Below are 72,089 nucleotides of genomic sequence, written 5' to 3'. Positions count from 1 at the left end.
TGTGTGGTGTATGGTTGGGGTGTCAGTATTGTATCATGTCTGATGGCTGACCATGTGTGGTGTATGGTTGTGTCAGTGTAGGTATCATGTCTGATGGCTGACCATGTGTGGTGTATGGTTGGGGTGTCAGTATTGTATCATGTCTGATGGCTGACCATGTGTGGTGTATGGTTGGGGTGTCAGTATTGTACTATGTCTGATGGCTGACCATGTGTGGTGTATGGTTGGGGTGTCAGTATTGTATCATGTCTGATGGCTGACCATGTGTGGTGTATGGTTGGGGTGTCAGTATTGTATCATGTCTGATGACTGACCATGTGTGGTGTATGGTTGAGGTGTCAGTGTTGTATCATGTCTGATGGCTGACCATGTGTGGTGTATGGTTGGGGTGTCAGTATTGTATCATGTCTGATGGCTGACCATGTGTGGTGTATGGTTGGGGTGTCAGTATTGTATCATGTCTGACTGACCATGTGTGGTGTATGGTTGGGGTGTCAGTGTAGGTATCATGTCTGATGGCTGACCATGTGTGGTGTATGGTTGGGGTGTCAGTATTGTATCATGTTTGATGGCTGACCATGTGTGGTGTATGGTTGGGGTGTCAGTATTGTATCATGTCTGATGACTGACCATGTGTGGTGTATGGTTGAGGTGTGGTGTTGGTGTGTTTTTTGTGATCTGTGTCCTGACCTCATAGCATTTACCATACACAGGGGTTATTTCTGGTTCTGCAATGGTATCTGGCTGTGGCCCCTTGTGAGGTCTGGTTCTGTGGTGGGGTGTGGGTTGGGGCCCCTGGGAGGTCTGGTTCTGTGGTGGTGGGGTGTGGATGGGGGCCCTAGGGAGGTCTGGTTCTGTGGTGGTGTGTGGGTTGGGGCCCCTGGGAGGTCTGGTTCTGTGGTGGTGGGGTGTGGGTGGGGGCCCCTGGGAGGTCTGGTTCTGTGGTGGTGGTGTGTGGGTGGGGGCCCCTGGGAGGTCTTGTTCTGTGGTGGTGTGTGGGTGGGGGCCCCTGGGAGGTCTGGTTCTGTGGTGGTGGTGTGTGGGTGGGGGCCCCTGGGAGGTCTGGTTCTGTGGTGGTGGTGTGTGGGTGGGGGCCCCTGGGAGGTCTGGTTCTGTGGTGGTGGTGTGTGGGTGGGGGCCCCTGGGAGGTCTGGTTCTGTGGTGGTGGTGTGTGGGTGGGGGCCCCTGGGAGGTCTGGTTCTGTGGTGGTGGTGTGTGGGTGGGGGCCCCTGGGAGGTCTGGTTCTGTGGTGGTGGTGTGTGGGTGGGGGCCCCTGGGACGTCTGGTTCTGTGGTGGTGGTGTGTGGGTGGGGGCCCCTGGGACGTCTGGTTCTGTGGTGGTGGTGTGTGGGTGGGGGCCCCTGGGAGGTCTGGTTCTGTGGTGGTGGTGTGTGGGTGGGGGCCCCTGGGAGGTCTGGTTCTGTGGTGGTGGTGTGTGGGTGGGGGCCCCTGGGAGGTCTGGTTCTGTGGTGGTGGTGTGTGGGTGGGGGCCCCTGGGACGTCTGGTTCTGTGGTGGTGGTGGTGGTGTGTGGGTGGGGGCCCCTGGGACGTCTGGTTCTGTGGTGGTGGTGTGTGGGTGGGGGCCCCTGGGAGGTCTGGTTCTGTGGTGGTGGTGTGTGGGTGGGGGCCCCTGGGACGTCTGGTTCTGTGGTGGTGGTGTGTGGGTGGGGGCCCCTGGGAGGTCTGGTTCTGTGGTGGTGTGTGGGTGGGGGCCCCTGGGAGGTCTGGTTCTGTGGTGATGTGTGGGTGGGGGCCCCTGGGAGGTCTGGTTCTGTGGTGGTGGTGTGTGGGTGGGGGCCCCTGGGAGGTCTGGTTCTGTGGTGGTGGTGTGTGGGTTGGGGCCCCTGGGAGGTCTGGTTCTGTGGTGGTGGTGTGTGGGTGGGGGCCCCTGGGACGTCTGGTTCTGTGGTGGTGGTGTGTGGGTGGGGGCCCCTGGGACGTCTGGTTCTGTGGTGGTGGTGTGTGGGTGGGGGCCCCTGGGAGGTCTGGTTCTGTGGTGGTGGTGTGTGGGTGGGGGCCCCTGGGAGGTCTGGTTCTGTGGTGGTGGTGTGTGGGTGGGGGCCCCTGGGAGGTCTGGTTCTGTGGTGGTGTGTGGGTGGGGGCCCCTGGGAGGTCTGGTTCTGTGGTGATGTGTGGGTGGGGGCCCCTGGGAGGTCTGGTTCTGTGGTGGTGGTGTGTGGGTGGGGGCCCCTGGGAGGTCTGGTTCTGTGGTGGTGGTGTGTGGGTTGGGGCCCCTGGGAGGTCTGGTTCTGTGGTGGTGTGTGGGTGGGGGCCCCTGGGAGGTCTGGTTCTGTGGTGGTGTGGTCACATGTTTACATCATTTTATGTTCTTAGATCCTACGTTCCGGATGACGTTTGATGGAACATTTGAGGAGATTTCCTTCCGTTCACCATCTGTGGTAAGTGACGTCTGTGTAAGCGGGAGAACGATCAGTGGATCACATGTCAGGCTGATCCCTCCTGTGTGGTGTCTCTGATTCCTCTTGTGTGGTGTCTCTGATCCCTCTTGTGTGGTGTCTCTGGTCCCTCCTCCTGTGTGGTGTCTCTGATCCCTCCTCCTGTGTGGTGTCTCTGATCCCTCCTCCTGTGTGGTGTCTCTGATCCCTCCTCCTGTGTGGTGTCTCTGATCCCTCTTGTGTGGTGTCTCTGATCCCTCCTCCTGTGTGGTGTCTCTGATCCCTCCTCCTGTGTGGTGTCTCTGATCCCTCCTCCTGTGTGGTGTCTCTGATCCCTCTTGTGTGGTGTCTCTGATCCCTCCTGTGTGGTGTCTCTGATCCCTCCTGTGTGGTGTCTCTGATCCCTCCTGTGTGGTGTCTCTGATCCCTCCTGTGTGGTGTCTCTGATCCCTCCTGTGTGGTGTCTCTGATCCCTCTTGTGTGGTGTCTCTGATCCCTCTTGTGTGGTGTCTCTGATCCCTCTTGTTTGGTGTCTCTGATTCCTCTTGTGTGGTGTCTCTGATCCCTCTTGTGTGGTGTCTCTGGTCCCTCCTCCTGTGTGGTGTCTCTGATCCCTCCTCCTGTGTGGTGTCTCTGGTCCCTCCTCCTGTGTGGTGTCTCTGGTCCCTCCTGTGTGGTGTCTCTGGTCCCTCCTCCTGTGTGATGTCTCTGGTCCCTCCTCCTGTGTGATGTCTCTGGTCCCTCCTGTGTGGTGTCTCTGGTCCCCCCTCCTGTGTGGTGTCTGATCCCTCCTGTGTGGTGTCTCTGATCCCTCCTGTGTGGTGTCTCTGGTCCCTCCTCCTGTGTGGTGTCTCTGGTCCCTCCTGTGTGGTGTCTCTGGTCCCTCCTCCTGTGTGGTGTCTCTGGTCCCTCCTCCTGTGTGGTGTCTCTGGTCCCTCCTCCTGGGTGGTGTCTCTGGTCCCTCCTCCTGGGTGGTGTCTCTGGTCCCTCCTCCTGGGTGGTGTCTCTGGTCCCTCCTCCTGGGTGGTGTCTCTGGTCCCTCCTCCTGGGTGGTGTCTCTGGTCCCTCCTCCTGGGTGGTGTCTCTGGTCCCTCCTCCTGGGTGGTGTCTCTGGTCCCTCCTCCTGGGTGGTGTCTCTGGTCCCTCCTCCTGGGTGGTGTCTCTGGTCCCTCCTCCTGGGTGGTGTCTCTGGTCCCTCCTCCTGGGTGGTGTCTCTGGTCCCTCCTCCTGGGTGGTGTCTCTGGTCCCTCCTCCTGGGTGGTGTCTCTGGTCCCTCCTCCTGGGTGGTGTCTCTGGTCCCTCCTCCTGGGTGGTGTCTCTGGTCCCTCCTCCTGGGTGGTGTCTCTGGTCCCTCCTCCTGGGTGGTGTCTCTGGTCCCTCCTCCTGGGTGGTGTCTCTGGTCCCTCCTCCTGGGTGGTGTCTCTGGTCCCTCCTCCTGGGTGGTGTCTCTGGTTCCTCCTCCTGGGTGGTGTCTCTGGTCCCTCCTCCTGGGTGGTGTCTCTGGTCCCTCCTCCTGGGTGGTGTCTCTGGTCCCTCCTCCTGGGTGGTGTCTCTGGTCCCTCCTCCTGGGTGGTGTCTCTGGTCCCTCCTCCTGGGTGGTGTCTCTGGTCCCTCCTCCTGGGTGGTGTCTCTGGTCCCTCCTCCTGGGTGGTGTCTCGGGTCCCTCCTCCTGGGTGGTGTCTCGGGTCCCTCCTCCTGTGTGATGTCTCTGGTGGTCTCTCACCCCTCCTCTCTTGTAGGTGAATGTCTGCAGTTTCCTCCAGGTCCTCTGTTTAGCTGAGAACCTGCGGATGGACAGGACGGATCTGATGACGTTCCTGACCATGAATGGATGTGACATAAGACGGAGCCTCCTGCACCTGCAGTTCTGGGCCCGCAGCGGGGGAGGAGGATCGCTGGAGAAGCCGCTGCCCCCTCCTGGTGAGTGTCATCCCTGCGAGCGCCACCCAACAGTGGGGGAGGTACAAGACACGTCCTCTCCTGCGCTCGGCCTCAGCTTGTTTGTGTTTTTACAGATAAACGTAAGATGGAGGCGAGCGATGGCGTCTTCCGCAGAGATCCAGAGATGAGGAGCGCAGAGGTGCCCGGGTGCAGTGTGGGCTGTGCCGAGAACCTGATGGGTGTCAACAGTATCCTAGCCCCCAATTACTGCCTGATCTCCTTTGTGAGGGTGAGTGCTCCCTCATGTCACCTGATCCATGCCGTCCAATCCGGGTAACATGAGGGGAGGAGGGGACCCCCAAACACCAGGATTTATCAGTAATCAGGGTTTAGACGAAGCCCCTTGTCTCGTTGTGGGATGCCCAGGGTGAGGGTGTTAGTGGCACACCCAGGGTGATACGAAGAGCAGGTTCTGCCCCCATGACTACATAGATGTGTCTGGTGATGTGTGGGCCCCTCCCCTATGTATTATACTCCCCGCATGTATGGTAATAGGTGATGTAACCTCTGCTCCTCTTATGTGTCTGGTGATGTGTGGGCCCCTCCCCCTGTATTATACTGCCCGCAGGTATGGTAATAGGTGATGACTGTAACCTCTGCTCCTCTTATGTGTCTGGTGATGTGTGGGCCCCTCCCCCTGTATTATACTCCCCGCAGGTATGGTAATAGGTGATGTGTGGGCCCCTCCCCCTGTATTATACTCCCCGCAGGTATGGTAATAGGTGATGTAACCTCTGCTCCTCTTATGTGTCTGGTGATGTGTGGGCCCCTCCCCCTGTATTATACTCCCCACAGGTATGGTAATAGGTGATGTAACCTCTGCTCCTCTTATGTGTCTGGTGATGTGTGGGCCCCTCCCCCTGTATTATACTCCCCGCAGGTATGGTAATAGGTGATGACTGTAACCTCTGCTCCTCTTATGTGTCTGGTGATGTGTGGGCCCCTCCCCCTGTATTATACTCCCCACAGGTATGGTAATAGGTGATGTAACCTCTGCTCCTCTTATGTGTCTGGTGATGTGTGGGCCCCTCCCCCTGTATTATACTCCCCGCAGGTATGGTAATAGGTGATGTGTGGGCCCCTCCCCCTGTATTATACTCCCCGCAGGTATGGTAATAGGTGATGTAACCTCTGCTCCTCTTATGTGTCTGGTGATGTGTGGGCCCCTCCCCCTGTATTATACTCCCCGCAGGTATGGTAATAGGTGATGACTGTAACCTCTGCTCCTCTTATGTGTCTGGTGATGTTTGGGCCCCTCCCCCTGTATTATACTCCCCGCAGGTATGGTAATAGGTGATGTGTGGGCCCCTCCCCCTGTATTATACTCCCCGCAGGTATGGTAATAGGTGATAACTGTAACCTCTGCTCCTCTTATGTGTCAGGACAAGATCCTGGAGGCGGTGGAGTGGGAGCGGATCCTTCGGCTCTTGTCGGAGTTTCATTGCCGGAACATTTCCTTCACATCCAGTAATCTGGAGTTACTTCTGCCGTTACCTGTGCACATCCTCGAGCCGGTGGTCCAGCAGGTCCCAGCGCCGGCCCCTGAAGATGACGATAGTTTTGAGGAGGACGCCAATGTGAAGCCGTCTGCAGCCATGAGGCGTCGGAGGAAGCTGGTCCTGCTCAATGACAGTGACCTGTTTGAAAGCGACTCTAACTCTGTGGATGAAGTTGTGGGTGCAGGCGCCAAGGATCCGGAGGAGGAGCGGCCCGGAGATGTCGGGGTGGTGAGGCGGGTGCTGTCCTCCACAGAGCGGCAGGCGTCTCTCCTGGTCTATCAATGTTTGGATTCCATGACAGAATATGCCGACCACATGTCCTTTCTGGACTGCGCCACGTGTGACCCGTCTGACCCCGCCTACACCCACAGACCCAGCTGGACGGAGAGCAGACTGAAGAATGGTCTGTGTGATGGGCTGCGGACCCGGGGTCAGGACTGGTGGGGCGCCCAGAACTGTGGGGACATTCGTGGCCTCATAGAGGCGCTCTCCTTCCACAAATGTTCCTCTACGCTCTCTACAGCCTTGTCTTCTCTGGAGTTGTGTAAATTATCCGGTAAAGATCCCACGGAGGAGCTGACCCTGCGGGTGACCGCGGCCCGGGAGCAGGTGAACTTCGGAGAGCCGGCCGCCACCACAGAGTAAGTGATGTGTGCAAGGGCCGCTGTGTCCCCTTATTATTCTGTACTCACTATATCCCTCCACTCACAGCCTCGCTGAGAGCCGCCGCTCTGTGGTGAGAGACGTGATGTCACACCGCGCCTTTGTGGGCCTGGGGAACCGTGACGCCAACGTGACGGAGTATCTGCCGGCCCTGCGTACCATCTGCCACCTAGAGAAGGAGAAGGAGGAAGGGAAGACCAAGAGGAGGTAAGAAACAGATCACATGATCAGGGACGATAACACCCACCTACAGTAGTGACCCCACATTGTCTCCTCACTATTAGGGGTCTGTACCCCATTACTATTCCTTCTCCATATACCCCAGTAGTGACCACACATTATATCCTCAGGTCTCCTCACTATTAGGGGTCTGTACCCCATTACTATTCCTTCTCCATATACCCCAGTAGTGACCCCACATTATATCCTCAGGTCTCCTCACTATTAGGGGTGTGTACCCCATTACTATTCCTTCTCCATATACCCCAGTAGTGACCCCACATTATATCCTCAGGTCTCCTCACTATTAGGGGTCTGTACCCCATTACTATTCCTTCTCCATATACCCCAGTAGTGACCACATTATATCCTCAGGTCTCCTCACTATTAGGGGTCTGTACCCCATTACTATTCCTTCTCCATATACCCCAGTAGTGACCACATTATATCCTCAGGTCTCCTCACTATTAGGGGTCTGTACCCCATTACTATTCCTTCTCCATATACCCCAGTAGTGACCACACATTATATCCTCAGGTCTCCTCACTATTAGGGGTCTGTACCCCATTACTATTCCTTCTCCATATACCCCAGTAGTGACCCCACATAATATCCTCAGGTCTCCTCACTATTAGGGGTCTGTACCCCATTACTATTCCTTCTCCATATACCCCAGTAGTGACCCCACATTATATCCTCAGGTCTCCTCACTATTAGGGGTCTGTACCCCATTACTATTCCTTCTCCATATACCCCAGTAGTGACCCCACATTATATCCTCAGGTCTCCTCACTATTAGGGGGGTCTGTACCCCATTACTATTCCTTCTCCATATACCCCAGTAGTGACCCCCACATTATATCCTCAGGTCTCCTCACTATTAGGGGTCTGTACCCCATTACTATTCCTTCTCCATATACCCCAGTAGTGACCACACATAATATCCTCAGGTCTCCTCACTATTAGGGGTCTGTACCCCATTACTATTCCTTCTCCATATACCCCAGTAGTGACCACATTATATCCTCAGGTCTCCTCACTATTAGGGGGTCTGTACCCCATTACTATTCCTTCTCCATATACCCCAGTAGTGACCACATTATATCCTCAGGTCTCCTCACTATTAGGGGGTCTGTACCCCATTACTATTCCTTCTCCATATACCCCAGTAGTGACCACATTATATCCTCAGGTCTCCTCACTATTAGGGGTCTGTACCCCATTACTATTCCTTCTCCATATACCCCAGTAGTGACCCCACATTATATCCTCAGGTCTCCTCACTATTAGGGGGTCTGTACCCCATTACTATTCCTTCTCCATATACCCCAGTAGTGACCACATTATATCCTCAGGTCTCCTCACTATTAGGGGGTCTGTACCCCATTACTATTCCTTCTCCATATACCCCAGTAGTGACCCCACATTATATCCTCAGGTCTCCTCACTATTAGGGGTCTGTACCCCATTACTATTCCTTCTCCATATACCCCAGTAGTGACCACATTATATCCTCAGGTCTCCTCACTATTAGGGGTCTGTACCCCATTACTATTCCTTCTCCATATACCCCAGTAGTGACCACACATAATATCCTCAGGTCTCCTCACTATTAGGGGTCTGTACCCCATTACTATTCCTTCTCCATATACCCCAGTAGTGACCCCACATAATATCCTCAGGTCTCCTCACTATTAGGGGTCTGTACCCCATTACTATTCCTTCTCCATATACCCCAGTAGTGACCCCACATTATATCCTCAGGTCTCCTCACTATTAGGGGTCTGTACCCCATTACTATTCCTTCTCCATATACCCCAGTAGTGACCCCACATTATATCCTCAGGTCTCCTCACTATTAGGGGTCTGTACCCCATTACTATTCCTTCTCCATATACCCCAGTAGTGACCCCACATTATATCCTCAGGTCTCCTCACTATTAGGGGGTCTGTACCCCATTACTATTCCTTCTCCATATACCCCAGTAGTGACCACACATTATATCCTCAGGTCTCCTCACTATTAGGGGTCTGTACCCCATTACTATTCCTTCTCCATATACCCCAGTAGTGACCCCACATTATATCCTCAGGTCTCCTCACTATTAGGGGTCTGTACCCCATTACTATTCCTTCTCCATATACCCCAGTAGTGACCCCACATTATATCCTCAGGTCTCCTCACTATTAGGGGTCTGTACCCCATTACTATTCCTTCTCCATATACCCCAGTAGTGACCACATTATATCCTCAGGTCTCCTCACTATTAGGGGTCTGTACCCCATTACTATTCCTTCTCCATATACCCCAGTAGTGACCCCACATTATATCCTCAGGTCTCCTCACTATTAGGGGTCTGTACCCCATTACTATTCCTTCTCCATATACCCCAGTAGTGACCACACATTATATCCTCAGGTCTCCTCACTATTAGGGGTCTGTACCCCATTACTATTCCTTCTCCATATACCCCAGTAGTGACCCCACATTATATCCTCAGGTCTCCTCACTATTAGGGGTCTGTACCCCATTACTATTCCTTCTCCATATACCCCAGTAGTGACCCCACATTATATCCTCAGGTCTCCTCACTATTAGGGGTCTGTACCCCATTACTATTCCTTCTCCATATACCCCAGTAGTGACCACATTATATCCTCAGGTCTCCTCACTATTAGGGGTCTGTACCCCATTACTATTCCTTCTCCATATACCCCAGTAGTGACCACACATTATATCCTCAGGTCTCCTCACTATTAGGGGTCTGTACCCCATTACTATTCCTTCTCCATATACCCCAGTAGTGACCCCACATTATATCCTCAGGTCTCCTATTAGGGGTCTGTACCCCATTACTATTCCTTCTCCATATACCCCAGTAGTGACCACATTATATCCTCAGGTCTCCTCACTATTAGGGGTCTGTACCCCATTACTATTCCTTCTCCATATACCCCAGTAGTGACCACATTATATCCTCAGGTCTCCTCACTATTAGGGGTCTGTACCCCATTACTATTCCTTCTCCATATACCCCAGTAGTGACCACACATTATATCCTCAGGTCTCCTCACTATTAGGGGTCTGTACCCCATTACTATTCCTTCTCCATATACCCCAGTAGTGACCCCACATTATATCCTCAGGTCTCCTCACTATTAGGGGTCTGTACCCCATTACTATTCCTTCTCCATATACCCCAGTAGTGACCACATTATATCCTCAGGTCTCCTCACTATTAGGGGTCTGTACCCCATTACTATTCCTTCTCCATATACCCCAGTAGTGACCACATTATATCCTCAGGTCTCCTCACTATTAGGGGTCTGTACCCCATTACTATTCCTTCTCCATATACCCCAGTAGTGACCCCACATTATATCCTCAGGTCTCCTCACTATTAGGGGTCTGTACCCCATTACTATTCCTTCTCCATATACCCCAGTAGTGACCACATTATATCCTCAGGTCTCCTCACTATTAGGGGTCTGTACCCCATTACTATTCCTTCTCCATATACCCCAGTAGTGACCCCACATTATATCCTCAGGTCTCCTCACTATTAGGGGGTCTGTACCCCATTACTATTCCTTCTCCATATACCCCAGTAGTGACCCCACATAATATCCTCAGGTCTCCTCACTATTAGGGGTCTGTACCCCATTACTATTCCTTCTCCATATACCCCAGTAGTGACCCCACATTATATCCTCAGGTCTCCTCACTATTAGGGGTCTGTACCCCATTACTATTCCTTCTCCATATACCCCAGTAGTGACCCCACATTATATCCTCAGGTCTCCTCACTATTAGGGGTCTGTACCCCATTACTATTCCTTCTCCATATACCCCAGTAGTGACCACACATTATATCCTCAGGTCTCCTCACTATTAGGGGTCTGTACCCCATTACTATTCCTTCTCCATATACCCCAGTAGTGACCACATTATATCCTCAGGTCTCCTCACTATTAGGGGTCTGTACCCCATTACTATTCCTTCTCCATATACCCCAGTAGTGACCACACATTATATCCTCAGGTCTCCTCACTATTAGGGGTCTGTACCCCATTACTATTCCTTCTCCATATACCCCAGTAGTGACCACACATTATATCCTCAGGTCTCCTCACTATTAGGGGTCTGTACCCCATTACTATTCCTTCTCCATATACCCCAGTAGTGACCACACATAATATCCTCAGGTCTCCTCACTATTAGGGGTCTGTACCCCATTACTATTCCTTCTCCATATACCCCAGTAGTGACCACATTATATCCTCAGGTCTCCTCACTATTAGGGGTCTGTACCCCATTACTATTCCTTCTCCATATACCCCAGTAGTGACCACATTATATCCTCAGGTCTCCTCACTATTAGGGGTCTGTACCCCATTACTATTCCTTCTCCATATACCCCAGTAGTGACCACATTATATCCTCAGGTCTCCTCACTATTAGGGGTCTGTACCCCATTACTATTCCTTCTCCATATACCCCAGTAGTGACCACATTATATCCTCAGGTCTCCTCACTATTAGGGGTCTGTACCCCATTACTATTCCTTCTCCATATACCCCAGTAGTGACCCCACATAATATCCTCAGGTCTCCTCACTATTAGGGGTCTGTACCCCATTACTATTCCTTCTCCATATACCCCAGTAGTGACCCCACATTATATCCTCAGGTCTCCTCACTATTAGGGGTCTGTACCCCATTACTATTCCTTCTCCATATACCCCAGTAGTGACCCCACATTATATCCTCAGGTCTCCTCACTATTAGGGGTCTGTACCCCATTACTATTCCTTCTCCATATACCCCAGTAGTGACCACATTATATCCTCAGGTCTCCTCACTATTAGGGGTCTGTACCCCATTACTATTCCTTCTCCATATACCCCAGTAGTGACCACACATTATATCCTCAGGTCTCCTCACTATTAGGGGGTCTGTACCCCATTACTATTCCTTCTCCATATACCCCAGTAGTGACCACACATAATATCCTCAGGTCTCCTCACTATTAGGGGGTCTGTACCCCATTACTATTCCTTCTCCATATACCCCAGTAGTGACCCCACATTATATCCTCAGGTCTCCTCACTATTAGGGGGTCTGTACCCCATTACTATTCCTTCTCCATATACCCCAGTAGTGACCCCACATTATATCCTCAGGTCTCCTCACTATTAGGGGTCTGTACCCCATTACTATTCCTTCTCCATATACCCCAGTAGTGACCACATTATATCCTCAGGTCTCCTCACTATTAGGGGTCTGTACCCCATTACTATTCCTTCTCCATATACCCCAGTAGTGACCCCACATTATATCCTCAGGTCTCCTATTAGGGGGTCTGTACCCCATTACTATTCCTTCTCCATATACCCCAGTAGTGACCCCACATTATATCCTCAGGTCTCCTCACTATTAGGGGTCTGTACCCCATTACTATTCCTTCTCCATATACCCCAGTAGTGACCCCACATTATATCCTCAGGTCTCCTCACTATTAGGGGTCTGTACCCCATTACTATTCCTTCTCCATATACCCCAGTAGTGACCCCACATTATATCCTCAGGTCTCCTATTAGGGGGTCTGTACCCCATTACTATTCCTTCTCCATATACCCCAGTAGTGACCACATTATATCCTCAGGTCTCCTCACTATTAGGGGTCTGTACCCCATTACTATTCCTTCTCCATATACCCCAGTAGTGACCACATTATATCCTCAGGTCTCCTCACTATTAGGGGGTCTGTACCCCATTACTATTCCTTCTCCATATACCCCAGTAGTGACCACACATTATATCCTCAGGTCTCCTCACTATTAGGGGTCTGTACCCCATTACTATTCCTTCTCCATATACCCCAGTAGTGACCCCACATTATATCCTCAGGTCTCCTCACTATTAGGGGTCTGTACCCCATTACTATTCCTTCTCCATATACCCCAGTAGTGACCCCACATTATATCCTCAGGTCTCCTCACTATTAGGGGTCTGTACCCCATTACTATTCCTTCTCCATATACCCCAGTAGTGACCACATTATATCCTCAGGTCTCCTCACTATTAGGGGTCTGTACCCCATTACTATTCCTTCTCCATATACCCCAGTAGTGACCACACATAATATCCTCAGGTCTCCTCACTATTAGGGGGTCTGTACCCCATTACTATTCCTTCTCCATATACCCCAGTAGTGACCCCCACATTATATCCTCAGGTCTCCTCACTATTAGGGGGTCTGTACCCCATTACTATTCCTTCTCCATATACCCCAGTAGTGACCCCACATTATATCCTCAGGTCTCCTCACTATTAGGGGTCTGTACCCCATTACTATTCCTTCTCCATATACCCCAGTAGTGACCCCACATTATATCCTCAGGTCTCCTCACTATTAGGGGTCTGTACCCCATTACTATTCCGTCTCTACCCCACTAGTGACCCTTTTTTCTCCTCAGGTTTCTTCACTATTTGGAGGGGATCCACCTGGAGTTGGGCAGAGTGACCCTCGGCAGGCTGGCGGCAGACTTCCCGTGACCCCGTTGGGGTGATTATTGGGGGTCTCTGTTTTGTATAAAGGATTTGAACTATAATAATTTTATTTATCTCCAGTAAATCGATTTCTTATTTATGGGCCGCGCCGGTGTTTCCTGGGGCCGCGCTCCCTTTCGCACAGACTTTTTTTTTATAATTCTGGTGTATTTTATAAATCTGATTTTTATATATTTTTTTTGTTTATACTCTGGAAAATTAAAGGAGGCTTTAAATAAAGTGCCATCTACCTCTGTCATGTGATATACCATGTGACTCCCGTGAGCTGCTGCTTTCTGGTTTTGCCATTTAGGGGGTGTTCTACCTGTACGTATAACTGCGGCCAGACCCCCCATGGACCGGAGACTGATGATGTGTCCGGGGGGGGGTGGATAGAAGTGTCTCCATGATATGCCCCCAGCTCACAGAGCATTGTTCACCCCAAAAATAAACACACATTGTAAATTACAAATCATGTTATCTATATTATATAGTGTTTTTGGAGGTGACAGTGCCCATTTGATGACCTATTTTGGATGTCTGGTCCGGGGCCCATTCCAGATATTTGGCCCATCTCACTTTAAGTGCTAATGTTGTAAAAACAAAACTAGACAAACAGAAACACAACCGCACATCCACCATTAGTTTTTGAATTTATGCTGAAAAGATCAAAATACAAACAGGTTGTTGTTATACATTTTGATAAAAAAAGTACAAGTCCACTCGCCACGTCAAGGGCGCCTAGTCAGTGAGTCCCTAACCTGACACTGGCGCAGCACCGTGCCCACAGGGGGAGCGACCCACTACTGCCCAACCAAGCTCCTGGCTTTGGGCCGCACCACCTCACAAAGAATCACAGAAACAATGGCTGCCAAAGAGCACCACACCAGTGTGAACACCTACCATGTGCTCCCTGCCAGAGGGCTGGAGAATGTAAGGAGGAAACCCTTGTCTCCTGCTAATTAAAACCGCCGGGCCGAATGGGTGAAGTGGAGCACTGGCGATGAAAGTAGGCACAGACTAGAATTGTCAAACATGGCGATTCTTTAACTCATCCAAGTGGTAAATGTTGGTCAATACTTTCTGCTATTTGTTTATAAAAATTAAAAAAAACTCTTCAATTTTGAAAACTTAGCTTTTATTTCCCTTGCACCCTATGACAGAAAACACTTGGCCAGGAGCTATAAGGAGCCCCAGCCCCTCCATCCTCCGATCTGCTTCCTGTCCAGGGCGCACGGTAGAGGATGGAAGGTGTTTTCATAGGAGAAAAGTGAGTGTACTGGGGCCTGTGCGGTCCCGCGTTAGTGGGGCCTGTGCGGTCCCGCGTTAGTGGGGCCTGTGCGGTCCCGCGTTAGTGGGGCCTGTGCGGTCCCGCGTTAGTGGGGCCTGTGCGGTCCCGCGTTAGTGGGGCCTGTGCGGTCCCGCGTTAGTGGGGCCTGTGCGGTCCCGCGGGAGTGGGGCCTGTGCGGTCCCGCGGGAGTGGGGCCTGTGCGGTCCCGCGGGAGTGGGGCCTGTGCGTCCCGCGGGAGTGGGGCCTGTGCGTCCCGCGGGAGTGGGGCCTGTGCGTCCCGCGGGAGTGGGGCCTGTGCGTCCCGCGGGAGTGGGGCCTGTGCGTCCCGCATCAGGCGTTGTTGCCTGGGAGGGGTTTAGGGCTGCTGCCCACGTACCAAAAAAATATATAACTCTGGTAGCATGTTTTTTTTTTATAGGGACGGCAACTGTTTTTTTTCTGATGAAGTGGCCCCAGGAACCCATCCCAGAAAGAAACCCACTTGGTCTTACATAACGTCCATGTGAAGGGGGTTATGGGGGAAGAATCCTTTCCCTTTAGGGAAGACATCCAGATGATGGCCGTTCTAAGGCTCTTTTTTTTTTTTTTTTTTTTTTTTTTTTTTTAAATCTCCTGGCCTCATTTTTTTTTGTAAATATATGGTGGCAATTGCTCTCCGGAGGGGTGAGGAGCCTGGGCATATTTTAGAGGGTCACTATAGAGGTCAAAGACCTCTATAAGAAGGCTTTAAGAGCCATCCCGTCTTTGGGCTCCCTCAAAGGCAGTGACGCGAGGCCATGTCACTTCTTGGTTCACCACAAGAGGGAATTTACTTTGGTGAACTTAACGCTGCCTCCCCAGGACTTGGACACCTCCCCCCTAGACTCTGAACACACACCTCGACCCACTGGACGCTTACCCCCTACGGACCATCTTACAGAAGCGAGGCATCTAAAACTGCCTACCTGAATGCCAAGACTCCTGACACACATCTTCAGCTACAGGCCAGGTGGGGTGTATATGACCTTAAACAGCTATTTTTGTTGGGGTAAAAAGATAAGCGCCCTGCTGGTGACAGTCCACAAACCACGGTGCACTGCATACGACCTCCCCACGATAAAACACCCACTCGGACCTTTCTGCCCCGGCCGAGATACGGGAGGCTTTTGTCACCTTCCTCAGCTTCTACCAGGCCCAACCCTATGACGCCACGTGGTCCTTCCTCTTATGTCTCCTGCCTTAGGGAGATCAGGACCTTTTGGACCAGGGGATTAGAGCAGATGAAACCAGGACCACCATTACCAAGCTCCCCCTTAACAAGACCCCTGGCCCTGAGGGCTTAGAATATTCTAAAATGCTGCTCCTTTATTGGACTCTACAACATTTATTGTGGGGACCCTGCACATCAGATTTCTGATTCCATGACCGTCTTCCTCCTTAAACCAAATAAGTACACCACTCTGGTCACCTTCTACCGCCCTATCCCTCCTGCATAGGCTACAAATCATGCTTGGCCCTTCCTTAATCACAGACACTATCTGGGGCATCCGACAGTCCTGGTCGCTGACTATGAATGCTATTAGTCCTTGTTTCCCAAAAGGTGTTTGACTCTGTCGTGTGGTCTTACTGTATGTATCTAACCTTCACAAGTGTCTAGATGATGTTGGCGGTCATGTGGGTCTTTGGTCCCTTGTCTGTATACACTGACGTCCATTTAGAGCAGCAGTGCTACCCAAGCATTTCCCTAGTTGTCTCTTTACACTCTCTATACACAGCATTGCCCATCCCCCTTGCTTTGGGTCAGGAGTAGGCAGCTACTGTCTAAACCTCCACTACTCTTTGCTTTAATGAGGGTCGCCCACCCCTATATTCCACCTTTGGTGGATGGTATCACTATGCAGTCTCTCCTCCTTTGTGGGTAGGTCTAGACGCCATCTTTATGCCTACAATGAGTTACGGCTGAAGTGGTGTCCAGGGCCCTCAGCCATTGTTATTCACCAACCTTCAGTTACCTCTGTAGTGTCACCCTACACCTGACAGACCGCGGTGGCCCCTTCCTCTCCCTGACTACCCTGGACAAATGACTAAATACTACCATATGTTGTCTTGCAAAATTCTGCTATCAGAGTGTCAATTCGGGCATCTCATACTGAACGACATAAGAATGGATGACCTAACGACTGACAACATCCTACAGGCTTACTGACCTGCGGCTAAACACCTCCCCTCTGCGTTCTATTGGGAGAGGGCCCATACACCTAGGTAGACCTCCCCACACGGGTTGTCTCATTGGTAACACCACAAACCATATTGTCCCTCATGGCGACCTCATACACTGGTCCTGGTCCTCCCCTCCAATTTGTCTACTCCAGAATACTTAACCTAACCCCGAGGCTGAAGCCCGGGGTGAAAAACCCCTTATTGCTCAACCCTTAAAAAATAACCTTCATTGTTATATGTTAAAAGCTCCCCAGTGTAAAATTAAAATAACCCCTGACAGGTAGATGTAGGGTTAGTGAGGGAAAATTCCCTTCCAGTATTAAGTGCGGTGCTGCAGACACTCACCCTGTACTGTCAGAGGGTTGTTTAAAACTCAACAGTATGCCCGCCCCTACATGTTTTGCCGCATCGCGGTGTTCTCAAGAGGTATAGGTGGCTAGTAGTATACCTCTTGAGAACACCGTGATGCGGCGAAACATGTAGGGGTGGGCATACTGTTGAGTTTTAAACAACCCTCTGACAGTACAGGGTGAGTGTCTGCAGCACCGCACTTAATACTGGAAGGGAATTTTCCCTCACTAACCCTACATCTACCTGTCAGGGGTTATTTTAATTTTACACTGGGGAGCTTTTAATATTTTCCAATAAAGGTTATTTTTTAAGGGTTGAGCAATAAAGGGTTTTTCACCCCGGGCTTCGGCCTTGGGGTTAGGTTAATTTTGTCTATTGACCCCCAACCAACCTGGGTCATTTTCTTTAGGTTTTGGCTCCAGAATACTTGTCTCTTATTGGTATGGACTGGATAAGAATCTCCACTGCTCAAAAAGCAAAGTTATGTCCTTTCATACACCAGATTCTTATTTCTTCATCCTCCAGACCGTCTTCCCTCCATCATATGTTGTCCTCCGAGCCTTCCTCCTTCCATCATACGTCGTCCTCCGGGCCGTTTTCCCTCCATCATACGTCGTCCTCCGGGCCATCCTCCTTCCATCATATGTCGTCTTCCGGGCCATCCTCCTTCCACCATACGTCATCCTCCGGGCCATCCTCCTTCCATCATAGGTCGTCCTCCGGGCCGTCCTCCTTTCATCATGAGTCGTCCGCCGGGCCACCCTCCTTCCATCATGAGTCGTCCTCCGGACCGTCCTCCTTCCATCATACGTCGTCCTCCGGGCCGTCCTCCTTCCATCATACGTCGTCCTCCGGGCCGTCCTCCTTCCATCATACGTCGTCCTCCGGGCCGTCCTCCTTCCATCATGCGTCGTCCTCCGGGCTGTCCTCCTTCCATCATGCGTCGTCCTCCGGGCCGTCCTCCTTTCATCATGCGTCGTCCGCCGGGCCATCCTCCTTTCTTCATGCGTCGTCCTCCGGGCCGTCCTCCTTCCATTATGCGTCGTCCTCCGGGCCATCCTCCTTCCATTATGCGTCGTCCTCCGGGCCATCCTCCTTCCATCATGCGTCGTCCTCCGGGCCATCCTCCTTCCATCATACGTCGTCCTCCGGGCCATACTCCCCCCATCATACGTCCAGAAAATAGGTAAAAGCAGAAAAAAATGAAAAAAGACTTGCAGTGGCGCTGCCTTGGAGTTTGAAGAATTGAAGGCTGATGCAGTAGGTAATAAGCAGCATGTATTTTCTTCATACATGTGGAGCATAACGCGTTTCAAGGGTATATTCCCTCTTTATCAATTGCATAATGAAGCAAGCACACAGTGGGTTTATTGCATAGTACGTGATATGAGGTTCATTGATTCCATTGGTCAGTGTAGGCCAATGGGAGAAACTCTCCCATTGGCCTACACTCTAACCAATGGAATCAATGAACCTCATATCACGTACTATGCAATACATACGTACCTGACCAGCTAACACTCCCTCTCCTTCATTATTGGTCGCACCCACCACATGTGACCCATGACGTAACTCACAGCCCGCCATCCTCATTGGTCACCTCCTGTTTACAACTCTACAGCGGGCAATACGAACAGACTTCACAGTAGGCAATTTAAAACACTTGACCGAAATACTGTAACCACCGTAATTTTTTGGTTTAAAGCTTTTTCTTTGAACATTTACCAGTCTGTGACATATGTTATACCATATTCTGATTATTATTCTGTCACCTACTCAATACTGTAACCCACCATACATTTCAGTGACTGGTCTCCACCCACAATTTAAGCCACGCCAGATGTTTTTTTTGCGCCATTCACCTCTGTGTATATAAACCCACTGTGTGCTTACTTCATTATGCAATTGATAAAGAGGGAATATACCCTTGAAATGTCAAGTTTGTTTCTGGACGTTACCGACTCCTCAGTAGAGCCCGGTCGACTCTGCAGGCTGCAGCCGAGGACCTCAATCTTACTACCCCTGTGCCAAGGGGCGAAACGCATTAAACCAAGACACATCTAAGGTGAGCACCATACAACTTGGGGCACCTGGGACATACCAAGCCCACGGAATTACGCGAGGTGCTGTCCTCCATTTTTTCTCCTTAAGTCCTTTTCCCCATCATACGTCGTCCTCCGGGCCATCCTCCCCCTATCATACGTCGTCCTCCAGGCCATTCTCCCCCCATCATACGTCGTCCTCCGGGCCATTCTCCCCCCATCATACGTCGTCCTCCGGGCCATTCTCCCCCCATCATTTCCAGATCGTCCTACGGCGGCACAAAGGGTTAAAGGATTTTCCTGTACCAGAAAACAGAAGAACATACAAAGCAATACATGCAGGATGCAAGTAAAATTATAACCAATTAGCTTAAGCACCTCCTTACTCCTGTACCACCCCCTGCTCGTATATAGTCCCACAGAGCCAGAGTACATGTGTATTTATTTTTCTTCTAGGAGGAAGAACAAGGATGCAAGGCTCCATACCTGGGGCTGCTCAGGTCCCTGGAGTGAGTTTAGCTGTATACCGGGGGCTTCCCTGGTCCCTCGGCTTCACCCCGACGCTGCGGTATCCAGGGGCTTCCTGGCATGGCAGCGTATCCTCCCTGGACAAGGGTCGCGCGATGGCAATCATCCACAGCTCCAGGACAGGTGAGCTCTCTGTGGTGGAGCGCGCGGTACTCGTGGAAGTTCGGTGACGGCGCCTTCACTGGGTATACCAAAATGGCGTGGGGTGAGCCTAGTGCGCTGGCGCACGGAGCATGCGCAAGATCCCGGAAGTGTTTAAAATGCTGGTCCTGTCGCTGGGAGCCTGCGCTTAGCCTTTGGCAGCAGGTTTCTCAGCCGACAGAGGTAATTTGCGGTGACTCCTTCTGTCCCTGTGTGTTTGGGAACCTGAGAGGCAAGATTTCTTATGTATACTTACCCCTTTTTTTTCCACACCTGCTCATATTTCCTCTACCCCTATGGAACCCAAAGCCTTTTTAGGCTGGCTGAAATCTGAGCTGTGTTCTACCCTTTCGGAAGTGAAGTCGGCTTTTAAGGGTGATGGGATTAAACAGAGTACCCATAGGGAAGTCTCTCCTGTCTCGTCTTCATCCTCCAGCTCCATCTCGGATTCTGATAGTGCCTGTAGTGACAGGAGAGAAGTCATGGAGATTACAGAAGACATATCTCCTAAATAAAGATAAGCTGCCAGATCTTTTGTCAGCAGTTAAGGAGGTCTTGGAATGTGATGACGACGTATCCTCCAAACTGCAAAAAGACCAGTTATATTATTTCCCTCCCTCGCGAGACAGGTTGCTTCCTTCTCACCCAATCTTAAAGGACTGGTTTTCTAAGGACTGGTCAAAGCCAGAGAAGAGAACGGATCCTGGGGCAAGGCTGAAGTCTGCCTATAGAATCTCCCCAGTGGCCTGTCAAGAGTGGGAAAATCCTCCCAAGGTGGATTTAGCGGCTGTGAGACTTGCCAAGAAGGCTATCTTCCCTTCTGAGGAGTCATCTATGCTTTCTGACCCTATGGAAAGAAAAGCGGATATGCTAAATAAAAAATCATATACGGCGGCGGCCGCAGCAGCCAAGGTAGCATCAGCTTCCCTTCCAGTAGCGAGGGCTCTCAGAATCTGGCTCTCTGAGCTTTCCAGGGACATTGAGGATGGAGTGTCAAGAAAAGACCTGTTAAAAAGTCTTTCGGTAATGAAGTCGGCCTCAGAATTCCTCTGTGACGCTCCATTAGACGTGATGAAATTCTCATCAAGAGTCCTGGCCCTGTCCAATGCCTCCAGAAGGGCTCTATGGATTAAGAACTGGGGGGGGGGGGGGGGGATATTTCCTCGAAAAATAGCTTTGTCTCTCTACCGTTCCATCCCTCTTCCTTGTTTGGACCCCAGCTAAAAGGGATTCTCAAAGCGCTCCGTAAGGACAAGGGCGAAAGTTTTCCTTATCGCTGGACCAAGCCTGGAAAATATAAGCCGACCAGGTATAGAAGTCCCTTCAGGAAAAGAAGTAATTTTCGCCAGGATTCAAGGCGTCAATATAAGAAAAAGCAGGACTCCTCCTCCTTCAAGAAGAAGCCCTTTCTTGCCAAGGAGAAAGAACAATGACGCCAAGCTCGCGGTAGTCCCGGTAGGAGCGAGACTCCAAGCCTTTGCACATATTTGGTCAAGAACGTGTACGGATGCTTGGGTCTCAGACTTGATAAGAACAGGTTACACCTTAGAGCTAAGGATCATTCCTCCAGACAGATTCATGATCAGCACAGCTTCCTCAGTAGTAGTGGATCTGATCCATTCCTTTCTTCAGAAGAATGCTCTGGAAGAAGTTCCAGACAAAGAAAAGAGGAAAGGTTTCTACTCCCCGGTTTTTGCCGTACCAAAATCGGGAGGACAGTGGAGACTTGTCATCGATCTGTCTGTTCTCAACAGATTCTTTGTCAGAAAGAGATTCAAAATGGAGTCCATCAGGTCAGCTGTCCTAGATATCCCAGAAGGGGATTTCATGGCGTCCTTGGATTTACAGGACGCGTACCTGCATGTTCCAGTCCGTCCAGCTCACAGGAGATTTCTACGTTTGGCCATAGAACATCATCACAAAATCCTACACTACCAGTTCACGTGCCTCCCTTTCGGCATAACCTCAGCGCCAAGGGTATTTACCAAGGTAGTGGTCGTGCTGGTAGCCCATCTGAGGCTGCAGGGAATCCATGTAACACCTTACCTGGACGACTGGTTGTTCAAGGCAAGCTCTCAACACCTGCTTATTCAACATCTCCAGATAGCCATGAAGGTACTGACGGATCACGGTTTCTTATTAAATCTCAGAAAATCCCGCCTGTCACCAGCAAAAAGAATTTCTTATCTCGGATTTCTCATAGACTCCGATCTGATGAAGATCTTTCTGTCACAAGAAAGGCAGGACAATATAATTCAGAATCTTCATTTTTTCCTAGGGTTGGAGTCCTGCACAGTGCGCCTCGCTATGAAAGTTCTGGGTCTTCTAACTTCAGCCATAGAGGCAGTGCCCTGGGCGAAGGCTCACATCAGGACCCTCCAAGCCCACATCCTGTCCCTCTGGAACAGAAACCAACTTCACCTGGATTCACCAATTCCTATTCCAGAGAAAGTCAAGAAGGACCTGAAGTGGTGGTTACAGCTAGCCAGATTTCTGCAGGGCAGGTCTCTCCGTTTGCCTCAGCCAGTAGTCCTCACCTCGGATGCCTCAGGCTCCGGCTGGGGTGCCCATGTGGGGGATTCATGGGTTCAAGAAGCGTGGTCTGCGGAGATGAGGAGGATGTCCTCCAACTACAGGGAGCTGAAAGCTATCAGTCTGGCGCTGATTCATTTCAGGAATCTGATCCACAACCAGCATGTTCAAGTCCTTTCAGACAATCTGCCGGCAGTTTATTACCTCAACAAGCAGGGGGGTATGAGAAGCAAGTCTCTGCAGAAGTTATGTGCCAACATAATGATCTGGGCGGAGGAAAATATACAGTCAATCTCAGCGACTCACATAAAGGGATCAATGAACATCACGGCAGACTGGCTCAGCAGGGGGAGGATCCTACCGGGGGGAGTGGGAACTTAACCCCAAAGTCTTCAGGGAGATCTCGGCCAAGTGGGGCCTTCCTCTTATAGATGTGTTTGCGACACAGGAGAACAAGAAGCTCCCAAAATCCTGCTCTCTCTCCAGAGTAGACCAACCCTGGGCGATAGACGGTCTATCAATATCTTGGAGGAAGATGTTTGTCTACGCTTTTCCCCCGTTACCTCTGATCCCCAAGACGTTGAGGAAGATTGTGGACGACCAAGCCCGGGCTATAGTCGTTCTCCCGTTTTGGCCTCGACTGGCTTGGTTTCAAGTCGTGTGGGAAGCATCGAAAGGAGACTACTTCATGCTCCTAGTTTCCAAAGATCTCCTCCTCCAGGCGAGTCTTTTCCATCCAGACCCGGGCAGTCTGAGCTTGGCGGCTTGGAATGTGAACGCCAGACTTTGACCAGTCAAGAATTCTCGGAAGGGGTAGTGAACACACTCTTAGCATCCAGGAAGCCATCTACGCTAAGAGCCTACGGCAGAAATTGGCGTCTCTACTCCAACTGGTGTTCTAGAAATAATAGAGATCCGATGCTCACTCCCTCTTTGTTGTTGTTTTTACAGGAAGGGTTTGAGAAGGGACTCAAACCTAATACTCTGAAGGTGCAGGTAACAGCCATTAATGCCAATCTCCATGGTCTGTTTTCTAAATCTATGTTGGTTTTGAGATTCTTCAGAGCACTAAGAAGGTTACACCCTCCGTATCATCATCCCTTACCCTCTTGGGATCTGCCGCTGGTGTTAAGGAGACTTTGGGGGGGAGCCTTTTGAGCCACTGGATTCGGCTCCCTTGAAGTGGTTATCTTTTAAGACTCTTTTTCTAGTAGCCATTACCTCAGCCAGGCGAATAGGGGAACTACAGGCTCTTTCCTGCAAAGAACCTTACCACAGAATTCTGCCCAACGCTGTAATTTTCAGGACGATGCCGGGGTTCCTTCCAAAAGTGCCTTCACCACAGAATCTCAATCAAGAGTTAGTACTGCCGGTCCTGAGGGATGATGAAGATACAAGTCTCCATCTATTGGATGTTAGAAGGTCGGTACTCACTTACCTGGAGAGAACAAGTGCCTTTAGATCCTCGGAAGCCTTTTTTGTTCTGTTCCAAGGATCCAAGAAGGGTCAAAAAGCAAGTAAATCCTCCCTTGCCAGATGGATCAGGGATACTATCCGTCATTGTTATGAGCTAGATGGATCTACTTCTCCACTATCGCTGAGAGCCCGCTCCACTGCAACATCCTGGGCGGAAAGGTATCACGTCCCTATGGAGCAAATTTGCAGAGCCGCAACGTGGGCTTCACCATCCACCTTTGTAAAGCATTACCGATTAGACATCTCTGCCTCTGAGGGATCAGCCTTTGGCGCTAGCGTGATCCAGGCGGCAGGGGGGCATTATTCCCTCCCTGATTGATTGTTTGCACTGCTTTGCAAATCCCTTTGTGCCGCCGTAGGACGATCAGGAAGTGGGAAATTTGTTCCTACCTGAAATTTCCATTTCCTGGAGTCCGTAGGCTCCCATAAATCCCTCCCATAAATAAACTCTTTACTGCTGCATACTATACACGTGTACTCTGGCTCTGTGGGACTATATACGAGCACGGGGTGGTACAGGAGTAAGGAGGTGCTTAAGCTATTGGTTATAATTTTACTTGCATCCTGCATGTATTGCTTTGTATGTTCTTCTGTTTTCTGGTATAGGAAAATCCTTTAACCCTTTGTGCCGCCTACGGACTCCTGGAAATGGAAATTTCAGGTAGGAACAAATTTCCCACATGTCGTCCTCCGGGCCATCCCCCATCATACGTCGTCCTCTGGGCCATCCTCCCTCCATCATATGTCGTCCTCCGGGGCATCCTCCCTCCATCATACGTCGTCCTCTGGGCTGTCCTCCCTCCATCATATGTCGTCCTCCCTCCATCATATGTCATCCTCCAGGCCGTCCTCCCTCCATCATATGTCGTCCTCCGGGTTGGAGGCTTTGGTTTTAATCTATGGTCTCTTTATTTCTTGAGATAAAAATAAGACATAATCTAAGTCTATTTTTATCTTCCCCACCAGGCAGCTGTATTAGAGTTACTGACCATTATGGGGACCTTTGGCTTCTATTCCATATTCCCAGGACTGGAGCAGGGTCTTCATCATCTCAGCTCGTTCTATCTCTGACCCCCTCCCTCCCTCCTTCAGCCACCTCCTGCTATGAGGTAAAAGTGAAGGTTTGTCCTTATCCAGAAGGAGGATTAGAACCCTGGTTACTGATGTCATCATTACAAAATGTGTAGCGTATTTATGGTCAACATGATTGCTCAGGAGATGCCTGCTCGAGACCAGGGGTCACTTCTCCTGGGGTCATCACCTCCATTTCAGCTGGAGAAAAAGCTCTTTACAGCTAAGGGTTTAATTTAAAATGGTGGCTTCTGCTCTACAGGACATTTCTGTCCCCCCTGGTCTCCACTTAGGACACCAGTTACTCGTCAGACAGCTCCTCACCTGTGGGATTTGTTGTACAACTGGTAGTCAGGAGGGTTTGAACCCAGGTCTACCACCATGACAGGCAGCACTGCTATCCCCTGAGCTATCATACTGCCTAGTACCAATCTGTACATTGTAGTAAACATGACATTTAGGTTATAGTGGAACTGTTCTTCCAGAATCTAAATGTCATGTTTACCGAAATAAGCAGCTATTTCATGAGCACCATGACAGCTCAGAGGATAGGGGCTCTCCTGCTCATGGAGGAGACCTGGGTTCAAGTCCTGTAACATCCCCTATCATCTGTAAAGCAGCTTAAAATCTAAAAGGGCTGAGAGAGGCTATTGGAAAGATTATATATATATATATATATATATATATGAGTTTTTAAAAAATGTTGCTTGTGATCTCCATGGAAGATTTCTGATCGCCACTTAGGACACCAGTTACCCACCAGACAGCTCCTCACCTGTGGGATTTGTTGTACAACTGGTAGTCAGGAGGGTTTGAACCCAGGTCTACCACCATGACAGGCAGCACTGCTATCCCCTGAGCTATCATACTGCCTAGTACCAATCTGTACATTGTAGTAAACATGACATTTAGGTTATGGTGGAACTGTTCTTCCAGAATCTAAATGTCATGTTTACCGAAATAAGCAGCTATTCCATGAGCAGCATGACAGCTCAGAGGATAGGGGCTCTGCTGCTCATGGAGGAGACCTGGGTTCAAGTCCTGTAACATTCCCTGACTATATCATCTCCACATGAACAGATTGTGCAGGTAAATGGCCTTAGAAGCTCTTGAGGATGGAGATGCCTTTAGGAGTGATGATGGGTAAGAGGTAGGTACTTTTCTCAAAAATTTGCCTAAGTGTCACCACTTAGGCAATCTTAACATAACCTATGATATTAAATGTCCCCCAACCACAACAGGGACTTTCAGCTCCTATATCACAGTACCAGGAATTGAATCAGAGTAGCCAGGATTTGAACCAGGGTCTTCAGCATCTCTACTGGTCTTAGTGGTTCTCCTGGCTCTTTACCCTCTGAGCCACCTCCTGGTCTGAAGTACAAGAGAAGGTTTCTCAGTGTCATTATTCAGGAGAACAGGTAGTGATATAAATAAATGATTGTGTAATAACATTGGGAAGAGGGATTAGAACCCTGGTCTCCCACATACAACACATGTAGACTCCTCAGACCACTGAGCTATAGTCAGAACTGGAGCCCATGGCCGATACTTCTCATTGTCATCAATCAAAAGTAATAGAAGGATAAACTACAGGCACTAGAAATGTCCTAAGAATAGACACATTAAGGGTATGTTCACACTGAGGAATTGGGGCAGAAATCAAGCAGAAATTTCCTGCCTCAAAATATTGTTACTTTTCCACAAGAACTCAGAGATTTCACACGGAATTCAGCACGGAAATGCAGGTTTCATGCGGAGAAGGAGTATCAAGTATTTCTATTCAATAGAAAAAAAAAAATTCATGCGCAAATTCCGCGCAAATTCGGCGTGGAAATGCTTCTGACTCAAAAAAAATATATATAAGATTGATCTCTAAGGGAGAACAACCCTCAGTGTGAACTGAGGGGCAGAAATTCTGCACAGCTCTATGGGGATTTTCACTGCTGAATGAAATGGAGAGGAAAAAGTGAGCAGAATTACTCGTGGAAATTCCTCTCCAATTCCTCAGTGTGAACATACATAATGATACGTCCCCCTCCTCTCCATTAGAGTATCTATTGTAGACACTGATCTGCCCCATTACACTGCTGTCTATGCATGTCCTTTGATAAATTTTGTGCAAATATAGAAGCCGTCTTGTAGATAGAATCCATTACTAAGCCAGGGCTTAGCGTTAGCCCAAAAATCAGCTAGCGCTAACACCCAATTATTTCTCCCCAGTACCCACCGCCACAAGGATGTCGGGAAGAGCCGGCACCAACAGGCCCGGAGCGTCAAAAATGGCGCTCCTGCGTGGTAACAGGCTGGCGTTACTAACAATAGTCACCCACCCTGCTAACATCAGGCTGTTGCTGCTTGGTTGGTATCTGGCTGAAAAAGAAAAGACGGGGAACCACACACGTTTTTTAAAATTTATTTATTTTAAATAAAAAACTGCAAAGGGTATCAGCCACATACCAACCAAGCAGCAACAGCCTGACGTTACCCGGGTGGGCGAGGACCATTGTTACTGGCCCTCTCCAGCCTAAATAACATCAGCCTGTTACCGCCCAGGAGCGCCATTTTTGACGCTCCAGGCCTGTTGGTACCGGCTCTTCCCGACACCCCTGTGACAGTGGGTACCGGGGTAATTAGAGGTTAGTGCTAGCTGATTTTGAGGCTAACACTAAGCCCTGGCATAGTAATGGATTTCGTATATACAAGATGGCTTCCACTACTAAGCCTTAAAATTCTATTATAAAAAACATGACACACTGAAAAAAGTTTGGTTTAAAAAAAAAAAAAACACCAAAAAACTCTTGCAGAAAAAATTGTATATAGAGATTTTTTTTTTTGTCTTTTTTATGCAAAAATTTGTGCAACATTTTTTTTGGTTGCAAATTATTTGCACCAGATTTTCACAACAATGGTGCCTTTTTTTTTTTTCTTTATTCGTTTGCACCTTGAGAGAGAGTGCGCCATGTTCTGGCACACCAATCTGGCGCAATAAATACAAGCTTTTTCTGGTGTAAAATACGAGACACCTAGTGATTTGCTTCTCCATCCGTTGATTGGCGGTTTATGTCCTATTATTATCTGTTGTATCTATTGTTATCTGCTTTATACTCTAGGGGGGACATGTATCATTTCCAGTGTATAATAGAAGTTTTTTACCCCTCTGCCTGTTGTGTATATATAGCAGTGTATATAGTGTATATAGTGTATATATGTATATGGGGTATATAGGGGGACATGTATCATTTCCAGTGTATAATAGAAGTTTTTTACCCCTCTGCCTGTTGTGTATATATAGCAGTGTATATAGTGTATATAGTGTATATATGTATGTGGGGTATATAGGGGGGACATGTATCATTTCCAGTGTATAATAGAAGTTTTTTACCCCTCTGCCTGTTGTGTATATATAGCAGTGTATATAGTGTATATATGTATATGGTGTATATATAGCAGTGTATATAGTGTATATATGTATGTGGGGTATATAGGGGGGACATGTATCATTTCCAGTGTATAATAGAAGTTTTTTACCCCTCTGCCTGTTGTGTATATATAGCAGTGTATATAGTGTATATATGTATGTGGGGTATATAGGGGGGACATGTATCATTTCCAGTGTATAATAGAAGTTTTTTACCCCTCTGCCTGTTGTGTATATATAGCAGTGTATATAGTGTATATAGTGTATATATGTATGTGGGGTATATAGGGAGACATGTATCATTTCCAGTGTATAATAGAAGTTTTTTACCCCTCTGCCTGTTGTGTATATATAGCAGTGTATATAGTGTATATATGTATGTGGGGTATATAGGGAGACATGTATCATTTCCAGTGTATAATAGAAGTTATTTACCCCTCTGCCTGTTGTGTATATATAGCAGTGTATATAGTGTATATAGTGTATATATGTATGTGGGGTATATAGGGGGACATGTATCATTTCCAGTGTATAATAGAAGTTATTTACCCCTCTGCCTGTTGTGTATATATAGCAGTGTATATAGTGTATATAGTGTATATATGTATGTGGGGTATATAGGGGGACATGTATCATTTCCAGTATATAATAGAAGTTATTTACCCCTCTGCCTGTTGTGTATATATAGCAGTGTATATAGTGTATATAGTGTATATATGTATGTGGGGTATATAGGGGGACATGTATCATTTCCAGTATATAATAGACGTTTTTTACCCCTCTGCCTGTTGTGTATATATAGCAGTGTATATAGTGTATATAGTGTATATATGTATGTGGGGTATATAGGGGGACATGTATCATTTCCAGTGTATAATAGACGTTTTTTACCCCTCTGCCTGTTGTGTAAATTTGGCGCAGTTACGTTACATTTATCATTCTTGTGCAGCTACTTTCTTGAATTGCGTTTAAATGTAGAATTCTCCTCGGAGCATAAATTTACCCCGCAGCTCTATTTAGTAGGAGCTTTGTCTGCAGCGTTTCTGCACCTAAACAGTAATTGTGTCCTCGTTATTAGTTTTAGAATGTTTTTTCTTCATTCTGTAGAGTTTTAATCTCACAATAATATCATCTCCCAATTATAACATCAATTCTACCAATGTCCTAATTCTTCATTTACCATCTGTGACCCCCCCTGTGCAAATCACCTCAAATGTACATGGTGCCCTCTACCTTCTGGGCCTTGTTGTGCGCCCGCAGAGCACTTTGCGCCCACATATGTGGTATCTCCGCACTCTGGATAAATTGTGTCCCAAAACATGGGGATCTTTTTTCCCTTTTACCTCTTGTGAAAATGTAAAGTATGCGGCAATACCTGCATGTCAGTGTAAATAATGTTATTTTTATACACTAACATACTGGTGTAGACTCCAACTGTTCCTTTTCATAATGGGTAAAAGGAGAAAAAGCCCCCCAAAATCTGTAAGGCAATTTCTCCCGAGTACGGCGAAACCCCATATGTGACCCTAAAATGTTGCCTTGAAATACGACAGGTCTCCAAAGTGAGAGCGCCATGCGCATTTGAGGCCTAAATTAGGGATTTGCATAGGGGTAGACATAGGGGTATTCTATGCCAGTGTTTCCCAAACAGGGTGCCTCCAGCTGTTGCAAAACTCCCAACATGCCTGGACAGTCAATGGCTGTCCGGCAATACTGGGAGTTGTTGTTTTGCAACAGCTGGAGGCTCCATTTTGGAAACAGTGCCGTACCAGACGTTGTTCATATTTATTGAGGAGGGGGGCTGTGTAGGGGTATGTGTATATATAGTGTTTTTTACTTATTTTATTTAAGTGTAGTGTAGTGTTTTTAGGGTACAGTCACATGGGCGGGGGTTGACAGCGAGTTTGCTGCATCTCAATCTTGCAGCACTCCCTGTAAACCTCCGCCCATGTGAGTATACCCTGTCCATTCACATTGGGGGGAGGGGGGCGGGGGGGACATCCAGCTGTTGCAAAACTACAACTCCGAGCATGCCCTTTGGCTGTCCGTGCATGCTGGGAGTTGTAGTTTTGCAACAGCTGCAGGCACACTGGTTGCGAAACACGGAAACAGACTCAGTGTTTCACAACCATTGTGCCTTCAGCTGTTGCAAAAACTTCAAATCTCAGCATGCAGTGACAGCAGAAGGACATGCTGGAACTTGTAGTTATGCAACAGCTGGAGGCATACTGCTACAACTCCCAGCATGCCCTTTGGCAGTCCGTGCATGCTGAGGGTTGTAGTTATGCAACAGCTGAAGGCACACTGGTTGCAAAACACTTGAAAGTTTTTTACTTAACTTAGTGTTTCCAAACCAGTGTGCCTCCAGCTGTTGCACAACTTCAATTCCCAGCATGCATGGTCTGTCAGTGCATGCTGGGCGTTATAGTTTGGAGGCACAGCTGGAGGCACACGGGTTGGGAAAAAGAGTTAGGAAACGAACAATGTTTCCCAACTAGTGTGCCTCCAGCTGTTGCAAAACTATAATTCCCAGCATGGCCAGACATGATGGAAGTTGTATTTCGGCAACATCTGAAGGGTAAGATGTTGACGAACTACAACTCCCAGCATGCTTGGGCAGTCTGGGCATGCTGGGAGTTGTAGTTTTGCAACAGCTGGAGGTCCACAGTTTGTAGACCACTGTATAATGGTCTCCAATCTGTGGTCTTCCAGATGTTACAGAACTACAACTCCCAGCATGCCTCGACAGAGTGGGCATGCTGAGATTTGTAATTTTGGAACATCTGGAAGAGCACAGATTGGAGACCATTATACAGTGGTCTCCAAACTGTGGCCCTCCAGCTGTTGCAAAACTACAACTCCCAGCATGCCCAGAAAGCCAAATGCTGTCTGGGCATGCTGGGAGTTGCAGTTTTGAAACTCCCACAGGCAGCGGTGAGATCGCTTTACGGCGATCTCACTGCTGCCAATGAAGATGCCGCCCTGCTGCTGCAAACTCACCGCGGGGACGCACCACCCCCGGGACCGCCTGGAGGACGCCGCTCGCACCGGGACCGCTCGGGAAACCGCATGGCCGGGTAAGTGACGCTGCGGGACGGGTAAAGGACACTTAGCAGAGCGCAGATCCCCGTGATCCGGACTCACACACCGCGCTGCTAAGTAGCTGATAGCAGCGTTTCGCTATGAGAATAGTCAGATTTTCCTATGTAAATGTATTAAATTGTAGGATCATAAAATACCAATATCCAAGTGATCTAATCAATAACTGAACTGGAAACAAATATTCTATATGCAAATTATTATATAAGAGTTTTGGAGTAACCAAGGAGTAAAAATATAAAGCAAATGAGGAATAGAGATCGGAAAGTGAGAACATTCTGGAGGATTCTTATAGAACTTTCCTTCACAAATAGAAAGGATTTCGCTACGTGCAGTTATAGATGTTTATATTTACGGGGAAAAAGACGCACGTGCGACAAAATTTTTGGTGCAAAGGAAAAGAACGCAGGTAATAAATCCATGTGCACTATAGATGTCCCTCCAAGGTGCCCTGATTCACCACATCTGGAGGACATGTTCTACCAAAACCTGCGCAAAAAAATGCGCAAAAAAAGGGCTTGTGCAAAATGTGTATGTGTATTGTGTGTTACACCGCAGGGGCTGTCTCCTCCGGACAGGACGCTCACTCCATTACCGATGTGTATTGTGTGTGACATCGCAGGGGCTGTCTCCTCCGGACAGGACGCTCACTCCATTACCGATGTGTATTGTGTGTTACACCGCAGGGGCTGTCTCCTCCGGACAGGACGCTCACTCCATTACCGATGTGTATTGTGTGTGACATCGCAGGGGCTGTCTCCTCCGGACAGGACGCTCACTCCATTACCGATGTGTATTGTGTGTGACATCGCAGGGGCTGTCTCCTTTGGACAGGACGCTCACTCCATTACCGATGTGTATTGTGTGTGACATCGCAGGGGCTGTCTCCTTTGGACAGGACGCTCACTTCATTACCGATGTGTATTGTGTGTGACATCGCAGGGGCTGTCTCCTCCGGACAGGACGCTCACTCCATTACCGATGTGTATTGTGTGTGACATCGCAGGGGCTGTCTCCTTTGGACAGGACGCTCACTCCATTACCGATGTGTATTGTGTGTGACATCGCAGGGGCTGTCTCCTCCGGACAGGATGCTCACTTCATTACCGATGTGTATTGTGTGTGACATCGCAGGGGCTGTCTCCTCCGGACAGGACGCTCACTTCATTACCGATGTGTATTGTATGTGACATCGCAGGGGCTGTCTCCTCCGGACAGGATGCTCACTCCATTACCGATGTGTATTGTGTGTGACATCGCAGGGGCTGTCTCCTCCGGACAGGGCGCTCACTCCATTACCGATGTGTATTGTGTGTGACATCGCGGGGGCTGTCTCCTTTGGACAGGACGCTCACTCCATTACCGATGTGTATTGTGTGTGACATCGCAGGGGCTGTCTCCTTTGGACAGGACGCTCACTCCATTACCGATGTGTATTGTGTGTGACATCGCAGGGGCTGTCTCCTTTGGACAGGACGCTCACTCCATTACCGATGTGTATTGTGTGTGACATCGCAGGGGCTGTCTCCTTTGGACAGGACGCTCACTTCATTACCGATGTGTATTGTGTGTGACATCGCAGGGGCTGTCTCCTTCGGACAGGACGCTCACTCCATTACCGATGTGTATTGTGTGTGACATCGCAGGGGCCGTCTCCTCCGGACAGGGCGCTCACTCCATTACCGATGTGTATTGTGTGTGACATCGCAGGGGCTGTCTCCTCCGGACAGGATGCTCACTCCATTACCGATGTGTATTGTGTGTGACATCGCAGGGGCTGTCTCCTCCGGACAGGATGCTCACTCCATTACCGATGTGTATTGTGTGTGACATCGCAGGGGCTGTCTCCTTTGGACAGGACGCTCACTCCATTACCGATGTGTATTGTGTGTGACATCGCAGGGGCTGTCTCCTTTGGACAGGACGCTCACTCCATTACCGATGTGTATTGTGTGTGTGACATCGCAGGGGCTGTCTCCTTTGGACAGGACGCTCACTCCATTACCGATGTGTATTGTGTGTGACATCGCAGGGGCTGTCTCCTCCGGACAGGACGCTCACTCCATTACCGATGTGTATTGTGTGTGACATCGCAGGGGCTGTCTCCTCCGGACAGGACACTCACTTCATTACCGATGTGTATTGTGTGTGACATCGCAGGGGCTGTCTCCTTCGGACAGGACGCTCACTCCATTACCGATGTGTATTGTGTGTGACATCGCAGGGGCTGTCTCCTCCGGACAGGACGCTCACTTCATTACCGATGTGTATTGTGTGTGACATCGCAGGGGCTGTCTCCTTCGGACAGGACGCTCACTCCATTACCGATGTGTATTGTGTGTGACATCGCAGGGGCTGTCTCCTCCGGACAGGACGCTCACTCCATTACCGATGTGTATTGTGTGTGACATCGCAGGGGCTGTCTCCTCCGGACAGGACGCTCACTCCATTACCGATGTGTATTGTGTGTGACATCGCAGGGGCTGTCTCCTCCGGACAGGATGCCCACTCCATTACCGATGTGTATTGTGTGTGACATCGCAGGGGCTGTCTCCTCCGGACAGGATGCCCACTCCATTACCGATGTGTATTGTGTGTGACATCGCAGGGGCTGTCTCCTTTGGACAGGACGCTCACTCCATTACCGATGTGTATTGTGTGTGACATCGCAGGGGCTGTCTCCTCCGGACAGGGCGTTCACTCCATTACCGATGTGTATTGTGTGTGACATCGCAGGGGCTGTCTACTTTGGACAGGACGCTCACTCCATTACCGATGTGTATTGTGTGTGACATCGCAGGGGCTGTCTCCTTTGGACAGGACGCTCACTCCATTACCGATGTGTATTGTGTGTGACATCGCAGGGGCTGTCTCCTTTGGACAGGACGCTCACTCCATTACCGATGTGTATTGTGTGTGACATCGCAGGGGCTGTCTCCTTTGGACAGGACGCTCACTCCATTACCGATGTGTATTGTGTGTGACATCGCAGGGGCTGTCTCCTTTGGACAGGACGCTCACTCCATTACCGATGTGTATTGTGTGTGACATCGCAGGGGCTGTCTCCTTTGGACAGGACGCTCACTCCATTACCGATGTGTATTGTGTGTGACATCGCAGGGGCTGTCTCCTTTGGACAGGACGCTCACTCCATTACCGATGTGTATTGTGTGTGACATCGCAGGGGCTGTCTCCTCCGGACAGGACACTCACTCCATTACCGATGTGTATTGTGTGTGACATCGCAGGGGCTGTCTCCTCCGGACAGGACGCTCACTTTCATCCATTGTTGTTTTATTAAACTAAATGTACAGACTAATCGATAACGCGACTCACAATAGGATCAAACAAGATGTCCAGATCCACTCCTCATATCCGTCTCCCCACATATCATTGGATCAGTCTAATGTTGGCATAATTGGACGCCCGGAGGTTTATGCCCCATTATTATTGGTGGACGCCCGGAGGTTTATGCCCCATTATTATTGATGGACGCCCGGCAGTTTATGCCTCATTATTATTGGTGGACGCCCGGAGGTTTATGCCCCATTATTATTGATGGACGCCCGGAGGTTTATGCCCCATTATTATTGATGGACGCCCGGAGGTTTATGCCCCATTATTATTGATGGACGCCCGGAGGTTTATGCCCCATTATTATTGGTGGACACCCAGCAGTTTATGCCCCATTATTATTGGTGGACGCCCGGAGGTTTATGCCCCATTATTATTGATGGACGCCCAGCAGTTTATGCCCCATTATTATTGATGGACGCCCGGAGGTTTATGCCCCATTATTATTGATGGACGCCCGGAGGTTTATGCCCCATTATTATTGATGGACGCCCGGCAGTTTATGCCCCATTATTATTGATGGACGCCCAGCCGTTTATGCCCCATTATTATTGGTGGACGCCCGGAGGTTTATGCCCCATTATTATTGATGGACGCCCGGAGGTTTATGCCCCATTATTATTGATGGACGCCCGGCGGTTTATGCCCCATTATTATTGATGGACGCCCGGCAGTTTATGCCCCATTATTATTGATGGACGCCCGGCCGTTTATGCCCCATTATTATTGATGGACGCCCGGCCGTTTATGCCCCATTATTATTGATGGACGCCCGGAGGTTTATGCCCCATTATTATTGATGGACGCCCGGAGGTTTATGCCCCATTATTATTGATGGACGCCCGGCCGTTTATGCCCCATTATTATTGATGGACGCCCAGCAGTTTATGCCCCATTATTATTGATGGTCGCCCAGCAGTTTATGCCCCATTATTATTGATGGACGCCCGGCCGTTTATGCCCCATTATTATTGATGGACGCCCGGCAGTTTATGCCCCATTATTATTGATGGACGCCCGGAGGTTTATGCCCCATTATTATTGATGGACGCCCGGCCGTTTATGCCCCATTATTATTGATGGACGCCCGGCCGTTTATGCCCCATTATTATTGATGGACGCCCGGCCGTTTATGCCCCATTATTATTGATGGACGCCCGGAGGTTTATGCCCCATTATTATTGATGGACGCCCGGAGGTTTATGCCCCATTATTATTGATGGACGCCCAGCAGTTTATGCCCCATTATTATTGATGGACGCCCGGAGGTTTATGCCCCATTATTATTGATGGACGCCCGGAGGTTTATGCCCCATTATTATTGGTGGACGCCCAGCAGTTTATGCCCCATTATTATTGATGAACGCCCAGAGGTTTATGCCCCATTATTATTGGTGGACGCCCGGAGGTTTATGCCCCATTATTATTGATGGACGCCCAGCAGTTTATGCCCCATTATTATTGATGGACGCCCGGAGGTTTATGCCCCATTATTATTGATGGACGCCCAGCAGTTTATGCCCCATTATTATTGATGGACGCCAGGAGGTTTATGCCCCATTATTATTGATGGACGCCCGGCCGTTTATGCCCCATTATTATTGATGGACGCCCAGCAGTTTATGCCCCATTATTATTGATGGACGCCCGGCAGTTTATGCCCCATTATTATTGATGGACGCCCGGCAGTTTATGCCCCATTATTATTGATGGACGCCCGGAGGTTTATGCCCCATTATTATTGATGGACGCCCGGCCGTTTATGCCCCATTATTATTGATAGACGCCAAGCCGTTTATGCCCCATTATTATTGATGGACGCCCGGCAGTTTATGCCTCATTATTATTGATGGACGCCCGGCCGTTTATGCCCCATTATTATTGATGGATGCCCGGAGGTTTATGCCCCATTATTATTGATGGATGCCCGGAGGTTTATGCCCCATTATTATTGATGGACGCCCGGCAGTTTATGCCCCATTATTATTGATGGACGCCCGGAGGTTTATGCCCCATTATTATTGATGGTCGCCCAGCAGTTTATGCCCCATTATTATTGATGGACGCCCGGAGGTTTATGCCCCATTATTATTGATGGTCGCCCAGCAGTTTATGCCCCATTATTATTGATGGACGCCCGGCAGTTTATGCCTCATTATTATTGATGGACGCCCGGCCGTTTATGCCCCATTATTATTGATGGACGCCCGGAGATTTATGCCCCATTATTATTGATGGACGCCAGGAGGTTTATGCCCCATTATTATTGATGAACGCCCGGAGGTTTATGCCCCATTATTATTGATGGACGGGACGCCCAGCAGTTTATGCCCCATTATTATTGATGGACGCCCGGCAGTTTATGCCCCATTATTATTGATGGATGCCCGGAGGTTTATGCCCCATTATTATTGATGGACGCCCGGCAGTTTATGCCCCATTATTATTGATGGACGCCCGGCCGTTTATGCCCCATTATTATTGATGGTCGCCCGGCCGTTTATGCCCCATTATTATTGATGGACGCCCGGAGGTTTATGCCCCATTATTATTGATGGACGCCCAGCAGTTTATGCCCCATTATTATTGATGGACGCCCAGCAGTTTATGCCCCATTATTATTGATGGACGCCCGGCCGTTTATGCCCCATTATTATTGATGGACGCCCGGCAGTTTATGCCCCATTATTATTGATGGACGCCCGGCCGTTTATGCCCCATTATTATTGATGGTCGCCCGGCCGTTTATGCCCCATTATTATTGATGGACGCCCGGAGGTTTATGCCCCATTATTATTGATGGACGCCCGGCAGTTTATGCCCCATTATTATTGGTGGACGCCCGGCAGTTTATGCCCCATTATTATTGATGGACGCCCGGCCGTTTATGCCCCATTATTATTGATGGACGCCCGGAGGTTTATGCCCCATTATTATTGATGGACGCCCGGAGGTTTATGCCCCATTATTATTGATGGACACCCGGAGGTTTATGCCCCATTATTATTGATGAACGCCCGGAGGTTTATGCCCCATTATTATTGATGGACGCCCAGCAGTTTATGCCCCATTATTATTGATGGACGCCCAGCAGTTTATGCCCCATTATTATTGATGGACGCCCGGAGGTTTATGCCCCATTATTATTGATGGACGCCCAGCAGTTTATGCCCCATTATTATTGATGGACGCCCGGCAGTTTATGCCCCATTATTATTGATGGACGCCCGGCCGTTTATGCCCCATTATTATTGATGGTCGCCCAGCAGTTTATGCCCCATTATTATTGATGGTCGCCCAGCCGTTTATGCCCCATTATTATTGATGGACGCCCGGCAGTTTATGCCCCATTATTATTGATGGACGCCCGGCCGTTTATGCCCCATTATTATTGATGGACGCCCGGAGGTTTATGCCCCATTATTATTGGTGGACGCCCGGCAGTTTATGCCCCATTATTATTGATGGACGCCCGGCAGTTTATGCCCCATTATTATTGATGGACGCCCAGCAGTTTATGCCCCATTATTATTGATGGACGCCCGGAGGTTTATGCCCCATTATTATTGATGGACGCCCGGAGGTTTATGCCCCATTATTATTGATGGACGCCCGGCAGTTTATGCCCCATTATTATTGATGGACGCCCAGCCGTTTATGCCCCATTATTATTGATGGACGCCCGGCAGTTTATGCCCCATTATTATTGATGGACGCCCAGCAGTTTATGCCCCATTATTATTGATGGACGCCCAGCAGTTTATGCCCCATTATTATTGATGGACGCCCGGCAGTTTATGCCCCATTATTATTGATGGACGCCGGGGCGTTTATGCCCCATTATTATTGATGGACGCCCGGCCGTTTATGCCCCATTATTATTGATGGACGCCCGGAGGTTTATGCCCCATTATTATTGATGGACGCCCGGCAGTTTATGCCCCATTATTATTGATGGACGCCCGGAGGTTTATGCCCCATTATTATTGATGGTCGCCCAGCAGTTTATGCCCCATTATTATTGATGGACGCCCGGAGGTTTATGCCCCATTATTATTGATGGACACCCGGAGGTTTATGCCCCATTAAAAAAAAAAAAATGCATAATGTGTAGGATCGCATTGGGGGACATCCGCAGCATGTAATATGCCACCATGTGATCCTACACATTATGCAGCAGTCACGGTAATGAGCTCCCTGCTGCGGCTGGGTAGCTTTGTGTGTCCACTCATAGCGGCGGATTTCCCGCCGGCAGTCATGAGCGGACACACTGAGCTACCCAGCCGCAATGGATATATTCGCCATGAGCGGGTGCTTATTCCCACAACATGGCGGATATATCCATCAGGAGCCTTAACTGTCACAGACAGACGCGTTATACTGCCAGCCAACCAAGGACCAATCAGAGAGGTCCCTGGTCCAGCCAATAACTTGTACGGGTGCGGTATATAAATGGGGTCACTTGTGGGGGTGGGGGTACTGTTCTGCCCTGAAAGCCAAATGGCGCTCCTCTCCTTCTGAGTCCTACCACGCGACAAGGAACCATATATGGCCTAAGCGGGGGTATTTCCGAACATGGGACAAGCAGCTAAATAAAATATAGGGAGCATTTCTTTCAATATCAGAAGTGATGTACAAAAAATGTGCCCCCCCCAAATGATGCATTTGTGAAAAAAAGCTAGTTTTGATTTTTTAATACTGACTTTGTAATAATTCCTGTCAAAAAACTATGGTATTAAAATACTCACTGTACCCCCTAGCAAATACCTTGAGGGGTCTAGTTTTTAAAATGGTGTCATTCGGGGGGGGGGGGATTCCCATGTTCTACTACTTCTCAGTTGCTGCAATCCTTGCTTAGCACATAAAAATAAGATGTACTTTTCAAAATGTCAAGTAAATTTGTTAGGCCTCTAAGACATCTACAATGTGAGTATTAATTAAAAAAAAAAGTTGAGAAAATAAAGTAGACATATGAAATTATAATTTTTGAAAAAAAAAAACGTATAAATATATGCAACCTATTAACGTAAAAATAACAAAAAAAATCGTCTTTTTTTCAAAAATTTCACAGTTTCTTGCATTGTAAAAAAAAAAAAATACAAATGATATTGATTAACTTTTACTATTTTCATGTAGTACAACTTGTGACAAAAAAAAAAAAGGCAGAATTGTTTTCATTGGCAAAACATTACCAGAGTTCTTCTCAAATAAAGACAGACATCCCAGATTTGAAAAAACAGGCCTGGTCTTTGAGGGGCGTACAGGCTTAATTAGCTGTAATAGCTAATAGCCTGGTCCTTAAGGGGTTAAGAAGAAGTGACTGTGAGTAGTATCCTGGAAGGAGGCTTGGGCCTTTCAGCCTTCTGGATTCCTTTCAGGGCGGCCTTGACCGGGTGAGCGCCCAGTATGGAGGGGAGACTAGGACAACTTAAAGAGCAGAAATGTTGAACTCCAGCTAGATATAAACCTATAGTGTTGTGAGATAGTTTTAAAGATGAGTGGCAAAATACTACAAAAGTCAAAATGTACTGTATATCAAAAGTTTGTTGGAACTGAAATAGCGTGGCAGCAGCTTGAGCGGAAAATGAGCGGTGATAGTCATAAAAAGCAAAACCACCGTACTTGTACCCAAGATCGACCAGTTTGTGTAGATATTGATCGAGCTTGATTCTCCTGTTGGGACTAGCCACGCACAAAACGTCTCTATAGAGGCCAAAGCAAGTACGAACTCAGGGATATTTAACTTTCTATTCAACCTACCATCCCATGCCTTGACCACTACAGAAACTTCACCACAGGCGAATGCTTTATTATCGAGCACATCCTGGGAGGCCACCAGAAGGGAGACCAAATTAACGTCTTTCCGATCGGTCTGATCCTGAGACCCTGGGGTGCCATGCGAGCACATGATACGATAAAGCTCAGCCTCCCTGGCCGTCACAGGGATAGGAATACCCTGACCGCCGTAATCCTGGGTACGGTCCAGGTCCTAAGCGAGTGTACACTTCCTGCGAAAGATAACCTGGCGGGTGAGGGGGGAGCAGCCGCCCCTTCCATGCTGTCCGAAATCTGAGACATCACCTATAAAATGACAATGACAACCATGAGGGTAAGTACGAAACCCTCTGCATAGGAAACAACATGAAAAACAAATGGGAGGCGCGTGGATTGACGAACAATCTGCCTCTAGAGGTGCATGTATACAACTCAAGTGAACTAGATTATCAACCTAAACTGGATTACGAGGCGCGAGGATTGACGAGGGCAACCCACCTCTACCAGCGAGCCCCCCTAATTAACATCCCCTGATTGGACAGATTGAGGAGTCGAGGATTATCCTATAATCCACCTCTAACTCGGAAGACAGAATCAATATAAAGGAAAATACAAGTGGCCACCGTGAAAGGAACCCACAGAAATGAACAGCTGTTTTTTTTTATCGTGAACTAAAGAGCAGAATAAGAAGTGACTCTTGTGTAATCAGATACGTGCTTAACCCGGAAATAACAACTAATGGAAGAAGAAGCTACCTTAGAATACACGAGAAATAGTTGGTGAAGGAAGGGAATCACCAACAGAAAAGACTCAAACTAAAATACGTAAGGTGCCTTGCCAGATACCAAAGCAATATTCCTGAATCAGAAGAATAACAAATATGAGCCAATAAATAAATCCCTACCACAACTTGTCGCAGTAAAAGTGCGGAATGCAAGGGGAGGCGTGAGGATACGTCACATGAACCTATAACCAAATTAAGGTATAAAAATAAGGCATGACATACTGAACTATAAAAATCCTGTATAACCACCGTACAAAGATATGCCAATGCCAGACCGTGACTGAGATAAAACTAGTGTCGCCACCCAAATGACAAAAAGCGTGATGTAAGACAAGTAACTAACCACAGCTCTGTCAATAAACAATGACGATCAGGGACCAATCACAGTGTGGCCCTAACATCATACATTGATGCACTTGCAGCCACTTGAACCTGAAACAACAAGCAATCCGCATAAAGACATGTGTGACTCTGAGTATGAGACAGTGCACCCTCCCCTTTTTTTAATGAAAATATGCTGACAACGTGGCGTGGCTGTATACACATTTGTGACCCTGGGGACAGAGCCATCCCTGATCCTAACCGAGTGTACGACACCTGGTGGTTGCTAGTGACGCCGGCCCCATGGACGCGAATCCCGTGGTCGGGAGCCAAACCCGATGACGTGCACACGTGGCCCCACCTACTCCATGCATCGGCGCCGTGGCAACGCCAACAACGAGAGCCACGTGCACATGCCATGCCGGAACCACGATTCCCGCAAGAAAGAAGGCACCCGGAGGCCAGATGCTGGACCCCCCCAACAGGTAACCACCGCGGGCCAGTATGCGTGCCTGGATTCCCCCCCCTGCCCCCAGGCATAACACTGAAGGGAGCGGGAACATGCGCGCGCACTGCCCGGGACTGTGGCACAGGCCAGCACCCGGACCCGGGAGTGCGGTGATTGATGAAGCCCGTGAAAGATGGGAAATGCCCGGCAGACTAGCTGCCCACTTACCTGACCTGGGAGTCAGAGCCGAAAGCAAAACCGGAAGTGACGAACAAGCGCAGCCGCCACGATCGCAGAGACCCAGGGTCTCTGCCTGATATGGTGCGGCCAGACTCCTCCCACAAATTCAATTAGCTGATAATACAGCTAACTTCCACTTATTAGTGCAAAATATTCTGAAAAACAACATAAATCCGGGCACATGGTGAATTCCTCACAGACAAGTAACTGTCTATGTAGGCGGTGGTTTGGATTGTGCCCACGCGACTCAGTGCCCCGACATGCATACACGCGCCCGCCTCAGTGCCCCGACATGCATACACGCGCCCGCCTCAGTGCCCCGACATGCATACACGCGCCCGCCTCAGTGCCCCGACATGCATACACGCGCCCGCCTCAGTGCCCCGACATGCATACACGCGCCCGCCTCAGTGCCCCGACATGCATACACGCGCCCGCCTCAGTGCCCCGACATGCATACACGCGCCCGCCTCAGTGCCCCGACATGCATACACGCGCCCGCCTCAGTGCCCCGGCATGCATACACGCGCCCGCCTCAGTGCCCCGGCATATATACACACACACACACACACACGTCTCAGTGCCCCGGCATATATACACGCACGTCTCAGTGCCCCGGCATATATACACGCACGTCTCAGTGCCCAGGCATATATACACGCACGTCTCAGTGCCCCAGCATATATACACGCACGTCTCAGTGCCCAGGCATACATACATATATATATATATATATATATATATATATATATATATATATATATATATATATAAGGCTCCAGGAGGAGCTGAAACGTTGTAATGCTGACATGAGATATTAAATCACTACACACACGTCTCAGTGCCCCGGCATATATATATATATATATATATATATATATATATATATATATATATATATATATATATATATATATACACATACATACATACACACACACGTCTCAGTGCCCCGATATACACACACATCTAACAGGTCATATGGAAGAACCAACGACTCACGGGTGTTCAGAAGCTCCGCCTTGGGAAGGAGGATCTACTCTGGTGACATGCGAGTTCCTGCAGCTCGGCCCTTTCCTGGGACTGACACAAATGGCATCAGATGTCTGTGTGCCAACCGAGAACTGAACCACCGTACGCCAACAGAGCACTGAACCACCGTACGCCAACAGAGCACTGAACCACCGTACCTCAACCGAGGACTGGACCACCATACGCCAAAAGAGCACTGAACCACCGTACCCCAACAGAGCACTGAACCACCGTACCCCAACCGAGGACTGGACCACCGTACCCCAACCGAGGACTGGACCACCGTACCCCAACCGAGGACTGGACCACCGTACGCCAACCGAGGACTGGACCACCGTACGCCAACCGAGGACTGAAGCACCGTACGCCAACAGAGCACTGAACCACCGTACCCCAACCGAGGACTGGACCACCGTACCCCAACCGAGGACTGGACCACCGTACCCCAACCGAGGACTGGACCACCGTACCCCAACCGAGGACTGGACCACCGTACCCCAACCGAGGACTGGACCACCGTACGCCAACAGAGCACTGAACCACCGTACGTCAACAGAGCACTGAACCACCGTACGCCAACAGAGCACTGAACCACCGTACGCCAACAGAGCACTGAACCACCGTACCTCAACCGAGGACTGGACCACCATACGCCAACAGAGCACTGAACCACCGTACCCCAACCGAGGACTGGACCACAGTACCCCAACCGAGGACTGGACCACCGTACCCCAACCGAGGACTGGACCACCGTACCCCAACCGAGGACTGGACCACCGTACCCCAACCGAGGACTGGACCACCGTACCCCAACCGAGGACTGGACCACCGTACCCCAACCGAGGACTGGACCACCGTACCCCAACCGAGGACTGGACCACCGTACCCCAACCGAGGACTGGACCACCGTACCCCAACCGAGGACTGGACCACCGTACCCCAACCGAGGACTGGACCACCGTACGCCAACCGAGGACTGGACCACCGTACGCCAACAGAGCACTGAACCACCGTACGCCAACCGAGGACTGGACCACCGTACCCCAACCGAGGACTGGACCACCGTACCCCAACCGAGGACTGGACCACCGTACCCCAACCGAGGACTGGACCACCGTACCCCAACCGAGGACTGGACCATCGTACCCCAACCGAGGACTGGACCATCGTACCCCAACCGAGGACTGGACCACCGTACCCCAACCGAGGACTGGACCACCGTACCCCAACCGAGGACTGAAGCACCGTACGCCAACAGAGGACTGAACCACCGTACGCCAACAGAGGACTGAACCACCGTACGCCAACAGAGGACTGAACCACCGTACGCCAACAGAGGACTGAACCACCGTACGCCAACAGAGCACTGACCCACCGTACCCCAACCGAGGACTGGACCACCGTACGCCAACCGAGGACTGAAGCACCGTACGCCAACCGAGGACTGAACCACCGTACGCCAACAGAGGACTGAACCACCGTACACCAACAGAGCACTGAACCACCGTACGCCAACAGAGCACTGAACCACCGTACGCCAACAAAGCACTGAACCACCGTACGCCAACAAAGCACTGGACCACCGTACGCCAACAGAGCACTGGACCACCGTACGCCAACCGAGGACTGAAGCACCGTACGCCAACCGAGGACTGAACCACCGAAATCTACTACTAGACTGTCACGTGATAGACTTTATGTAGAGTGCGCCTTTATGACATCCAGATGGCGGATCCAATTGTCCCCAGATGTAGTGGATCAGGGGGTGAAGGCAGAAGATGTTGGCCACAACTACATCCTCACCAAGGAGCCTTTCCACTCTAGGGTCACCACCTTTCTTGCAAAAAAATACCGGCCATGCTAATTTGCATAATGAATTATATATGCGTGACAACACAGGATGCACATATGCGGGGGAAATTTTAGTCTATTCTGACCCCTCTAATGTTTTTTATTTCTCCTTATACGGCCTGTTTTGAACAGAACCATTTTGGTTTTCATGTGACTTTCGATCACTTTTTTAAATTAAATTCGGGAGTTGCATTTAGTTACTAACTACAGTTCCCAGCATATTGGAATATATAATAATACATAGAATAGCTTAGTGCTGGGCGGTATACCGGTTCATATCGAATACCGAAATATTTGTGCTGCACGATATGAATTTTTCCCTATACCGCAATACCGGTTTGGCCCCTCCCCCTCGGGAATTAATGAATTATCAGCTGCAGCGCACTGTCCCCACATTGGGGAACTAATCATATGTGACCCGCAAGCGCTGTTCTGACCCCCCCCCCCCCCAATAATTAGCCTAGCGCTGCGCGGTCCCCATCGGGGTAAATACTCACACGTCACCCGCAAACGCTGCCCTCCTTGTTCTCCAGTTTGTTGCGGCCGCCGGCGCTGACACTCAGTGGTCTTCAACCTCCAGATGTTTCAAAACTACAACTCCCAGCATGCCCGGACAGCCAACGGCCGGGCATGCTGGGAGTTGTAGTTTTGCAACATCTGGAGGTCCGCAGGCTGAAGACCACTGCTCCATACTGTATCCCTATGCCCGGGCTGCAAAAGGTAAACAAAGTAAACTTTAAAGGTGTATTCCAGGAAAAAACTTAATATATATATATATATATATATATATATATATATATATATATATATATATATATAGAAGAGGTTTGCTATGGGGATTTGCCTCTAAACTGGGCGTTTCCCAAGACACGTGTCATCAGAGAGGATTTAGACAGAAAAGAACAACCTTAACTTCAGAAGCTCATAAGTACTGAAAGGATTAAGATTTTTTTTATAGAAGTAATTTACAAATCTGTTTAGCTTTCTGGAGCCAGTTGATATATATACATTTTTTTTTTCCTGGAATACCCCTTTAACTCACCTTCCCCATTGGACTTGCTTCCTAGGGAATGGAACGTCGGACAGCCGGCAGCCTATCACCGGCCGCAGCGATGTTCCGCCTCCACCAGGGATAGGTTGAGCGCCCTGTCATGTAAGAAGCCGGCCAGAGCTCCTTACATGACAGTGGGCTCAGCCTATCCCCGGCCGGGGTGGAACGTCGCTGTGGACAGTGATAGGCTGCCGGCTGTCCGACGTTCACGTCCCCAGCGTAAGGCCGAAGTCGGAACCTGCCGTAATTTTTGTTTACTTTTGCAGCCTGGACATAGGGATACAGTATAGAGTGTCAGCGCTGGCAGCCGCAACAGACAGGAGGACGAAGAGGCAGCGCTTGTGGGTGATGTGAGTAGTACCCCGATGGGGACAGCGCAGGGCTAAGAATTCATTTGGGGGGGGGGGGGGGGGGGGGGGAATACCGTTCTACACCGTGGAACCGCTAAGTTACAAAAATACCGCGATACACATATTTGGCCATACCGCCCAGCCCTAGAATAGGTCAGTGTTTTCAAACCAGGGGTGCCTCCAGCTGTTTCAAAACTACAACTCCCAGCATGACTGAACAGCCAACAGCAGTTTATGGTGCAATATTCCAGGAGTTGGAGGATTGGTTGGATAAATACCGGTCATTGAATTAAAAATACCAGCAGGGTGGCCAAAATATCGGCTGTAACCCTACTCTGCACCGATCAGGATGAAGAGGAGTCAACTCTACCTGGACCGCAGGACGCTCCCCACAAGCTGGCGGGTGGAATGGCAAGATCACATAATCTGAACTGGATGAACTGCTTTTTGCTTTGGTCGTTACATCTTGTCTCGTTACTTCCGGGTGTTCCTTCGGGCGTTACTTCCGGGTGTTCCTTCGGGCGTTACTTCCGGGTGTTCCTTCGGGCGTTACTTCCGGGTGTTCCTTCGGGCGTTACTTCCGGGTGTTCCTTCGGGCGTTACTTCCGGGTGTTCCTTCGGGCGTTACTTCCGGGTGTTCCTTCGGGCGTTACTTCCGGGTGTTCCTTCGGGCGTTACTTCCAGGTGTTCCTTCGGGCGTTACTTCCAGGTGTTCCTTCGGGCGTTACTTCCGGGTGTTCCTTCGGGCGTTACTTCCGGGTGTTCCTTCGGGCGTTACTTCCGGGTGTTCCTTCGGGCGTTACTTCCGGGTGTTCCTTCGGGCGTTACTTCCGGGTGTTCCTTCGGGCGTTACTTCCGGGTGTTCCTTCGGGCGTTACTTCCGGGTGTTCCTTCGGGCGTTACTTCCGGGTGTTCCTTCGGGCGTTACTTCCGGGTGTTCCTTCGGGCGTTACTTCCGGGTGTTCCTTCGGGCGTTACTTCCGGGTGTTCCTTCGGGCGTTACTTCCGGGTGTTCCTTCGGGCGTTAGCTTGTAGACCCATGTGTGAAAATCAAACTTATCTACAAGTTCCGCTTCCTGAAGGACACAGTAAGGAACAAAAACTTTATTATGTTAGGACATTTTATTTATTTTTTTTTATAAATAATTTTTTATAAAATTTTATATATATATAAAGAAAAATACAAGGTGGCCATCTGGGGCGGCCTACAGGTGGTGGAACTAGGGCTGGGATATCAGGAACTAAGGGTCCTCCAGGGGCCCCATGGAGTCTGATCATCTGCTTAGTGAAACACTGGGAAAATCTGTGGGTGTATGGGAATAAGATTGGGAAAATAGTTGGGTTAGGGGTGGGAAGACTAGAGGGGAGAGGGATAGTGGGGGGTGTGGCAGAAGGGGTGGAATGGCAAGGAGGGTCCCCCTGGGACAGCATTTGGACCATACTTGGGGGAGGGGCACGGAATGCTGGGAGTGGGACATGGGCTGGGATTCGGCATATGAAGGAGATTGGTCATAGAGATAGCGAGGAGGATGAGGAACGGGGGAGTGAACCGGGAATGGTAAAGGCAGCAAGGTTACCCCCTTATGTGGAAGCCGCACTGCTGCTCTAGGGTCAGTTTCTCCATCATGAGGGCTTTGGAGAAACAGTAGACATTCTGAAGGGGAATGCGCCGTCTGCCGTAACTGATAGATCTCATCATGGTGAGCAGCCTTAACCCCTTAAAGGAAAAGATTCTCTATGGTGCTTCCTACCAGAACTCACCGGACACAACAGATCTCCAAAAGGATCTTGAGATTCCTTGGTGACCTGATGGATCCGATGAGGCTGGGAGGGGAGAAGGATCTCGCCCTTGATCAGCAGTGTGGGGGGGGGGGTCTACTAGTGCAGGCTGCAGAGGGTATACAGGAAAATATTAGATTTTATCATTTATGAGAACGTGAAAAAAATGTAAATAATGTACTTACACCCGATCTGCACACCTCTTAAAAAACTGGAGGAGGCGTGTGTAATTGTACTTATTCTTCATGGCTCCTGAACCACTGGGTACGCACCCCTCCTCGCGCAGGTCCCTCGTGTGCCCGGCCCTTATGCTGTTCCACTTGGTTTAGATCTGTTTGGCTGAAAAAAATGAAAACTTGTTGTTATACACAACACATATCTTGTGACTCAATTAGTTTTAAAGAAATAATTTCTACTTATGGCGTTTTTCACATGGATGTAAAGATCCTCCCAGGTTGGGCACATGTTGGCGTACAGATCCTCCCATAGAGCTGTAGGTCTTCTCTTCATGTAGGGGTCGGGGGCCTCCCATAGAGCTGTAGATCTTCTCTTCATGTAGGGGGCCTCCCATAGAGCTGTAGGTCTTCATGTAGGGGTCGGGGGCCTCCCATAGAGCTGTAGATCTTCTCTTCATGTAGGGGGGGGGGGCCTCCCATAGAGCTGTAGGTCTTCATGTAGAGGGCCTCCCATAGAGCTGTAGGTCTTCATGTAGGGGTTGGGTACCTCCCATAGAGCTGTAGGTCTTCTCTTCATGTAGGGGGCCTCCCATAGAGCTGTAGGTCTTCTCTTCATGTAGGGGCCTCCCATAGAGCTGTAGGTCTTCTCTTCATGTAGGGGCCTCCCATAGAGCTGTAGGTCTTCTCTTCATGTAGGGGGCCTCCCATAGAGCTGTAGGTCTTCTCTTCATGTAGGGGGCCTCCCATAGAGCTGTAGGTCTTCTCTTCATGTAGGGGGCCTCCCATAGAGCTGTAGGTCTTCTCTTCATGTAGGGGCCTCCCATAGAGCTGTAGGTCTTCTCTTCATGTAGGGGTCTCCCATAGAGCTGTAGGTCTCCTCTTCATGTAGGGGCCTCCCATAGAGCTGTAGGTCTTCTCTTCATGTAGGGGGCCTCCCATAGAGCTGTAGGTCTTCTCTTCATGTAGGGGGCCTCCCATAGAGCTGTAGGTCTTCTCTTCATGTAGGGGCCTCCCATAGAGCTGTAGGTCTTCTCTTCATGTAGGGGGCCTCCCATAGAGCTGTAGGTCTTCTCTTCATGTAGGGGCCTCCCATAGAGCTGTAGGTCTTCTCTTCATGTAGGGGGCCTCCCATAGAGCTGTAGGTCTTCTCTTCATGTAGGGGGCCTCCCATAGAGCTGTAGGTCTTCTCTTCATGTAGGGGGCCTCCCATAGAGCTGTAGGTCTTCTCTTCATGTAGGGGGCCTCCCATAGAGCTGTAGGTCTTCTCTTCATGTAGGGGGCCTCCCATAGAGCTGTAGGTCTTCTCTTCATGTAGGGGGCCTCCCATAGAGCTGTAGGTCTTCATGTAGGGGGCCTCCCATAGAGCTGTAGGACTTCTCTTCATGTAGGGGGCCTCCCATAGAGCTATAGGTCTTCTCTTCATGTAGGGGCCTCCCATAGAGCTGTAGGTCTCCTCTTCATGTAGGGGGCCTCCCATAGAGCTGTAGGTCTTCTCTTCATGTAGGGGGTCTCCCATAGAGCTGTAGGTCTTCTCTTCATGTAGGGGGCCTCCCATAGAGCTGTAGGTCTTCTCTTCATGTAGGGGCCTCCCATAGAGCTGTAGGTCTTCATGTAGGGGCCTCCCATAGAGCTGTAGGTCTTCTCTTCATGTAGGGGGCCTCCCATAGAGCTGTAGATCTTCTCTTCATGTAGGGGGCCTCCCATAGAGCTGTAGGTCTTCTCTTCATGTAGGGGGCCTCCCATAGAGCTGTAGGTCTTCTCTTCATGTAGGGGCCTCCCATAGAGCTGTAGGTCTCCTCTTCATGTAGGGGGCCTCCCATAGAGCTGTAGGTCTTCTCTTCATGTAGGGGGCCTCCCATAGAGCTGTAGGTCTTCTCTTCATGTAGGGGGCCTCCCATAGAGCTGTAGGTCTTCTCTTCATGTAGGGGGCCTCCCATAGAGCTGTAGGTCTTCATGTAGGGGGCCTCCCATAGAGCTATAGGTCTTCTTCATGTAGGGGCCTCCCATAGAGCTGTAGGTCTCCTCTTCATGTAGGGGGCCTCCCATAGAGCTGTAGGTCTTCTCTTCATGTAGGGGGTCTCCCATAGAGCTGTAGGTCTTCTCTTCATGTAGGGGGCCTCCCATAGAGCTGTAGGTCTTCTCTTCATGTAGGGGCCTCCCATAGAGCTGTAGGTCTTCATGTAGGGGCCTCCCATAGAGCTGTAGGTCTTCTCTTCATGTAGGGGGCCTCCCATAGAGCTGTAGATCTTCTCTTCATGTAGGGGGCCTCCCATAGAGCTGTAGGTCTTCTCTTCATGTAGGGGGCCTCCCATAGAGCTGTAGGTCTTCTCTTCATGTAGGGGCCTCCCATAGAGCTGTAGGTCTCCTCTTCATGTAGGGGGCCTCCCATAGAGCTGTAGGTCTTCTCTTCATGTAGGGGGCCTCCCATAGAGCTGTAGGTCTTCTCTTCATGTAGGGGCCTCCCATAGAGCTGTAGGTCTCCTCTTCATGTAGGGGGCCTCCCATAGAGCTGTAGGTCTTCTCTTCATGTAGGGGGCCTCCCATAGAGCTGTAGGTCTTCTCTTCATGTAGGGGGCCTCCCATAGAGCTGTAGGTCTTCTCTTCATGTAGGGGCCTCCCATAGAGCTGTAGGTCTCCTCTTCATGTAGGGGGTCTCCCATAGAGCTGTAGGTCTTCTCTTCATGTAGGGGTCGGGGGCCTCCCATAGAGCTGTAGGTCTTCTCTTCATGTAGGGGGCCTCCCATAGAGCTGTAGGTCTTCTCTTCATGTAGGGGGCCTCCCATAGAGCTGTAGGTCTTCTCTTCATGTAGGGGCCTCCCATAGAGTTGTAGGTCTTCTCTTCATGTAGGGGGCCTCCCATAGAGCTGTAGGTCTTCTCTTCATGTAGGGGTCTCCCATAGAGCTGTAGGTCTTCTCTTCATGTAGGGGCCTCCCATAGAGCTGTAGGTCTTCTCTTCATGTAGGGGCCTCCCATAGAGCTGTAGGTCTTCATGTAGGGGTCTCCCATAGAGCTGTAGGTCTTCTCTTCATGTAGGGGCCTCCCATAGAGCTGTAGGTCTTCTCTTCATGTAGGGGTCTCCCATAGAGCTGTAGGTCTTCTCTTCATGTAGGGGTCTCCCATAGAGCTGTAGGTCTTCTCTTCATGTAGGGGTCTCCCATAGAGCTGTAGGTCTTCTCTTCATGTAGGGGGTCTCCCATAGAGCTGTAGGTCTTCTCTTCATGTAGGGGGCCTCCCATAGAGCTGTAGGTCTTCATGTAGGGGGCCTCCCATAGAGCTGTAGGTCTTCTCTTCATGTAGGGGCCTCCCATAGAGCTGTAGGTCTCCTCTTCATGTAGGGGGTCTCCCATAGAGCTGTAGGTCTTCTCTTCATGTAGGGGTCGGGGGCCTCCCATAGAGCTGTAGGTCTTCTCTTCATGTAGGGGGCCTCCCATAGAGCTGTAGGTCTTCTCTTCATGTAGGGGGCCTCCCATAGAGCTGTAGGTCTTCTCTTCATGTAGGGGCCTCCCATAGAGTTGTAGGTCTTCTCTTCATGTAGGGGGCCTCCCATAGAGCTGTAGGTCTTCTCTTCATGTAGGGGTCTCCCATAGAGCTGTAGGTCTTCTCTTCATGTAGGGGCCTCCCATAGAGCTGTAGGTCTTCTCTTCATGTAGGGGCCTCCCATAGAGCTGTAGGTCTTCATGTAGGGGTCTCCCATAGAGCTGTAGGTCTTCTCTTCATGTAGGGGCCTCCCATAGAGCTGTAGGCCTTCTCTTCATGTAGGGGCCTCCCATAGAGCTGTAGGTCTTCTCTTCATGTAGGGGGCCTCCCATAGAGCTGTAGGTCTTCTCTTCATGTAGGGGGCCTCCCATAGAGCTGTAGGTCTTCTCTTCATGTAGGGGGTCTCCCATAGAGCTGTAGGCCTTCTCTTCATGTAGGGGCCTACCATAGAGCTGTAGGTCTTCTCTTCATGTAGGGGGTCTCCCATAGAGCTGTAGGTCTTCTCTTCATGTAGGGGCCTACCATAGAGCTGTAGGTCTTCTCTTCATGTAGGGGGTCTCCCATAGAGCTGTAGGCCTTCTCTTCATGTAGGGGGCCTCCCATAGAGCTGTAGGTCTTCTCTTCATGTAGGGGGCCTCCCATAGAGCTGTAGGTCTTCTCTTCATGTAGGGGGCCTCCCATAGAGCTGTAGGTCTTCATGTAGGGGGCCTCCCATAGAGCTGTAGGTCTTCTCTTCATGTAGGGGTCTCCCATAGAGCTGTAGGTCTTCTCTTCATGTAGGGGGTCTCCCATAGAGCTGTAGGCCTTCTCTTCATGTAGGGGCCTACCATAGAGCTGTAGGTCTTCTCTTCATGTAGGGGGTCTCCCATAGAGCTGTAGGTCTTCTCTTCATGTAGGGGCCTCCCATAGAGCTGTAGGTCTTCTCTTCATGTAGGGGGCCTCCCATAGAGCTGTAGGTCTTCTCTTCATGTAGGGGGCCTCCCATAGAGCTGTAGGTCTTCTTTTCATGTAGGGGCCTCCCATAGAGCTGTAGGTCTTCTCTTCATGTAGGGGGCCTCCCATAGAGCTGTAGGTCTTCTCTTCATGTAGGGGTCTCCCATAGAGCTGTAGGTCTTCTCTTCATGTAGGGGGTCTCCCATAGAGCTGTAGGTCTTCTCTTCATGTAGGGGGCCTCCCATAGAGCTGTAGGTCTTCTCTTCATGTAGGGGGCCTCCCATAGAGCTGTAGGTCTTCTCTTCATGTAGGGGTCTCCCATAGAGCTGTAGGTCTTCTCTTCATGTAGGGGGCCTCCCATAGAGCTGTAGGTCTTCTCTTCATGTAGGGGGCCTCCCATAGAGCTGTAGGTCTTCTCTTCATGTAGGGGTCTCCCATAGAGCTGTAGGTCTTCTCTTCATGTAGGGGGCCTCCCATAGAGCTGTAGGTCTTCTCTTCATGTAGGGGGCCTCCCATAGAGCTGTAGGTCTTCTCTTCATGTAGGGAGCCTCCCATAGAGCTGTAGGTCTCCTCTTCATGTAGGGGGCCTCCCATAGAGCTGTAGGTCTTCATGTAGGGGTCGGGGGCCTCCCATAGAGCTGTAGGTCTTCTCTTCATGTAGGGGGCCTCCCATAGAGCTGTAGGTCTTCTCTTCATGTAGGGGCCTCCCATAGAGCTGTAGGTCTTCTCTTCATGTAGGGGCCTCCCATAGAGCTGTAGGTCTTCATGTAGGGGTCGGGGGCCTCCCATAGAGCTGTAGGTCTTCTCTTCATGTAGGGGGCCTCCCATAGAGCTGTAGGTCTTCTCTTCATGTAGGGGGCCTTCCATAGAGCTGTAGGTCTTCTCTTCATGTAGGGGCCTCCCATAGAGCTGTAGGTCTTCTCTTCATGTAGGGGGCCTCCCATAGAGCTGTAGGTCTTCTCTTCATGTAGGGGGCCTCCCATAGAGCTGTAGGTCTTCTCTTCATGTAGGGGGCCTCCCATAGAGCTGTAGGTCTTCTCTTCATGTAGGGGGCCTCCCATAGAGCTGTAGGTCTTCTCTTCATGTAGGGGTCTCCCATAGAGCTGTAGGTCTTCTCTTCATGTAGGGGGCCTCCCATAGAGCTGTAGGTCTTCTCTTCATGTAGGGGGCCTCCCATAGAGCTGTAGGTCTTCTCTTCATGTAGGGGGCCTCCCATAGAGCTGTAGGTCTTCTCTTCATGTAGGGGGCCTCCCATAGAGCTGTAGGTCTTCATGTAGGGGGCCTCCCATAGAGCTGTAGGTCTTCTCTTCATGTAGGGGCCTCCCATAGAGCTGTAGGTCTTCTCTTCATGTAGGGGGCCTCCCATAGAGCTGTAGGTCTTCTCTTCATGTAGGGGGTCTCCCATAGAGCTGTAGGTCTTCTCTTCATGTAGGGGCCTCCCATAGAGCTGTAGGTCTTCTCTTCATGTAGGGGGCCTCCCATAGAGCTGTAGGTCTTCTCTTCATGTAGGGGGCCTCCCATAGAGCTGTAGGTCTTCTCTTCATGTAGGGGGTCTCCCATAGAGCTGTAGGTCTTCTCTTCATGTAGGGGTCTCCCATAGAGCTGTAGGTCTTCTCTTCATGTAGGGGTCTCCCATAGAGCTGTAGGTCTTCTCTTCATGTACGGGCCTCCCATAGAGCTGTAGGTCTTCTCTTCATGTAGGGGCCTCCCATAGAGCTGTAGGTCTTCATGTAGGGGTCGGGGGCCTCCCATAGAGCTGTAGGTCTTCATGTAGGGGTCGGGGGCCTCCCATAGAGCTGTAGGTCTTCTCTTCATGTAGGGGTCGGGGGCCTCCCATAGAGCTGTAGGTCTTCATGTAGGGGGCCTCCCATAGAGCTGTAGGTCTTCTCTTCATGTAGGGGTCTCCCATAGAGCTGTAGGTCTTCTCTTCATGTAGGGGCCTCCCATAGAGCTGTAGGTCTTATCTTCATGTAGGGGGTCTCCCATAGAGCTGTAGGTCTTCTCTTCATGTAGGGGCCTCCCATAGAGCTGTAGGTCTTCATGTAGGGGTCGGGGGCCTCCCATAGAGCTGTAGGTCTTCTCTTCATGTAGGGGTCTCCCATAGAGCTGTAGGTCTTCTCTTCATGTAGGGGTCTCCCATAGAGCTGTAGGTCTTCTCTTCATGTAGGGGTCTCCCATAGAGCTGTAGGTCTTCTCTTCATGTAGGGGGCCTCCCATAGAGCTGTAGGTCTCCTCTTCATGTAGGGGGCCTCCCATAGAGCTGTAGGTCTTCTCTTCATGTAGGGGGCCTCCCATAGAGCTGTAGGTCTTCTCTTCATGTAGGGGGCCTCCCATAGAGCTGTAGGTCTTCTCTTCATGTAGGGGGCCTCCCATAGAGCTGTAGGTCTTCTCTTCATGTAGGGGGCCTCCCATAGAGCTGTAGATCTTCTCTTCATGTAGGGGGTCTCCCATAGAGCTGTAGGTCTTCTCTTCATGTAGGGGGCCTCCCATAGAGCTGTAGGTCTTCATGTAGGGGTCGGGGGCCTCCCATAGAGCTGTAGGTCTTCTCTTCATGTAGGGGTCTCCCATAGAGCTGTAGGTCTTCTCTTCATGTAGGGGGCCTCCCATAGAGCTGTAGGTCTTCATGTAGGGGTCGGGGGCCTCCCATAGAGCTGTAGGTCTTCTCTTCATGTAGGGGGTCTACAATGTACCTACTCTCTAGTCTGTCAGCGCCTGCTGTAGATCGAGTCCCCTCTGACAAGTCTCAGACTTATGTGTTCATTATAAAGAGACCCCCTAAATATGCCTTAAAGGGGTTGTCAAGGAAAAAAAAAAAAAGTTTTTTATATATCAACTGGCTCCAGAAAGTTAAACAGATTTGTAAATTACTTCTATTAAAAAATCTTAACTTCAGAAGCTCATAAGTACTGAAAGGATTAAGGTTGTCCTTTTCCGTCTAAGTGCTCTCTGATGACACGTGTCTCGGGAACCGCCCAGTTTAGAAGCAAATCCCCATAGCAAACCTCTTCTAAACAGGGCGGTTCCAGAGACACGTGTCATCAGAGAGCACTTAGACAGAAAAGGACAACCTTAACTTTAGAAGCTCATAAGTACTGAAAGGATTAAGATTTTTTAATAGAAGTAATTTACAAATCTGTTTAACTTTCTGGAGCCAGTTGATATATAAAAAAGTTTTTTCCTGGATAACCCCTTTAAGGCAGGATTTCCCAACCAGGGGGCCTCCAGGTGTTGCAAAACTACAACTCCCAGCATGCCTGAACAGCCTTTGGCTGCCCGGGAATGCTGGGAGTTGTAGTATTGCAACAGCTGGAGGCCCCCTGGTTGGGAAACACATGAAGATGAAAGTCTATACTGCCTCCGTGCCCGGGCTGCAGCTGGCAATACATTGAGAGCAGCCATGACAGGACCGGATCTCACCGCAATGGGGGTAACCTTTGTTTTGTCTCATTAATAATAAAAATACACCATAGATTGGAAGTACCCCCATGGGGGCAGAACAACTCACTGTGGTCATGTGATGACTCTATGGGGCCTGCAGGGGGCGCTTCTATAGTAATAACCAGATATTAAGTAGAAAACTGCATTTCATTTTAATACAGAAAGATCCAAGTGTGGGGGAAGTGCTGGTGTCCATGGTGACTGTCTCCTCCCACAGATTAGAGCCCCGCCCTCCCCCGCAGCACAGGAGATGAGGAGGGGGTCTCTACTTGTAGAGCAGCTCATAGAAGGCCAAGGCCTGTAGCAGAGCGTCGCACATCTCCTCGTTGCGGTTCTGTCCTCGGGGGTGGAGTTTGTTCTTGTACTGGGAGACGAGTTCTGGGGTGAAGTGGATGCGCGGCTGCGCCAGGACACCGGCCTCCTCCACCAGGCGCTGCACTAAGTCCACCCCACTGGTTTTAGACCCCCCCACCATGATGTCAAAGTGCTTCCCCACCGTAGTCCGGCCCAGGCTGAACACCCGGTGCTCCCGCTCCATGCTATATGTCGGGTTCAGCAGCGCATACAACATGGCTTCCACAATCCGCAAGTGCAATGTCACCGGAAACATGGCAGCGTTCTGGGCAGAGAGCGAGCTTCTCTCCAGGATGTAGAGGTCAGCTGACGGGAACCGGGAGACTGCTGAAGACACCTGAGGAGAAGAAGCAGGAGCAGCAATCAACCCAAGGACAGACACGGCCGGCGGTACTACATCATTGACACTTACATCTTCCAGGTAGAGGTCAGGGTGCTGTCGCCCCTTCATCAGGTGTAGCCATTCATGTTGGTGCCAGGATGTGACAGTCAGGGAGCGGTCTACATGGGCCCAGGCCAGACGCTTCATACCAAACACAATTGAGACAACGCTGTCCGCCGCCTAAAGAGAGAAGGAACGAGGTGAAATTCTCCGTCCTGTGTAATCTCATCCAGTAATTCTCTGTCCTGTGTGATGTCATCCGGTAATTCTCTGTCCTGTCTGATGTCATCCAGTAATTCTCTGTCCTGTGTGATGTCATCCGGTAATTCTCTGTCCCGTGTGATGTCATCCGGTAATTCTCTGTCCCGTGTGATGTCATCCGGTAATTCTCTGTCCCGTGTGATGTCATCCGGTAATTCTCTGTCCTGTGTGATGTCATCCGGTAATTCTCCGTCCTGTGTAATCTCATCCAGTAATTCTCTGTCCCGTGTGATGTCATCCGGTAATTCTCTGTCCCGTCTGATGTCATCCGGTAATTCTCCGTCCTGTGTGATGTCATCCTGTAATTCTCCGTCCTGTGTGATGTCATCCGGTAATTCTCCGTCCTGTGTGATGTCATCCTGTAATTCTCCGTCCTGTGTGATGTCATCCTGTAATTCTCCGTCCTGTGTGATGTCATCCTGTAATTCTCAGTCCTGTCTGATGTCATCCGGTAATTCTCCATCCTGTGTAATCTCATCCAGTAATTCTCTGTCCTGTCTGATGTCATCCTGTAATTCTCCGTCCTGTCTGATGTCATCCGGTAATTCTCTGTTCTGTCTGATGTCATCCTGTAATTCTCTGTCCTGTCTGATGTCATCCTGTAATTCTCTGTTCTGTCTGATGTCATCCTGTAATTCTCCGTCCTGTGTAATCTCATCCAGTAATTCTCTGTCCTGTCTGATGTCATCCGGTAATTCTCTGTCCTGTGTGATGTCATCCGGTAATTCTCTGTCCTGTCTGATGTCATCCGGTAATTCTCCGTCCTGTGTAATCTCATCCAGTAATTCTCTGTCCTGTCTGATGTCATCCTATAATTCTCCGTCCTGTCTGATGTCATCCGGTAATTCTCTGTTCTGTCTGATGTCATCCTGTAATTCTCCGTCCTGTGTAATCTCATCCAGTAATTCTCTGTCCTGTCTGATGTCATCCGGTAATTCTCTGTCCTGTGTGATGTCATCCTGTAATTCTCCGTCCTGTGTGATGTCATCCTGTAATTCTCTGTCCCGTCTGATGTCATCCTGTAATTCTCCGTCCCGTGTGATGTCATCCTGTAATTCTCCGTCCCGTCTGATGTCATCCGGTAATTCTCCGTCCCGTCTGATGTCATCCTGTAATTCTCCGTCCTGTCTGATGTCATCCGGTAATTCTCTGTCCTGTCTGATGTCATCCGGTAATTCTCCGTCCTGTGAGATGTCATCCTATAATTCTCCGTCCTGTCTGATGTCATCCGGTAATTCTCTGTCCTGTGTGATGTCATCCGGTAATTCTCTGTCCTGTCTGATGTCATCCTGTAATTCTCTGTCCTGTCTGATGTCATCCTGTAATTCTCTGTCCTGTCTGATGTCATCCTGTAATTCTCTGTCCTGTCTGATGTCATCCGGTAATTCTCCGTCCTGTGTAATCTCATCCAGTAATTCTCTGTCCTGTGTGATGTCATCCTGTAATTCTCTGTCCTGTCTGATGTCATCCTGTAATTCTCCGTCCTGTCTGATGTCATCCTGTAATTCTCCGTCCCGTCTGATGTCATCCGGTAATTCTCTGTCCTGTCTGATGTCATCCTGTAATTCTCCGTCCTGTGTAATCTCATCCGGTAATTCTCTGTCCTGTCTGATGTCATCCGGTAATTCTCTGTCCTGTCTGATGTCATCCTGTAATTCTCCGTCCTGTGTAATCTCATCCGGTAATTCTCTGTCCTGTCTGATGTCATCCGGTAATTCTCTGTTCTGTCTGATGTCATCCTGTAATTCTCCGTCCTGTGTAATCTCATCCAGTAATTCTCTGTCCTGTCTGATGTCATCCGGTAATTCTCTGTCCTGTCTGATGTCATCCGGTAATTCTCTGTCCTGTCTGATGTCATCCGGTAATTCTCTGTCCTGTCTGATGTCATCCGGTAATTCTCCGTCCTGTGAGATGTCATCCTATAATTCTCCGTCCTGTCAGATGTCATCCTGTAATTCTCTGTCCCGTGTGATGTCATCCTGTAATTCTCTGTCCTGTCTGATGTCATCCTGTAATTCTCTGTCCTGTCTGATGTCATCCTGTAATTCTCTGTCCTGTCTGATGTCATCCGGTAATTCTCTGTCCTGTCTGATGTCATCCTGTAATTCTCTGTCCTGTCTGATGTCATCCGGTAATTCTCTGTCCTGTCTGATGTCATCCGGTAATTCTCTGTCCTGTCTGATGTCATCCGGTAATTCTCTGTCCTGTCTGATGTCATCCTGTAATTCTCTGTCCTGTGTGATGTCATCCTGTAATTCTCTGTCCTGTGTGATGTCATCCGGTAAGGATAAGGGGTGTGGTGTGGATACAAGGTGTGTGTGGGGGGTGAGTCCTCACCTGCAGGCGCTCTATGGAGACATCAGGCTTTATAAAGCTGGCATGGGTGGCACTATCTCGTCTGCTCACTCTCCTGGCATCGCCTCTTGTGTGGTTAGGTGTCACATGGTCGGGAGGCTGCGGGTCCTCAGCGGCAGTGACCGCTCCATGTGGCTCCTCATGGGGGACGTCCTGACCCCTGAATACCCTGGAACTGAACAAAGGCCGCGAAAGAAACCTCGTCCCTGCAGAAAGTGAGAGTCACATGATCATCAGACTGATGGAGGGGGCTGACATAAGGTGGCACAGGGTACACAGAGGAGATATACGGGGTACACAGAGGAGGTATACAGAGGAGGTATACAGAGGAGGTATACAGAGGAGGTATACAGAGGAGGTATACAGAGGAGGTATACAGAGGAGGTATACAGAGGAGATATACAGAGGAGATATACAGAGGAGATATACAGAGGAGATATACAGAGGAGATATACAGAGGAGATATACAGAGGAGATATACAGAGGAGATATACAGAGGAGATATACAGAGGAGATATACAGAGGAGATATACAGAGGAGATATACAGAGGAGATATACAGAGGAGATATACAGAGGAGATATACAGAGGAGATATACAGAGGAGATATACAGAGGAGATATACAGAGGAGATATACAGAGGAGATATACAGAGGAGATATACAGAGGAGATATACAGAGGAGATATACAGAGGAGATATACAGAGGAGATATACAGAGGAGATATACAGAGGAGATATACAGAGGAGATATACAGAGGAGATATACAGAGGAGATATACAGAGGAGATATACAGAGGAGATATACAGAGGAGATATACAGAGGAGATATACAGAGGAGATATACAGAGGAGATATACAGAGGAGATATACAGAGGAGATATACAGAGGAGATATACAGAGGAGATATACAGAGGAGATATACAGAGGAGATATACAGAGGAGATATACAGAGGAGATATACAGAGGAGATATACAGAGGAGATATACAGAGGAGATATACAGAGGAGATATACAGAGGAGATATACAGAGGAGATATACAGAGGAGATATACAGAGGAGATATACAGAGGAGATATACAGAGGAGATATACAGAGGAGATATACAGAGGAGATATACAGAGGAGATATACAGAGGAGATATACAGAGGAGATATACAGAGGAGATATACAGAGGAGATATACAGAGGAGATATACAGAGGAGATATACAGAGGAGATATACAGAGGAGATATACAGAGGAGATATACAGAGGAGATATACAGAGGAGATATACAGGGGAGATATACAGGGGAGATATACAGGGGAGATATACAGGGGAGATATACAGGGGAGATATACAGGGGAGATATACAGGGGAGATATACAGGGGAGATATACAGGGGAGATATACAGGGGAGATATACAGGGGAGATATACAGGGGAGATATACAGGGGAGATATACAGGGGAGATATACAGGGGAGATATACAGGGGAGATATACAGGGGAGATATACAGGGGAGATATACAGGGGAGATATACAGGGGAGATATACAGGGGAGATATACAGGGGAGATATACAGGGGAGATATACAGGGGAGATATACAGGGGAGATATACAGGGGAGATATACAGGGGAGATATACAGGGGAGATATACAGGGGAGATATACAGGGGAGATATACAGGGGAGATATACAGGGGAGATATACAGGGGAGATATACAGGGGAGATATACAGGGGAGATATACAGGGGAGATATACAGGGGAGATATACAGGGGAGATATACAGAGGAGATATACAGGGGAGATATACAGGGGAGATATACAGAGGAGATATACAGAGGAGATATACAGGGGAGATATACAGGGGAGATATACAGAGGAGATATACAGAGGAGATATACAGGGGAGATATACAGGGGAGATATACAGAGGAGATATACAGAGGAGATATACAGAGGAGATATACAGAGGAGATATACAGAGGAGATATACAGAGGAGATATACAGGGGAGATATACAGGGGAGATATACAGGGGAGATATACAGGGGAGATATACAGGGGAGATATACAGGGGAGATATACAGGGGAGATATACAGGGGAGATATACAGAGGAGATATACAGGGGAGATATACAGAGGAGATATACAGGGGAGATATACAGAGGAGCTATACAGGGTACACAGAGGAGATATACAGAGGAGCTATACAGGGTATACAGAGGAGCTATACAGGGTATACAGAGGAGCTATACAGGGTACACAGAGGAGATATACAGAGGAGCTATACAGGGTACACAGAGGGGATATACAGGGTACACAGAGGGGATATACAGGGTACACAGAGGGGATATACAGGGTACACAGAGGGGATATACAGGGTACACAGAGGAGATATACAGGGTACACAGAGGAGATATACAGGGTACACAGAGGAGATATACAGAGGAGCTATACAGGGTACACAGAGGGGATATACAGGGTACACAGAGGGGATATACAGGGTACACAGAGGAGATATACAGGGTACACAGAGGAGATATACAGAGGGGATATACAGGGTACACAGAGGGGATATACAGGGTACACAGAGGGGATATACAGGGTACACAGAGGAGATATACAGGGTACACAGAGGAGATATACAGGGTACACAGAGGAGATATACAGGGTACACAGAGGAGATATACAGGGTACACAGAGGAGATATACAGGGTACACAGAGGAGATATACAGGGTACACAGAGGAGATATACAGGGTACACAGAGGAGATATACAGAGGAGATATACAGGGTATACAGAGGGGATATACAGGGTACACAGAGGGGATATACAGGGTACACAGAGGGGATATACAGGGTACACAGAGGGGATATACAGGGTACACAGAGGGGATATACAGGGTACACAGAGGAGATATACAGGGTACACAGAGGAGATATACAGGGTACACAGAGGAGATATACAGGGTACACAGAGGAGATATACAGGGTACACAGAGGAGATATACAGAGGAGATATACAGGGTATACAGAGGAGATATACAGGGTATACAGAGGAGATATACAGGGTATACAGAGGAGATATACAGGGTATACAGAGGAGATATACAGAGGAGCTATACAGGGTACACAGAGGAGATATACAGGGTATACAGAGGAGATATACAGGGTATACAGAGGAGATATACAGGGTACACAGAGGAGATATACAGGGTATACAGAGGAGATATACAGAGGAGATATACAGGGTATACAGAGGAGATATGACACTTGCCTCCATTGATCAGAGTTTTCAGGAACATGTGTGTCACGTGACCTGCTCCACGTCGGTCGCATCTTTATTACACAGAAGACATGTGACCTAGAGGTCTGCGCACGTGGTTCGGGCCTGGAGCAATCACGCATGCGCATTCGGCGCTACACTGTTTTTATATATACAACGGCTCCACCTGGTGGCGAGGATGAGTACGGCTAACCCGTATATACCGAGCGTATACTGTGTATAGTGACAGCCAGGATGTGTTGTATTAATACTGTACTTATATAGAGGATATGTGGTGATATAGAGGATACTGTAGGTATACAGGGATATGTGGTTATATAGAGGATACTGTAGGTATACAGGGATATGTGGTGATATAGAGGATACTGTAGGTATACAGGGATATGTGGTTATATAGAGGATACAGTAGGTATACAGGGATATGTGATTATATAGAGGATACAGTAGGTATACAGGGATATGTGGTTATATAGAGGATACAGTAGGTATACAGGGATATGTGGTTATATAGAGGATACAGTAGGTATACAGGGATATGTGGTTATATAGAGGATACAGTAGGTATACAGGGATATGTGGTTATATAGAGGATGCAGTAGGTATACGGGGATATGTGGTTATATAGAGGATACAGTAGGTATACAGGGATATGTGGTTATATAGAGGATACTGTAGGTATACAGGGGATATGTGGTTATATAGAGGATACAGTAGGTATACAGGGATATGTGATTATATAGAGGATACAGTAGGTATACAAGGATATGTGGTTATATAGAGGATACAGTAGGTATACAGGGGATATGTGGTTATATAGAGAATACTGTAGGTATACAGGGATATGTGGTTATATAGAGGATACAGTAGGTATACAGGGATATGTGGTTATATAGAGGATACAGAAGGTATACAGGGATATGTGGTTATATAGAGGATACTGTAGGTATACAAGGATATGTGGTTATATAGAGGATACTGTAGGTATACAGGGGATATGTGGTTATATAGAGGATACAGTAGGTATACAGGGATATGTGGTTATATAGAGGATACAGTAGGTATACAGGGATATGTGGTTATATAGAGGATACTGTAGGTATACAGGGGATATGTGGTTATATAGAGGATACAGTAGGTATACGGGGATATGTGGTTATATAGAGGATACTGTAGGTATACAGGGATATGTGGTTATATAGAGGATACTGTAGGTATACGGGGATATGTGGTTATATAGAGGATACAGTAGGTATACAGGGATATGTGGTTATATAGAGGATACTGTAGGTATACAGGGGATATGTGGTTATATAGAGGACACTGTAGGTATACAGGGATATGTGGTTATATAGAGGATGCAGTAGGTATACAGGGATATGTGGTTATATAGAGGATACTGTAGGTATACAGGGATATGTGGTTATATAGAGGATACAGTAGGTATACAGGGATATGTGATTATATAGAGGATACTGTAGGTATACAGGGGATATGTGGTTATATAGAGGACACTGTAGGTATACAGGGATATGTGGTTATATAGAGGATGCAGTAGGTATACAGGGATATGTGGTTATATAGAGGATTCTGTAGGTATACAGGGGATATGTGGTTATATAGAGGATACTGTAGGTATACAGGGATATGTGGTTATATAGAGGATACTGTAGGTATACAGGGATATGTGGTTATATAGAGGATACAGTAGGTATACAGGGATATGTGGTTATATAGAGGATACAGTAGGTATACAGGGATATGTGGTTATATAGAGGATACTGTAGGTATACAGGGGATATGTGGCTATATAGAGGATACAGTTGGTATACAGGGATATGTGGTTATATAGAGGATACAGTAGGTATACAGGGGATATGTGGTTATATAGAGGATACTGTAGGTATACAGGGCTATGTGGTTATATATAGGATACAGTAGGTACACAGGGATATGTGGTTATATAGAGGATACTGTAGGTATACGGGGATATGTGGTTATATAGAGGATACTGTAGGTATACAGGGATATGTGGTTATATAGAGGATACTGTAGGTATACAGGGATATGTGGTTATATAGAGGATACTGTAGGTATACAGGGGATATGTGGTTATATAGAGGATACAGTAGGTATACAGGAGATATGTGGTTATATAGAGGATACTGTAGGTATACAGGGATATGTGGTTATATAGAGGATACTGTAGGTATACAGGGATATGTGGTTATATAGAGGATACAGTAGGTATACAGGGATATGTGGTTATATAGAGGATACTGTAGGTATACAGGGATATGTGGTTATATAGAGGATACAGTAGGTATACAGGGATATGTGGTTATATAGAGGATACAGTAGGTATACAGGGGATATGTGGTTATATAGAGGATACAGTAGGTATACAGGGGATATGTGGTTATATAGAGGATTCTGTAGGTATACAGGGATATGTGGTTATATAGAGGATACTGTAGGTATACAGGGGATATGTGGTTATATAGAGGATACAGTAGGTATACAGGGGATATGTGGTTCTATAGAGGATTCTGTAGGTATACAGGGATATGTGGTTATATAGAGGATACAGAAGGTATACAGGGGATATGTGATTATATAGAGGATACAGTAGGTATACAGGGATATGTGGTTATATAGAGGATACAGTAGGTATACAGGGATATGTGGTTATATAGAGGATACAGTAGGTATACAGGGATATGTGGTTATATAGAGGATACAGTAGGTATACAGGGGATATGTGGTTATATAGAGGATACTGTAGGTATACAGGGGATATGTGGTTATATAGAGGATACTGTAGGTATACAGGGATATGTGGTTATATAGAGGATTCTGTAGGTATACAGGGGATATGTGGTTATATAGAGGATACTGTAGGTATACAGGGATATGTGGTTATATAGAGGATACTGTAGGTATACAGGGATATGTGGTTATATAGAGGATACTGTAGGTATACAGGGATATGTGGTTATATAGAGGATACTGTAGGTATACAGGGATATGTGGTTATATAGAGGATACTGTAGGTATACAGGGGATATGTGGTTATATAGAGGATACAGTAGGTATACAGGGATATGTGGTTAAATAGAGAATACTGTAGGTATACAGGGATATGTGGTTATATAGAGGATACAGTAGGTATACAGGGGATATGTGGTTATATAGAGGATACAGTAGGTATACAGGGATATGTGGTTATATAGAGGATACAGTAGGTATACAGGGATATGTGGTTATATAGAGGATACTGTAGGTATACAGGGATATGTGGTTATATAGAGGATACTGTAGGTATACAGGGGATATGTGGTTATATAGAGGATACTGTAGGTATATAGGGGATATGTGGTTATATAGAGGATACAGTAGGTATACAGGGATATGTGGTTATATAGAGGATACAGTAGGTATACAGGGATATGTGATTATATAGAGGATACAGTAGGTATACAGGGATATGTGGTTATATAGAGGATACAGTAGGTATACAGGGATATGTGGTTATATAGAGGATACAGTAGGTATACAGGGATATGTGGTTATATAGAGGATACAGTAGGTATACAGGGGATATGTGGTTATATAGAGGATACAGTAGGTATACAGGAGATATGTGGTTATATAGAGGATACTGTAGGTATACAGGGATATGTGGTTATATAGAGGATACAGTAGGTATACAGGGGATATGTGGTTATATAGAGGATACAGTAGGTATACAGGGGATATGTGGTTATATAGAGGATTCTGTAGGTATACAGGGATATGTGGTTATATAGAGGATACTGTAGGTATACAGGGGATATGTGGTTATATAGAGGATACAGTAGGTATACAGGGGATATGTGGTTATATAGAGAATTCTGTAGGTATACAGGGGATATGTGGTTATATAGAGGATACTGTAGGTATACAGGGATATGTGGTTATATAGAGGATTCTGTAGGTATACAGTGGATATGTGGTTATATAGAGGATACTGTAGGTATACAGGGATATGTGGTTATATAGAGGATACTGTAGGTATACAGGGGATATGTGATTATATAGAGGATACAGTAGGTATACAGGGGATATGTGGTTATATAGAGGATACAGTAGGTATACAGGGATATGTGGTTATATAGAGGATACAGTAGGTATACAGGGGATATGTGATTATATAGAGGATACAGTAGGTATACAGGGGATATGTGGTTATATAGAGGATACAGTAGGTATACAGGGATATGTGGTTATATAGAGGATACAGTAGGTATACAAGGATATGTGGTTATATAGAGGATACTGTAGGTATACGGGGATATGTGGTTATATAGAGGATACAGTAGGTATACAGGGATATGTGGTTATATAGAGGATACAGTAGGTATACAGGGATATGTGGTTATATAGAGGATACAGTAGGTATACAGGGATATGTGGTTATATAGAGGATACAGTAGGTATACAGGGATATGTGGTTATATAGAGGATACAGTAGGTATACAGGGATATGTGGTTATATAGAGGATACAGTAGGTATACAGGGATATGTGGTTATATAGAGGATACAGTAGGTATACAGGGGATATGTGGTTATATAGAGGATACTGTAGGTATACAGGGGATATGTGGTTATATAGAGGATACAGTAGGTATACAGGGATATGTGGTTATATAGAGGATACAGTAGGTATACAGGGATATGTGGTTATATAGAGAATACTGTAGGTATACAGGGGATATGTGGTTATATAGAGGATACAGTATGTATACAGGGATATGTGGTTATATAGAGGATACTGTAGGTATACGGGGATATGTGGTTATATAGAGGATACTGTAGGTATACAGGGATATGTGGTTATATAGAGGATACTGTAGGTATACAGGGATATGTGGTTATATAGAGGATACTGTAGGTATACAGGGATATGTGGTTATATAGAGGATACTGTAGGTATACAGGGGATATGTGGTTATATAGAGGATACTGTAGGTATACAGGGATATGTGGTTATATAGAGGATACAGTAGGTATACAGGGATATGTGGTTATATAGAGGATACAGTAGGTATACAGGGGATATGTGGTTATATAGAGGATACAGTAGGTATACAGGGGATATGTGGTTATATAGAGGATACAGTAGGTATACAGGGGATATGTGGTTATATAGAGGATACAGTAGGTATACAGGGGATATGTGGTTATATAGAGGATACAGTAGGTATACAGGGATATGTGGTTATATAGAGGATACTGTAGGTATACAGGGATATGTGGTTATATAGAGGATACTGTAGGTATACAGGGATATGTGGTTATATAGAGGATACAGTAGGTATACAGGGATATGTGGTTATATAGAGGATACTGTAGGTATACAGGGATATGTGGTTATATAGAGGATACTGTAGGTATACAGGGGATATGTGGTTATATAGAGGATACAGTAGGTATACAGGGATATGTGGTTATATAGAGGATACAGTAGGTATACAGGGATATGTGGTTATATAGAGGATACTGTAGGTATACAGGGATATGTGGTTATATAGAGGATACTGTAGGTATTCAGGGGATATGTGGTTATGTAGAGGATACAGTAGGTATACAGGGATATGTGGTTATATAGAGGATACAGTAGGTATACAGGGATATGTGGTTATATAGAGGATACAGTAGGTATACAGGGATATGTGGTTATATAGAGGATACAGTAGGTATACAGGGATATGTGGTTATATAGAGGATACTGTAGGTATACAGGGATATGTGGTTATATAGAGGATACAGTAGGTATACAGGGATATGTGATTATATAGAGGATACAGTGGGTATACAGGGATATGTGGTTATATAGAGGATACAGTAGGTATACAGGGGATATATGGTTATATAGAGGATACTGTAGGTATTCAGGGGATATGTGGTTATGTAGAGGATACAGTAGGTATACAGGGATATGTGGTTATATAGAGGATACAGTAGGTATACAGGGATATGTGGTTATATAGAGGATACTGTAGGTATACAGGGGATATGTGGTTATATAGAGGATACTGTAGGTATACAGGGATATGTGGTTATATAGAGGATACAGTAGGTATACAGGGATATGTGGTTATATGGAGGATACAGTAGGTATACAGGGATATGTGGTTATATAGAGGATACAGTAGGTATACAGGGATATGTGGTTATATAGAGGATACAGTAGGTATACAGGGATATGTGGTTATATAGAGGATACTGTAGGTATACAGGGATATGTGGTTATATAGAGGATACTGTAGGTATACAGGGATATGTGGTTATATAGAGGATACAGTAGGTATACAGGGATATGTGGTTATATGGAGGATACAGTAGGTATACAGGGATATGTGGTTATATAGAGGATACAGTAGGTATACAGGGATATGTGGTTATATAGAGGATACAGTAGGTATACAGGGATATGTGGTTATATAGAGGATACTGTAGGTATACAGGGATATGTGGTTATATAGTGGATACTGTAGGTATACAGGGATATGTGGTTATATAGAGGATACAGTAGGTATACAGGGATATGTGGTTATATAGAGGATACTGTAGGTATACAGGGGATATGTGGTTATATAGAGGATACAGTAGGTATACAGGGATATGTGGTTATATAGAGGATACTGTAGGTATACAGGGGATATGTGGTTATATAGAGGATACTGTAGGTATACAGGGGATATGTGGTTATATAGAGGATACAGTAGGTATACAGGGATATGTGATTATATAGAGGATACTGTAGGTATACAGGGATATGTGGTTATATAGAGGATACTGTAGGTATACAGGGATATGTGGTTATATAGAGGATACTGTAGGTATACAGGGGATATGTGGTTATATAGAGGATACAGTAGGTATACAGGGGATATGTGGTTATATAGAGGATACTGTAGGTATACAGGGATATGTGGTTATATAGAGGATTCTGTAGGTATACAGGGGATATGTGGTTATATAGAGGATACTGTAGGTATACGGGGGATATGTGATTATATAGAGGATTCTGTAGGTATACGGGGATATGTGGTTATATAGAGGATACTGTAGGTATACAGGGATATGTGGTTATATAGAGGATACTGTAGGTATACAGGGATATGTGGTTATATAGAGGATACAGTAGGTATACAGGGATATGTGGTTATATAGAGGATACTGTAGGTATACAGGGGATATGTGGTTATATAGAGGATACAGTAGGTATACAGGGGATATGTGGTTATATAGAGGATACAGTAGGTATACAGGGATATGTGGTTATATAGAGGATACTGTAGGTATACGGGGATATGTGGTTATATAGAGGATACTGTAGGTATACAGGGATATGTGGTTATATAGAGGATACAGTAGGTATACAGGGATATGTGGTTATATAGAGGATACTGTAGGTATACAGGGATATGTGGTTATATAGAGGATACTGTAGGTATACAGGGGATATGTGGTTATATAGAGGATACAGTAGGTATACAGGAGATATGTGGTTATATAGAGGATACTGTAGGTATACAGGGATATGTGGTTATATAGAGGATACAGTAGGTATACAGGGGATATGTGGTTATATAGAGGATACAGTAGGTATACAGGGGATATGTGGTTATATAGAGGATTCTGTAGGTATACAGGGATATGTGGTTATATAGAGGATACTGTAGGTATACAGGGATATGTGGTTATATAGAGGATACAGTAGGTATACAGGGATATGTGGTTCTATAGAGGATTCTGTAGGTATACAGGGGATATGTGGTTATATAGAGGATACTGTAGGTATACAGGGATATGTGGTTATATAGAGGATTCTGTAGGTATACAGGGGATATGTGGTTATATAGAGGATACTGTAGGTATACAGGGATATGTGGTTATATAGAGGATACTGTAGGTATACAGGGATATGTGGTTATATAGAGGATTCTGTAGGTATACAGGGATATGTGGTTATATAGAGGATACTGTAGGTATACAGGGATATGTGGTTATATAGAGGATACTGTAGGTATACAGGGGATATGTGGTTATATAGAGGATACAGTAGGTATACAGGGATATGTGGTTATATAGAGGATACTGTAGGTATACAGGGGATATGTGGTTATATAGAGGATACAGTAGGTATACAGGGATATGTGGTTATATAGAGGATACTGTAGGTATACAGGGATATGTGGTTATATAGAGGATACAGTAGGTATACAGGGATATGTGGTTATATAGAGGATACAGTAGGTATACAGGGATATGTGGTTATATAGAGGATACTGTAGGTATACAGGGATATGTGGTTATATAGAGGATACAGTAGGTATACAGGGATATGTGGTTATATAGAGGATACAGTAGGTATACAGGGGATATGTGGTTATATAGAGGATACAGTAGGTATACAGGAGATATGTGGTTATATAGAGGATACTGTAGGTATACAGGGATATGTGGTTATATAGAGGATACAGTAGGTATACAGGGGATATGTGGTTATATAGAGGATACAGTAGGTATACAGGGATATGTGGTTATATAGAGGATTCTGTAGGTATACAGGGATATGTGGTTATATAGAGGATACTGTAGGTATACAGGGATATGTGGTTATATAGAGGATACAGTAGGTATACAGGGATATGTGGTTATATAGAGGATACAGTAGGTATACAGGGATATGTGGTTATATAGAGGATACTGTAGGTATACAGGGGATATGTGGTTATATAGAGGATACAGTAGGTATACAGGGATATGTGGTTATATAGAGGATACTGTAGGTATACAGGGATATGTGGTTATATAGAGGATACTGTAGGTATACAGGGATATGTGGTTATATAGAGGATACAGTAGGTATACAGGGATATGTGGTTATATAGAGGATTCTGTAGGTATACAGGGGATATGTGGTTATATAGAGGATACTGTAGGTATACAGGGGATATAGTGGGATACTGTAGGTATACAGGGATATGTGGT

The 72,089-nt window shown here is 48.0% G+C and overlaps 2 protein-coding genes across 4 annotated transcripts in view; one reads left to right on the top strand and one right to left on the bottom strand.

Moving 5' to 3' along the window:
• LOC130298950 (ATPase family AAA domain-containing protein 5-like) overlaps positions 1-13,556 on the top strand; it is a 59,195-nt gene extending 45,639 nt beyond the window's left edge. The window contains exons 15-20 of the mRNA XM_056551379.1: positions 2,336-2,400; positions 4,137-4,317; positions 4,413-4,567; positions 5,721-6,478; positions 6,549-6,707; positions 13,199-13,556. Of these exons, the coding sequence (XP_056407354.1) occupies positions 2,336-2,400; positions 4,137-4,317; positions 4,413-4,567; positions 5,721-6,478; positions 6,549-6,707; positions 13,199-13,277 (1,397 nt within the window). The 3' untranslated portion in view covers positions 13,278-13,556. The remainder of the gene's footprint in view (positions 1-2,335; positions 2,401-4,136; positions 4,318-4,412; positions 4,568-5,720; positions 6,479-6,548; positions 6,708-13,198) is intronic.
• A 43,001-nt stretch (positions 13,557-56,557) lies between these two features.
• Positions 56,558-63,523, bottom strand: TEFM (transcription elongation factor, mitochondrial). Of its 3 annotated transcripts, XM_056551377.1 has the most exons (4): positions 63,041-63,492; positions 59,764-59,987; positions 57,196-57,345; positions 56,558-57,120 (listed from the first exon to the last, which is right to left on the bottom strand). In XM_056551377.1, exons 1-4 carry the CDS (start codon positions 63,066-63,068, stop codon positions 56,695-56,697), a joined length of 828 nt encoding a protein of 275 aa, XP_056407352.1. In that variant the 5' UTR covers positions 63,069-63,492; the 3' UTR covers positions 56,558-56,694. The 3 variants fall into 3 exon arrangements, with proteins under 3 accessions (XP_056407352.1, XP_056407353.1, XP_056407351.1); XM_056551378.1 differs by lacking the exon at positions 57,196-57,345 and having other exon boundaries at positions 63,041-63,523; XM_056551376.1 differs by having other exon boundaries at positions 56,558-57,345; positions 63,041-63,506.
• Positions 63,524-72,089: the final 8,566 nt, after the last annotated feature.

The sequence above is a fragment of the Hyla sarda genome, unplaced genomic scaffold, assembly GCF_029499605.1.
Source record: "Hyla sarda isolate aHylSar1 unplaced genomic scaffold, aHylSar1.hap1 scaffold_1028, whole genome shotgun sequence".
Classification (NCBI taxonomy): Eukaryota; Metazoa; Chordata; class Amphibia; order Anura; family Hylidae; genus Hyla; species Hyla sarda.
Note: the sequence above shows the minus strand (reverse complement) of the source record. Positions and strands in the feature narration are given on the sequence as shown.

Excerpts from the sequence above, each read along its gene's own strand:
- TEFM (XM_056551376.1), bottom strand. The coding sequence starts at position 63,068 with ATGTTCCTGAAAACTCTGATCAATGGAG. Across the intron at positions 59,988-63,040 it reads GAAAACTCTGATCAATGGAG|GGACGAGGTTTCTTTCGCGG; the intron begins GCAAGTGTCATA and ends CACTTTCTGCAG. Across the intron at positions 57,346-59,763 it reads TCTCCATAGAGCGCCTGCAG|GCGGCGGACAGCGTTGTCTC; the intron begins GTGAGGACTCAC and ends TTCTCTCTTTAG.